This window comes from Helianthus annuus, chromosome 14 (genome assembly GCF_002127325.2).
Source record: "Helianthus annuus cultivar XRQ/B chromosome 14, HanXRQr2.0-SUNRISE, whole genome shotgun sequence".
Taxonomy (NCBI): domain Eukaryota; kingdom Viridiplantae; phylum Streptophyta; class Magnoliopsida; order Asterales; family Asteraceae; genus Helianthus; species Helianthus annuus.
This window is the reverse complement of record NC_035446.2, coordinates 158,626,598-158,687,064: the sequence shown is the minus strand read 5'-3', so window position 1 is coordinate 158,687,064 and position 60,467 is coordinate 158,626,598. Positions and strand designations below refer to the sequence as shown.

At 36.3% G+C, this 60,467-nt stretch overlaps 1 protein-coding gene and 1 pseudogene across 1 annotated transcript; both read left to right on the top strand.

Moving 5' to 3' along the window:
- Nucleotides 1–22,801: 22,801 nt before the first annotated feature.
- LOC110904622 (DNA glycosylase/AP lyase ROS1) lies at nucleotides 22,802–34,395 on the top strand. The gene is made up of 20 exons (XM_022150467.2): nucleotides 22,802–22,954; nucleotides 23,494–24,312; nucleotides 25,250–26,851; nucleotides 27,208–27,552; nucleotides 27,637–27,727; nucleotides 27,829–28,741; nucleotides 29,367–29,446; nucleotides 29,537–29,621; nucleotides 29,710–29,801; nucleotides 29,870–29,938; nucleotides 30,073–30,109; nucleotides 30,189–30,271; nucleotides 31,501–31,923; nucleotides 32,059–32,095; nucleotides 32,176–32,233; nucleotides 32,427–32,566; nucleotides 32,656–32,721; nucleotides 32,855–32,969; nucleotides 33,058–33,096; nucleotides 33,953–34,395. The coding sequence occupies exons 2-20, from the start codon at nucleotides 23,643–23,645 to the stop codon at nucleotides 34,066–34,068; spliced, it is 5,061 nt and encodes a 1,686-aa protein (XP_022006159.1). The 5' UTR covers nucleotides 22,802–22,954; nucleotides 23,494–23,642; the 3' UTR covers nucleotides 34,069–34,395.
- A 13,520-nt stretch (nucleotides 34,396–47,915) lies between these two features.
- On the top strand, nucleotides 47,916–54,688 carry LOC110906933 (annotated as a pseudogene).
- Nucleotides 54,689–60,467: the final 5,779 nt, after the last annotated feature.

Below are 60,467 nucleotides of genomic sequence, written 5' to 3'. Positions count from 1 at the left end.
TGTTATTTGTTAGCTAGGAGTTCTTGCGCCGATGGAGCGATGGTCTTCTGGCATAATGGCACCAAGGGTTTATCCTCACTAAATTTATGTGGGTTCGAGTCCCAAAAAGTGGGTAATATGTAGGATTTTAGGAGTTGTATATTTGTCGTTAAAAAAAAGTTATTGGTGGGTTGGCAATGGTTTTTAAAGAAACATGCTATGATTTAATTCATACTCATCGGTCAACAGTCTATGAGTTGTCTATCTCTCTCTTGCTAGACCTTGGCAGCGAATCTGAACCATCTCTGGCGGCGAAACTTGGAACCAGAGAAGACCTAATCGCACCATAAAAGCCCTAACATAGCAAAGCTTTAAATTATAATAAATAAATACTAAGAAAAACTTGAAAAAGCCAGCTTGGTCCAGGTCGAGCCTAAATGGGCCCTATCAAGGCTTATTTTTCTTCTGAAAGCATTCAAACGTTGAATTTTTGGACCGATACCCTTTTTCTGACCTAACAGCTTTTAAAGTTGGGCTCAATTTAAACTTGGGTCCAGTGTGTACTAGGCTTTGCTCATAAATGAGATTTTATATCGAAATAAATTAAAATAGTATATAGTTTTACTTCTTTTTACCATCACGTGTCTTTCAGTTTGGCTCTCTCGTATGTGGTCCAACCTTCTGCAATTTCATGGATGTTGATCGCTAGATATTGAGCCAACTATTCACATTATTTTGTCTCAATAATCACTCAACATTATCGTACGAAATTTGCTTAAATCATTTTTCTTTTGAGTTAGTGGTTAAGCTAGACGGGTCAAAATTTACAACATCACAGATGAATCCATCTTGAAAAAAAAAATTAGAATTATTTTCTAATTCAATTACTCTTCATTAGAAGTTACAGAGACTATCGGATAAACAATATATCATACACTTTTTTTTTGTTTGACTGGATAAACAACTTCACTAGATTTCTTGTTTATAAATACCTCGATAAATTTATTATGATTTAAGGATAATCATCACATGTGATACTTCCGTCGACTCTCAAGAACGCTGATGTGAAAGTTAAATGCATGTGCTAGAGGAAAGAGGTGGTCGACGTGAAAGAGAGAGGGGGGAGGGCGGTACTTGGGTACTGATGGTGCGTGGAGGATGCATCAGTGTTTTGTGAGAGGGCGGGAGGCCCTTGGGATTTATTGCGATCCGTGGAGAGTTTGGGATAACCGCCATCTTGTAGAAGAGCGAGGGATTACGCGAAACTTGTTTCCAAATACTCTTATTAATCACATCTAAAAATTTAAATCCAGTAGTACATAAATACAAAACCATAGCTGCTATATATACACACACTGGTCCATGTATAACGACAAAAAAAGGACCTTATGAATTGAATTTTTGTGTGTGTCGTTTTTTTATCTTTTTGTACAAAAGTATTCAAGATAGTGACAAGTTAACAACTTTTCTTTAACATTTAATATTTTCTTTTTCAATTAGCAAAATCATTTTAGTATTATCATCAACTTTATAGAAAAATAAATAAGAAGTTCAATGCAATCATAAAAATTTAAACTATTATTTATATTTGTCAAAAATAAATAATCATATATGGAAGTTTTACTCGGAACTTTAGATACTTAACATTAGATATTAGGGATTGACTTATAATATAAAGGATTTAAGAGCATTCACATCCAATCCACTAAAAATATACATACATTCCACTAAAAAACAACTCCTATATCAATATATTTCCACTAAAAACAAATACTTTTTCTCTCTCTTTTTCAATATATATTACATTTTCTCTCTCCTCTACTCACAACCATTTTCAATATATATTAAAAAAGTATAGGGGGTGAACAGTGTCCCCCCAAATATACAGATGAACAGTAACATTTTCTTTCTCCTCCACTCACAACCACTTTTTATACTTCTTACATTTTAAACCCCCCCCCCCCCCACACAGTTTTTGGTGGTTTGGATGAGAATGCTCTAATAATAAAAAGTATAAGAAGCCATTAGAGAGTGACAAGGGTCCTATGAGAATCAAGTGGGAAGGGAAATTTTGTCTACAAAGGGAAAAAAATATGCACATGCAAATCACATGTTATCCTCCCAATTTTTAAACGCCCGTAACTTTTTATACATCATTTGTTTTTTAAAAAAAATCATACCATAAAATCAAGCGTCTTTTTATTTTTAATATGAGTATCATATTGTTATATTTTTCAAAAAAAAAATCAAAAACCCAGTTACGTATTACACAATGGACATTACGTAAAACACAATGGAAAGTAGTTCAAAAACACAATCAATGACAACAGATAAAAACACAATGGACAACAGACTAAAACATAATGGCCATAAAGTTAACACAACGGTCATAACGTATAACACAATAAGTATCAAACTAAATAAAAACACAATTGATTACAACAGATAAAAGACACAATGGAGAGCAGATAAAGACACAATAGACAACAGACTAAAACACAATGACCATAAAGTATAACACAATGGCCATAATGTATAACACAATAAGTTTCAAACTAAATAAAAACACAATTGATGACATCAGCTAAAAGACATAGTTGATGACAGCAGATAAAAGACACAATGAAGAGTAGATAAAGACACAATGGACAACAAACTAAAAATACAATACACAACAAACTAAAACACAATGAACAAGAGATTAAAACACAATGGACCAGAACCAATAACACAATGTATAAAAACCCCAGATATAACACTATCTTTATTGTGTCATATATTGTGTTATAGAATCTTATAAAAACGCAATGGGTAGAACCTAAATTAACATTGTGTTATAGGTTTTAATAATAATACAATGTATAGAAACCCTACTAAAACGTAATAACCAAAACCCAGTTAAAAGACACAATGACCAGAACCTTTAACACAATGCAAAAATAAAAACCCAGTAAAAATTAATTTTTGTAATTTTATTTTTATATGGCAATCTGATACTTATATTAAAAATACAAAAATGCTTGTTATTTTGGTGAATTTTTTTTAAATGTCGTATGAAAAAGCTATGGACGTTTTAAATTGATGTGAGAATTGGCATGTGCCTTGCATGTGGAGAGAGAAAATCTATAAATGTAAGATTCCCTTTATGCCTTCCATTATCTTATTTTCTCTAAAACTAGTCTCAACCCTCCAAATTTAAGATCAATGGATTAGAATCCTTCTTACCTTTCTTATAACAAGCAAAAAAAGCCTGAGAATGCCAGAAGGAGGGAAAGAAGACGAGGACTGGCACGATGTGCCCATACGCCGGAATAACAAAGACATATGTGAAAAATCAAAGGGCGATAGGAACGTGACAAAATTCTATGTTACTAATCTTCCAAATGGATGCACCACGTAGGAGGTGTTTGACTTTCTTGGGTATTTTGGGGAGGTGGTCAGGACATACATAGCGAAAAAAAAAAAACAAAGAAGGGAACAGATTTGGATTCGTCACTTTCAAGAACGTGAAGAACACGAAAGATTTGGAGGTTAGCATGAATGGAACCAAGATGGGTAAGAATAAACTAAGGGTGAATATAGCGAAATTTGCCATAGAGAATGCTGGACTGCTAAAGGATGAAGAACAGGTGAGAAAGAAACCTGAAAGGTAGCCCATGCATCAGCAACAAAAGCAGCCGATACAGCAGCAACAGAAAATGGTCTTTAACAGCTATATGCGGAAGGGTGGGCGTCGTATGCGGATCTTTTTGGAGGAAAAACAAGTGAAACAGGGGGAGTTCCAGCTCTAGTGGGTCCAGCAAGGAGAAAATAATCACTATGTTAGAAGAGGTCAAGGCGTTTCACTTTCTGCATGGAAGAGCTCTAATAGGGAGAACAAGAGATATTATAACTCTCACAAAGATGGACTTGATTCTTAGGGAATAAGGTCTCGTAGGTTTGGATATACACTATGTAGGGGGCATTTCTTTACTCCTCAGTTTCATTGAACATAAGGAAGCAGAAAAGTTTCTGTTGAACCAGGATACATGGAAGAAGTGCTTTACGGTGCTTGACATGTGGGAGGGACAAACTCTCCCATTCAAAAGAGTGGCCTGGTTGAAAATACATGGAGTTCCCCTGCACTTGTCTGAAAATAATGTCTTTGACTCGGTCGCAAAACAGTTTGGAGTTCTTGTCCAACCAGCGCAGCTGACCATAGATGATGGTGACTTGTCGATGGTTCGTATTGGAGTTCTAGTCGGAGACGGAGAAGAGATCAGATATTCTCTAATTATCAAGTGGAAGAACAGAAGTTTCAAGGTGTGGATTGTGGAAGAAAATGGGGATTGGATCCTAGAGAGTATGGGTATTGTCGGCCTTCGAAATAACAGTGAGGAAGCCCCGGCAAATATTGAGGAAGCTTCGGTGATGAGGGAGGAAAGTCTGGTGGACGACCCGCGGATCAGGGAAAGTGAAGAGTCGCCGGAGATAATGTTGGGAGATGGAACGGCAGATCAGCATGGGGACTCACAAACCCTAACGGGTAGTACAGCTCAGATGGTGGGGATCGATGCAAGTCATCAAGAGGAGAAAGAAACTAATAATTATGTTTTTGTGTCTGTTGAAAAGAGCAGGAAACCAAAGAAGCAGCCCACCATTCGAAGCCCAATAAGAGAAAAAAATAAGAAATAACAGAGCAAGCCCAATTTAGGAGAAGCGACCCAATAAGAGACCTAGGCCCACAGAAAGTGATCCTTTTAACTTAGACAGAATCCTGAACAACTAGAAAACTTGGACTTCAAAGAGGGTACCACAGGATCAGAAGGAAATTATGAAAAAGAGATAAGTAGTTTCGATCTGAACGTCAAGGCGATTTCTTCAACCTCAGATACAACGCCGTATCAGAAAGAGAACATGGATGAAGAGATCTCGAGTGTAGACACATCTGAGGGGGTGGACACAGGTAATTTAGATAAGGAAATTACGGCCACTGTGGAGATTGGAGCAAAATTGGGTGTGGATCTTGAGAATCATGGTGAACTAGTTTGGTTTAGAAGGCAGTAATGCGGTTCATCAATGAATTTTCTCTCACGGAACATCAGAGGATTGCGGGGAAAAGATAAGCTTCCTTGGGTCAAGGATATGAAAGTCAAACAGAAAATTGACTTTATATGCATTCAAGAAACAAAACACGAAGACGTCTCCATCTTCGATCTCTCAAAAGCTTGGGGAAATAGTAGTTTTGGGTCGGATTCGGTGGGGTCAGCTGGGCAATCTGGAGGGTTACTCTGTCTGTGGGACTTGTCGCTGTTTGACTACATGGAATCAGTGAAAGACAGAAATTATTTGATCGTAAAAGGCCATTTGAAAGGGAGTAATGAAGAGCTCAACATGGCAAACATCTATGCTCCTCAAGGCCTGAATGCGAAGAAGGAGTTGTGGAACAAAATTCAGTCGGAAATGGAGAGATCAAGTGGGTACTGGATTGTGATGGGAGACTTCAATGCTGTGAGATACAGGGAAGAGCGGAAAAACAATGTCTTTAAACAAGGACGTGCTAGAAATTTCAACAGCTTTATTCCTAACTCGGGGCTTTTGGAGTATAATATGCAGGGTAGGCAGTTTACGTGTACCAGGGACAACGGTAACAGCTTCTTCAATAAGTGGCCAGAGGCTTGCCTCCGAGTTCTTCACAATCTACATTCAGACCACGTCCGCTCATTCCCACAACAATGTGTGCGAATTTTGGTCACCGGTCATTCAAGGTGTATAATTCTTGGTTGGGAAAACCCGGTTTTGATGAAGTACTGCAAGAGGCGGCCATCTCGTTCCAGTTTCATGGTGACCCAGATCAGTTTTTTACTAAAAAGTTCGTCCACATTAGAAATATGATTAAAAAATGGAAGGACGATACGGTCAAAAAAGAAGAAGAGGAAGAAAGACTTACCAGATCAGAAGTAGATAAATTGGAAGAATTGATGGAGGACAGGGATCTATCGGAAGAAGAAGAGTGGACGTTTTCAGAATGTAACAAAGTGCTTAGAGACTTGAGTATGACGAAAGTGGAGGATCTTAGACAGAGATCTAGGATTAGGTGGGCCATCGACGCGGACGAAAACTCGAAATTATTTAACGGGCTTATTAACAATAGGAAGGCGACGAACTTAATCCCAGGAATCTGTGTCAATGGGAACTGGATTACGAAACTGTCGAAAATTAAAAGGAAGTGTTTAATATCTTCAAAAAGAGGTTTGAGGAAGATCACCCGATTCGGCCTGCCTTGGTCTGCAACAACATTAAACAACTGGTGGACGAAGATAAGAGGAAGCTAGAAGAACCCTTCTCATGCATGGAAATAAAGGAGGCGGTTTACGAGTGCGGGGATGATCGGGCTCCAGGTCCAAACGGGTTCAACATGAAATTTTTGAAGCATTTTTGGAACTTGTTTGAGACCGATCTTAAGAGAGTGATGGATCAGTTTCACAAGGATGGTAAGACTAATGTGGGATGTGCGTCATCTTTCGTAACGCTAATTCCAAAAATCAAAGACCCGGTGGATCTTAGGAATTATAGACCGATTAATCTAGTATGGGTGATAAGTAAGATTATCTCTAAGTTTCTTGCGAACCTTCTTAAAAAAGTGATAGAAAAAGTGGTTTCGGAGGCTCAATTAACGTTTTTGAAAGGTAAATTCATATTGGACGGATGGTTGCTCGTGAATGAGATTATCAATTGGTGTAAAAAAAATAAGAAAAAGGCTTTTTTTTCTCAAAACAGATTTCAAGAAGGCATACGACAACGTCAATTGGTTATTCGTGATTGACATTACGAAACAAATGAACTTTTCGTTAGTTTGGTGCAATTGGATTCTTGGTATTTTGGAGTCGGCTAGATTGTTCGTTTTGGTAAACGGCTCTCCCACCTTCGAATTCAAATGTGGAAAAGGGATGAGACAAGGCGACCCCATATCTCCGTTTCTTTTCTTATTAGTGATGGAAGCCCTTTCGTGCACATTGGAAAAGGCAAGTGAAGAAGGTGTTATTAAAGGTATTAAAACCCCACACGATGGGCCGACTCTCACTCACCCTCTCTATGCGGATGATGCCATAATTTTTGGCGAGTGGGCAAAGGAGAATGTTGTTAACGTTGTCAGAATCCTAAGGGTGTTTTATATATGTTCGGTCTTGAAGATTAACATTGCTAAATCTAACATGTTCGGCATCGGGACGACATTTATGGAAGTGGAGGAGGAAGCGCTAATGGTGGGGTGTAAAGCGGGAGACATTCCGTTCAAATACCTGGGTATAATGGTTGGAGCTAATATGAATCATATCAATAATTGGAAACCCGGTGTATGATGTGCGAAGCTCGTCACTCGAAATGGAAGGCGGATTCTCTCTCTATCGGGGGGAGGTTAGTTCTCATCAAGACCGTTCTTGAAAGCCTCCCAAACTATTATTTTTCTCTCTACAAAGCACCTTGTAAAGTGATTGAGGATCTTGAGAGGATGATTAAACAGTTCTTATGGGGAGGTTCTAGTGAAGTTTAAAAAATGCACTGGGTTGCATGGGAGCATGTGGCGGTTTCTAAAGAGGATGGGGGTCTCAGTATAAGCAAACTTAAAAATAAAAATATTGCCTTACTATCTAAATGAGGTTGGCGGTACAAGATGGAAGACAATAACTTGTGGAAGCAAATTGTTAAAGCTATTCACTGTAGCAATAGAAAGCGGGATTTACTCCTGGTCAGAAAAGCTATGGGGGGTGTGGAACAACATTTTGAAAGTTATTGCTAGAACTACGGTTGACCAAACGCCATTGAGAAGCTTTTTCAAAGGAGTTCCCGGAAACGGGGAAAACATTTCGTTTTGGTTGGATCCTTGGGTTACTAGTGAACCTTTAAAGGAGATTTCCCCTTTGTTATTTTATCTTGACGAGAATAGAAGATGCAAAATTAAAGACAGACTAACAGCAGGGGTGGGGCAAGATAGGTTTAACTGGGACTGGAGAAGATAGTTGCAACCTGGGTCGGAAACAGATGGTCTGAACCAATTGCAGCAGCTGGTGGGCCAGGTGAATTTAGTAACCAGAAGAGATAAGTGGGCTTGGATTGGGCCAGGTTCAGATGAAGGGGCTCAAGGGGATTTTAGTGTGAAAGTCGTGAAAAATATGCACGTTAAATGCAATACGGTTAATCCAGATTTCAGGTTCGACTGGTGCAAATGGCTACCCGCTAAATGCAACATTTTCGCCTAGAGGGCCAATTTAGGTCGAATCCCTACAATGGATTCCCTTAGGAGACACAACATCAACATTGAAGATTCGAGGTGCAATGGATGCAACGGTGGAGAGGAGTCAGTGGATCACTTATTTATGACATGTTATATAACTACGGTGTTGTGGCAATATATTAGTAAATGGTGCCAGACCCAACAAATTTATGCCTTTTCTTTGAGAGATATGATGGAAGTGCATAACCATATGGGTCTGAATAATACGGATAAGTCGATTTTCCGTGGGTTAATTATAATCGGCTGTTGGTGTATATGGAGGTCAAGGAACGAAGTAAGATACTCAAACAAAGTGGTTCTCCTGGAAAGAATTATTAGCGAAGTGAAGACAGTAGGGTTCCTTTGGGCTAAAAGTAGAACAAAATTCAAAGAGTTATCTTGGGAAAATTGTTGTAAATTTGTAATTATATAGTTTTTCGTGTTTGTGTTTGCCGTCCGATTTTCGGGTTTGGTGGTTTCTAATGAAGTTTACAGTTTCAAAAAAAGGTATAAAGTTAATATACCAAATACTGATAAACTCGATATATTAAGTTGTATTTATGGGGTGTGGGGGCAGGGATTGGAACATTATTTCCACATAGGACCATTAATTAAATGGTACACCACCCCCTCCTGGATTGATGGTGGTTCCCATGGATTAGACCATGATTACCACGACCCTCCCATTTGATAATTTTAAGACAAAAATAAAGGGGATAGTGGTTTGGGTGATGACCACATGACGTGCTGTCGTAGTCACGCGCAAATTTAATCTAATTACTACTAAATAGATAGCGGTAAGTGGGTATCGAACACATGGAGTTTGTGGAAAATGTGTTGATTCTATAGCCTTGTAAATTAACTACAATTAATCTAATATGCAGAAATTAAAATTCAAGAGTTTGGATTGTTTGATTTAAGAAATAAATTATTAACTAATTGCAAATCAAAATTATTAAGTAATTGCAAATTAAAATTCAAGAAAACTCACTAGGAAGTTGACCTTTGTTCTTCTTCAACTCCGCCACGTCGGTTGCTAATTGACCCATTTGGGTTGTTAGTGTTTGAATGCTTTTGTCACGAACTTCATCTTTTTGCCTCCGGACTTTATCAAGTTGATTCTGTTTTTGCATGTCTTGTTGCATTGCCCGAAGTATATCCATAACCTCCTTGGTGTAATGGGTGAAGTGGGTGAACCAATGACCTTGTTTTCTCTCAACAAAACTCTGTTTTGACGGAAAGTTCTTTCAATTTTCGGATCGAACGATAGCGGTGATGACTTGTGAGAGCCCCTAGTATGCATACACCTGTAGTACCAGCACACTAAACACAACCAGCGTAAACCCGAAAATAACAAAACAAAACTACTAAATTAACACACGTTGCGTACTACTCCCTGGCAGCGGCGCCAAAATTTGACGTGTTGTCGTAGTCACGCGCAAATTTAATCCAATTACTACTAAATAAATAGCGGTAAGTGGGTATCGAACACAGGGAGTTTGTGGAAAATGTGTTGATTCTATAGCCTTGTAAATTAACTACAATTAATCTAATATGCAGAAATTAAAATTCAAGAGTTTGGATTGTTTGATTTAAGAACTAAATTATTAACTAATTGCAAATCAAAATTGGATTGTTAATCAGATTATGAGAGAATGACCATCTTAGGTTTCGGATTCCTTCAATAATTGTGCATAATTCCAACTAGAAAGAGTTACATAGACATAACTCACGTATAAACATTTGTTGTGATAAAAGGGAACAAAGTACTCGGATTATATAAACGCGAGGTTGTTACCCGATGATCAATTAATCAATATCCAACCCTAAACCTTCCCGTGATATCTCGATTGTCAACGACACCAAGAACGTACGATTTAGACTAGAATCAAAACATCAACTAACAAGCTACAATCAAACATTCATACACCATGATAAGCATAACAAACACACAAAGTTATCATTCTAGAAATAAAAAAAAACACACAAGAGTCATAATAGAAACCTTCACCTAAGATGATCACCGCAAGTTTAGCCGGACATGGCTTGGTGAATCATCTTTTCAACAAAATCAATGTTCATAAGCATCAAAATACAAACCGAATTGTTTAGAAATGTTTCCAGTCACTTGCCAAAGCTAATTTTCGCCCAAGAACACCAGAGAAACGTCTCCAATCATGAATGACATCAAAAGACACTTGAAAACGGTTTAATGTAGGGCAGTTACGTTTTTCTCGCTGGCTCTACCGTAATTTACGGTACCAACCGTAAATTACGGCAGCCTTCAGGGTGTTACGCCAAAGATAGACTGCCTTACGGTGGAGAATGGAGGGTTTCAGGGGCTACCGTAAATTACGGTAGCCAGCGTAATTCACGGTGGACCCATGGAATCCTTCTTTTGTTCCTTCTTTCCATACTTGTGTGACCCGTTCCACTCCATTCCATCTAAAGCAGTGTTTTCCCCATATTTTTTAAGCTCCAAACACACCTGAAACATAAGCAAATGTAGTCATCTAATTCAAGACAATTACATGATTAAATGAGTGATTAACTAGTCTTTCAACACCATTAAGGGTTGTCCTATGGACCACCCGTCACCACACGGGTAGTTGGTTTGAATGGTCGATTAAAGATGGATGACACAGCGCCTATGTGGAGGGTCATGGTAGTCATAAGGGTCATGGCCACACCCTATAGCCTAATAGTCGATGTAGCATTTAAGAAAAATACATAATTACTATTTTATCGAAAGAAATCAAGAATAACAAAAAAGGGTAAAAGTTAATTATATTATATTATATTACTATTTTATCGAAAGAATAAAAGGGTAAAAGTCGATTATATTATTGTATTATTTATATAATATATACTAGAATAACTTCTTCTCGTGTGCTGCGGGTGTAAAACCGTGCCAAATAGCACTAATACCATACTATTGCCAGTGATCACCAACACTGAAGTTGCGATGTGTTAATGCGAAGAAATTAGACTGAAACGTAAAATATATAAAAGAATAACTAACTCGATCTATGGTTCGTGAGTTGCGACGAACTTATCAAACAAGAAAAAATAGACAACGAAAAAGTAAAAAAGTACAAGGGACCATAGTTAAAGTAAAAAAGTTGTGAGGTTAAATTTGCAAAACACGAAAAGTTTTGGGTCAAAAGTAAGAAATCAAATTATGTGATGTTAAATTGTAAAAGATCAGCACACGCACGTTGCACTGTGTTATCTCGCAAAATTTAGAACGAAAAGTAAAAACTGACTCCAAATCTGGTTTTAGTCGACTCCCAGTCTGGTGGCATAAACCGATTGAAAGGAATCCGCACTCCCAATTGTGGTGATTTGCCGAAAAAATTAGAGAGAAAGGGAGCGCACACAGTCATGGGGGAGATCCCGAGAGAGAGTTAGAGAAAGAGAGGGTGGTGCAATCAACGGAATAAGATAAATAAGACAACAACTCAAATTTGGTGGTGATCAAGGGTGGCAACGTGTTTGGCAGTGGTATTGAGCAAAATAGCAGCAAGACTGGTGATCAATGAGGGACGTATTATATGCAAGTGGATGACCAAGGTATTTGATTTCAATTTCATATATTCTTACGTTTTTACGACATATATTGGTGACTTAAGAGTTTTAACAAATATTTTAAACATCTTTGTAAAATTGCACTCAAATACAAATAAATAATTCAAGGTTCTTAGACATTCTATTATTTCTATTGCATTCGTATTATTTACATATTATATATTTTAAAGTTGTCTGATATTTTGTTTTTATAAACACACACTTACATTACATAAAAATACTTTTTATTTTGAGTAGTTTTAAAAAGTCCATTATAAATATATATAATTTTGTTTTGTATGCCCACTTGGAGTCTATAACTCGTTTTCCACTAGGAAGATCTTCTATGGTCCAAGTTCCATTTTCTTCAAGAGCCTTTATCTCACTTTGCATGGCATCCCTCCAATGTTGGTCCTATGTGGCATGTTTGAAGCCTTTTGGAGCATCATTTGCGGTGATGGCCGTGAGGAAGGATTTATGAGGTTTTGAAAATTTTTCATAAGAAACAAAGTTAGCTATGGGACATACCATTGAGGATTCTTGATCGGAGGCGGGGGCGCGTGGTATATGGATGGGGGAAGCTTCACATCGTAATCTTTGAGGTGTACGGGTCTAGATCTAGTCCGTTTCTCCCTGCCTTGTGCAATACTTTCATTATTTTGATTTTGGGCTTCACAAACAGGAGGCTCGCTTGGCATTTGTGGTTGAGGAAAAATATCCGGCCCATCATGAATCGGCCTAGCATCATCGTTACTTGGGCTGTATTGGTTCATCTCTTCGAGTTCCACTTCTTCATTTAGGTTTCATGACTGTTTGAGCCCAAAACCTCGACACTTGTTATGCTGGGTTCACTGGGCCTGTTGTCTTCATCCATGAAGATTGTGAACACGTCCTCCCTTTTATGAAAAATCTTCTAAGCAAACCTTACATCTCTTGACATGATGATCTTGCCATTATTTGGATCGTAGATTTTGTACCCTTTCGTTCCATTAGGGTACCCCCATGAATACACCTAGTCTACCTCTTATCTCAAATTTGTCTCCATTTGTTTCAATGTTTCGAAAATACGCCAAGCAACCTAAGACACTCATATGATCATAGCTTGGTTTCTCACGGTGTAGTAGCTCGTATGGATTTTTGTCTTCAATGACTTTTGAAGGTAACCTATTTATGGTGTATGTTGCGGTTAAGACACATTCTCCCCAAAATCTTTTCGGGAGACTCGCCTCAAACATGAGAGCTCCCACCGTATCTGTCACACCCCAGCCGATGGCGGAAACATTGGAGTGAGACGAAAACGAGATTGCTCGAGACTTCGTAACGCTAAATTGTGACAAGTATTTAATAATAAATTTCATTTCATTCCTAACATCAATTACATTGTTTGAAATAGAAATACAAGGTTGAAACAAATAAAGTAGAACAAGTATTTGAATTTAGTGCGCGTTTCTAGGCATCCTACTAGATTTCGAGCATCATCAACATTCATAATCCTGCAACATGTTTTAAAGTATAGTTCAATACAAAAGTATTAGCGAGTATACAAGTTTTGGAGTACTAGCATATAAGTATAAAAGTTTGAACAATCCACATAGCAAAATTAGTTATCAAGATTAACATATAAACTCGCATGTGAACAAACAAGTCAACCCAAGGTTTAACGCAAGTATGAATGAATGACTTAACATGACATCACGAACACCGGCGGTGCGTTACTCCTATAGCGCTATGCATGTTAAGGGTAGGCTCGTACGAAGTTAATGACAAGTTTATCACAAAAAGAATAACCCCTTAATAACGAATCAAGTATAATATATTAGCATGTATGTATTGGATTGTTGTGTAATTGCATAAAGAATGTGTGTTTGTGTAAGTTTGTATAATGTAAACATGTGCACCCAAAAGTGTAAACGAAAAAGGGTATCGAGTATACTCACGGTTTGCGAAGAAATTTCCACTTAGTGAGTTTGACGAGTCTTGAGTTGTTGTAACACCGAAGTTACTAATTTTGGTTCTTGAACTTTTTGCCTAAAGTTGAAAATCTTGGAGATTTGAGAGAGTTTGGAAGTAATTTGGAGATGTTGCAAGTGTTTAAAAGATGTTAGAGTTGGTATTTATAAGAGGGTTAAGTGATTGGGGTTTAAATGAAGGTAGTTGGGAGTTAAATGAATGTGGTTGGGAGTTGGGGGTATTAAATGAGTTGGTTGGAGATTAAAAGGTGGGTTTGGGGTATTAAATGAGTTGGTTGGAGTTAGGACGTTAAAAAAAGTGATCGGGGAGATGAAAATTTTCATTTTTAGTCATTGCACTTGTATTGTTGGTTATTTTATGCTATAAAGGTGTATGCAAGTACATTATAAGTATGATACATGTATGAATGTGATTCCGAGAAAATATAATCTCGATGTATGTCTCGGTTTTAAATTAAAACGCGTATTTCGCGACTGATTACATATTATGCATGTATGATTAAACAAGGTTGATATAAAAATACGATTTCCATTATGATCAAAGTGTCGAGATTACAAGGATTGAAATGAAGTAATAATACAAGTTTCTAAAAAAATGTGAATACAACTTTCTAAATATGGAAAGTACAGAAAATACAGAGCGTTACAGTATCAAGCAAGTGCTTATGTTTCCTTTCCACGATTTCGTTTTGTTGTGGAGTATGCGGACATGTTGTTTCCAACATGATTCCTTTTTCCTCAAAAAAATTTACCATTTGGTTAGAAATGAATTCCCCACCGTTATCGCACCTTATTCTTTTTATATCCTTTTCAAATTGTGTTTTAACCATCTTGTAAAAATGCATTAGGCATGTGCTTACTTCAAATTTATGCTTGAGAAGGTAGACCCAGACGGTCCTACTATAGTCGTCGATTATTGTCAAAAAATAGTTGACTTTTGTAAAAGAGGACATACGGTACTTACCCTATATATCACATTGAATGAGGTCGAAACAAGCATTTGTTTTAGTCATGCTAGTAGGAAAAGGCAATCTAGTAAATTTAGACTTCCGGCAAGAATTATTATTGTTCTTAAATGAAAAATTGCTAAGGAAATTTATTTGAGATAACTTCTTGTCACCCTCATGTCCGAGTCGTTTATGCCACAAATCACTAGTCACCATCATAGCTTTCCTTCTAGTCCCAAGCATCTCCATTTGATATAGACCATCCTTGCACCTACCCGCTCCAATCAATTTCCTCGAACGCAAGCCCTGCATAACAAATAAACCGGGAAAAAATATTACGACACAATTTAGATCCTTTGTGAGTTTACTCACAGATAGGAGATTGAAAGTGAATTTTGGGACGTGCAACACATCTTGCACGGTCGCGCTATTTGGCAAGGTGTGATCCCCTCTTACGTTTTCTCCATTGGGAATAATTACGGGCGGCTCGTTTATGGATTTGGTTCTATTCTCAAGGGCATCAAATCTGTAAGTAATTAGTTTCGTACATCCGGAATACACTATCCATTCATCATTATGTCTAACCTTACCGGCCATGTTTGCAGTGCGAGGAGGTTCACTCTGTGCGGACTTGTTTTCTACAGCAAAATGCTTTTGAAACTGTTCATATTGTTCTTTTGTCAAGCTTGCAATCAGGTCTGGTTCGGTCTCAGCACATGTTGCCTTCGGTTTTGCTTTCTCTCACTTATTTTTCACGTTCTACCATTCCGGGTAACCCACTATCTTAAACATCCATCTTGTGTATGTCTATCCTTCCACAATGATCACAGTGTGTGGCACCCTTGTTTTCTTTCTGGCCGATCCGACTTGATGGCCCACCCCATTTCACAGAGGCTTGAAAAGCCATCATTTCTTTTACCGGTTTCCTTCCCTCGGCTATGGTTCTTTGTTGCTCATCCTTGGCAACAACATGGTAAGCATTTCCTAGGGATGGGATGGGATGGGATTGGTTTGTGATGTGTGCAAAATGCAACATATAAATTACATCAAATGAGGCATAAAACTAACCATTTTTAGTACTAATGTTGGAAAAAGCGTGTTTTTTTCTTCCTTTTGAATTTACAGGAACAAATGTTAAACAGACAAAAGGAGCAAATAAGCAGCCAAAACCAACATAATTACAAAAAGAAGGAATAAACATGACATGCCCAACCCCTCGGCAGTATCCCCAGAGCAAAAACAAGGAATCAGAAGACTGACCACGGGGCCATGCTCAACTGGGCATGGGGCGTGGTCAGGGACCTGCACAAAAGATAAACCTGTAGAAGCTTCCACGCCCACCACGGGGGCGTACCCAGCTCAGCACGGGGCGTGGTCAACACAAAGATACGCCGAATCTTGCCAAATCTTGATAGTACAGATACGAAGAAACTACGGGGCCGTGCCCAGGAGACACGGGGCCATGTGGGGCCCTCTGCTGACACTTGCAATTAATGAAGGAAGAGAAAAGGCTAGCCACGAAGTGTGCCCAGCGGGCACGGGGCAGTGGCCAGAGTTCTGTGCAGGCTATAAATAGAGGTGCTTGGTTCACTTGAAAGGCATCCATTGGCAAACCACTACTCTCCCACTTTGCCACCACTCCACCACCACTACAACACCAACACCCACCACCATCATCCATCATCCATCTTTAGAGTGTGTAGTAGTCTCGGGATCCAAGATTGATTGTAAGGGTTCTTGCCAATCAAAGGCCATGTTTGGTTAAGCCTCTTACATCACTTGGTGAAGACAAGTCATTATTGTATTACTTTTGATTTTTAATCTTTCGGCACTTTTTATTTGGGTTTGTATTAATGACTTTAATAACTAGTTTCTTATGTTGAAGTTGAATTTTTGTTATCATTTTTCCGTGGTGTCTTGAAGTTACTTTACTGTCTATTTAAAGTAAAAGATTGCATCATTCATGTCTTTACGATCTATATAAAGGCATGTTGACTACCTGGTCAGAGGTTAGGGGAATGGTTTGGTAAGGTTTTTGCCTTGTTCAGTGTATAGATCCTGCAAGGACCTGGTTCAAGCTTACTAGGACCTCCTTCAATACCTACTGGTATTGGATGACGGGAGTGCGAATAGCTAGAACCCCTCATATGTAAACTACTATTAATACATTAAACCGGCTTCTTGGGATTGTATCATTGCTGACTCAAACCACTTAGCCGAGGGTAACGTCACCTTCAAAAGAGGGGCCTACCACTTTTCGCATTAATAACTTACTGAAGAAACACTAGTTAATCGACCGGAATCAGATTAGCTAGGGGGTTTGGATCTGCATAAAAGGGTGTAGTTCTCTCTCGTTTGATTTGATCAGACAGGTTTCTTTCTCCTCCGGTGAACACTGCAAAACAGAACACCTTATTCTCGTCAAGGGGAGGACGGAGGTTCTCTCCTTGACCCGACTCCGGCGTGAGAATAAGTAGGTGTTTATGGAGAAGAAGAAGTATTTGACGAAGTGTGTGTAACTTGAATTTCGTACCTGAATTTATTCTCTTATTTATAACCGAGAGCTTGGGCGGGAAAACCCGTTGATGAAATGTTAACGGAAGATGCTAACCCCGTAAGCGGTTACATTTCCTTCCGTTAATCTTCTTAATCCGATGTGAATGCACACGGATCGCTATTTAGATCTATGGCTGGGGAAATGCCACGTGGAAAGTAGATGAGCGGAGGTTCTTCTCCAATTTCATGCTATCATCGTGATTTCAGGGAGGCCTGAGATGAAAACACGTGTCCAGACGGTTATAACCGCTTAGTGGTGCACGATTGAGTTCTTCTAGAAGATTATTGCCATAATCCAGTGTGACTCCTTATTGTGTGGAATCAGTTAAACAAATAATACCCAAGTCTGGGTATTATTTGAGCGGAAGTACTTAAACTAGGATTTTTATCCTTTGTTATGAAGGAAAGCGCAAGGGTTTAGCTTCCTTTTGGCGCGCAAGTGTTGCTTGTTATCTTTTTTCTAAGCCTTTCCTGTAGGACCAGTGCGCGGTCGCGCAAGGTCTAAAGAAGGTTCAAAAGATGAGACTGAGATGGTTCCAAGTACTTGTTATGGAGTTTTTTGGGACCTTACCCCTTCACTTGCTTAATTATCTTTCAATATTCCGACCCTTTGGGATTGTATCCCTGCTGAATCAAACCACTGGGTTGAGGGTAACGTCACCTTCAAAAGAGGGGCCGACTACTATAACTAAGATAATCTCTTAAAAAGTCCGAAAGTACTAAAATCATCAAAGGATACATTAAAGGCGAGTCGGATCCAAGAGATTCTATCTTGTCTATCTCTTTTTTATTTTATTTATTTTTGCATTTTTAGTTTTTATTTTTATGTTTCAAAACTTTTCTCAAAAATTTAGATTGATTAGACGTTGAGGATAAACCGGTATTAAAAGCTCTTCTGTCCTTGAACGACCTCGGTATCTTACCAACGCTATACTACGCTCACGATGGGTGCACTTGCCCAAGTGTGTGTTTAGTGTTAGTAGAATATTGTGTTTTATAAATTTAAAACTTGACTAATGCGTAAAATGGGCTCAAAATATTAATAAAATCATATCACACCTAACGCACACCACTTTGGTTGCAAGAATTTGAGTTCTAATGATGGAGAATTCTCCATCTAGACCCATAAAGAACTCATAGAGTTGTTCTTTCTCTCTAAGTTCCTTGAGCGATTTTCCAATACCACAAGTACAACCGCTGCACTTACAAATCGGAGTAGGTAAAAAAGACTGCATCTCATCCCACAATCCACGCAGTTTTGTGTAGTAGGCTGATACCGTCATCCCTTCTTGGTTGGTGTTCGAGATGGTATGCTTCAATTCATATGCACGCGTTGCACTTTCTTTTCCAAACCGCTCTTTAAGATCCTTCTAGATTTCCGACGCTTAATTGGTGTACTTCACGCTTCCTCAGTCTCTTTCTCCATGGCAGTAGTGAGCCATCCCTTGATCATCGCGTCGCATCGCATCCTTGCCATATAGTCTGCATCACCCGTTTCTGGCCTTTTGATAGTTCTGTCGATGAAACCTATTTTGTTTTTGGCAAACAAGAAATTTTCCATCTCTTGGACCCAATCAAGATAGTTGTTGTCGGTTAATGCATCGTTGACATGCATTTGCCTCAGATAATTGGTTTTGGCGAGTTCTATGTTTGCAACTTCTGTCATATCGACAAGATGGTGAAAAGAACGTTCAGGTTTTGGGTTTGGATCGAGCATGATGATCACCGCTCTGATACCATAAAGGACTTTGTATATTTTTGATACCAATTTCCTAATAGTGATTGTTTATAATACATGTATCCCTAAAACATTGAGGAAAAAAGCAACAATGTTCACGTGAATATGAATTTGTGCTGTGTACAAATAGAGTTGTACAAATACCTGGTTAAATCCTAAGTTAAGGTTTTTTCTTAACACCACCCCTTTCTTTCGGTAAAACATAAAATACCTTCAAGCCCTATGTTGCTACAAAAGTTGAATTATCATGTAAGCATCGGTTACTAAATTATTAAAGCCATAAAAATATGTATACGTTCTTAACTTAATACATGACAATGCAATCTACATGATCAACTTAATGTTCTCATTACTTGGCTTAAAGGGTATTAATAGTAACATATTGCTAAAATCACGCAAATAGTGAAGTCTACAAGTGTAATAATCACCACCTCCACACCAACAAAGGGCAACATAGTAATTGTAAATCGATGACATCTTCATTAACTTGTTGGTGGTAAAAAACATGAAGTAGTAATCAATATTATTTTTATATAACTTCGGTGTAGCCATTATATTAATTAAAAAATTTTACTATTTTACATGTAACTTATTTGATTTGCGTTTATTGTCAACTTTATTTATTAAATATCACAATCAAACAAAAACCATACACGAAGTGAAGACAACAAAGGTTTCACGTATGTCATGATTTTATGTTATTAATTTATTATAAAATAATAATAAAGATATAACATAGCAGGATAAATCGTGTTTATTTGGTTTTCTCAAATTAAAACAAAAAATATTGATAGCCGAACAAGGATGTGGACTAAACGTCATTTAGATCGTACATCAATTTTAGACTATGGGGTGTGGGGCGTGGATTAGGCGGCGGTGGGCCTTTAACGCTGGCCAGACCACACCGGGATAACGTTGGCTATGGCGTGGGGTGGGGGCAGTGCGACATGGCTGGCTTTGATTGGATGGTTCGATCTAGCGTTTGGGGGTAGCTATTGGGGGTGGCGGTTATGGTATGGTAAATCAAATTTTAAAAAAAATTACATTTTTTACGTATAAATACTCACCTAAAATTACATATTTCTCATTCTTCTTCAACCAAACCCACACCAAAACGTCGAAAATGGTGCATTAGACCGAAGAGGAAGAAATAGCACTAGTGACATCGATTGTTGACGCACAACATACCCTACAACGCGGTCAAACCGCATATTGGGGCGAGCGTTTCAACACACGTCTGGAACACGCGTCACAACTTAAACGCATGTCAACACAAATGGCGTGAGCTTAAACCGAAGTTGGATCGGTTTTAAGTTTGCGTCGACCATGTCCCTACGGGAGACTTGACCCACGACGATCGAGTGGAGATCGCAAAAATCGAGTACAAGCACGACGGAAATATGGATTTTAAGTGGGTTCCCCACTTTCATATTTACCGTCCTTTGTAATTTTTTTTTAATTTTTTTAGGATTTAATAAGTAGGTTTTTTTATTTTTTAGGATTTAATAAGTATGTTTTTTTATTTTTTAGGATTTATTAAGTAGGTTTTTTTATTTTTTAGGATTTATTAATATGTTTTTTTTTTATTTTTTAAGATTTATTAAGTAGGTTTTTTTATTTTTTTAGGATTTATTAAGTAGGTTTTTTTATATTTTAGGATTGTCTTTTATGTAACTTTTTTTTTAAATTAATATAAGTTGTGTTTTTTTTATATAATTGTCAACTTTAAAGAAAAGAAAAAAAAAACACATGACACCCCACACCGGCCTGGTCACGCCACACCCCACTTTTTTGGGTGTGAACTAGTAGAGCCCACATCTGCCTGATAAAACCCACATATGTTACGTATCGAGCAATGCCCCAACCCAAATCCCTTCACACCCCATATTCTTATATTTTATACATGCAAAACGGACTGTTTCTTTGCTTTTGTGTTCTATTTATAGTATTTTGATTACTATCACGATGCAATACATTATTATAACCATAAGTTTTGGCACCATTCTAAAATTTCAACACTAATTGACGTAATATAATCATCACAATGCAAAATAATGAATTTTGTTTTTCTCATAATCAAATTAACGGAAATAATAGTCATTTGGTGCCAGAAAAGTAATGTAACATAATATGATGGCAAAATTAAAAATATCTTAACCTTATTACATTCTTGTGCTATGTGGTTTAAACTTTAATTAAAATTAAATTTTTTGGTACTATAATACAGAAACACACGTGAAATTAATTTACTCCAATAATTAATAGCTCTTTATATTGAGTAATGTACATAAAAGGATAAAATACGAAACTTACCGAAAAACAAATTAATATTGATAACATATACCAAATTTAATTAACCAAATTACAATTTTGACTGTATTCAACCTATGAACTAATAAATTTAATTATTAGTATGATAATCAATATGATAACATATACCAAATTTAATTAACCAAGTTACCATTTTGACTGTATTCAACCTATGAACTAATGAACTGATTATGAAAACTGCTGATTTATTATCGTTTTTTTTTTCAATAAAATAATCAATAAACAAATTAGATAAATAATTTAAAAGAAAAGATAAAAGGAGGAAGTATAAGAGGAGCTCGAAATCATTAAAGTAAATAAAGCTTAAACTTGGCTGAAACTGATCTTTTAGTTATTTATTAATCACTTTATTTATATAAATAACAAACTTGTTTACGCTTACGAACCTAGTTTAACTGAAATATATGAAGCCAAAACCCAAACTTGTTTATTAAACAAGCTTCGACTTCCAAACCGATGTTCATCAACTTAAACTTAGCACAACTCATTTTTTTTAACAAACCAAACTCAATCACTTACAAGTGGTGGTTGGCTCGCTTGAATCCCCCTAACGCAAACATTGGACGAAAGCGCTTTTATTGGGTGTTTGATATAACTCATCTGAATTTTCAAACACCACGGATAAATGGTGGTGGGCCATCTTTAGTCACACGAAGAATAGTAATATATATTTATATACATATCATTTTAATTGCTTTATTTATATAATTTACAAACTTGTTTAGGCACGCGAACCTCATTTAAATTAGTATATGAAGCATGGACTTAAGCTTGTTTATTAAACAAGCTTCAGCTTACAAGCCGATATCAAACAACTTAAACTCGTCTCAACTTGACTCGAGTTAATCCCACCCAAAGACAGTGGCACGCCCAAAAAAAATTCATGGGAGGAAATCAAATGGCTTAACTAAACATTTAAGATGGACGATCGGGATTTTTACGTAAAAATTAACACTATTTTATTTCATGAGGGGCGATTGCCCCCCTTGTAATCGGGTATGCCCTTGCCCAAGGCACCTCCAGCATGTGCAATCCAAAATTCCAAATGGGTTATGTGGCATTTAAAAAAATAAACGCAAACGTTGGATAGCGTTTTTCGAGTGTTCGAAATAGCTCATCCAAATGTTCAAACATTCAAACATCACAGAGGGAAGGATGGTGGTGGCGGGCCATCTTCACTCATAAAAAATAGTATATGTATACACACACATTATTTTAATAGTTTTAAAAAGTTGTTTGAGAATGATTACCACTGACAAAGATGTTGACGTTTGTAAAGATTTGAAATTAATCTGATGTGACAGCTCACGTGACGTGCATCGCATGCAAATGCATGCAATCACGTTTCTTTTAAATTTAGTAAGTAAAAAAGTAAAAAGATTAAATAAAATATTAAATGCGAATTGTTAAGTTTTGAAAGAGATTGAACAAAAGGACGATGTGCCCTCTCATGACTTGCACACCCATGTGTCGTTTTAGTTTGTGCTATCTTGTTTACCCCTCCTCTCTCTAGTTTTCTCTCTCTCTCTCACACACACACATACTGACTTGGCTCTCATACATTGACTTGTTCTCCGGCGAATTGCTCCGGCTATGACGCCTGAGCCAGAGATCGGTGAGCTCAGCTACACCTGATTTACGATTTGACATATTCTTTTTCTACCTCATATCTTGCATTTTTTTTCTTCATCAAATTTGCGTGATTCCAATTTTCATACACGCGATTCTGTTTTTATAATAATAGGGTTTCAATTTGATTTCTTTTTTCGTTTCAATTCATCCAAAACCTCATTTTCGTAATTGTGGAATTAAATTCTCTGAATTCACCGATTCTGCTGTTTTGATTCTCTGAATTTCTTTTTTACTCTCTTTAATATTGTGTATTTTTATATGGAAAAATCTGTTTTTCTGACAATTCTTCTGGGGATTGTTAACGATTAAATAAATCAGCTTTTTTAGGTAATAATTGTGTGAAATTGGTTTTTCTGTATAATTAGAAATTTAGAACACAAAAAAGGTGTCGGTTATTACCTCATAACAATTGTCTGGCTGTTAACATGTTTTATCTATCTGTATGTATACGTTGCTATTGAATTATCTTGTTAGGTGGATGGTCAATTTAGTGAGAGAAAATGCATTTTGGGGTTTTGGCAGGTTAAGCTCAGAGAATGGGAATTAAGATCCATCAGAGAATTCATATTATTCGATTCCGGTTCTAAGATTTCGGTTTTTGGTTAAACAGACCGATTTTAAGGGGTACTTGTTGCTAGAAAGAAACCGAATACTCGGCTGTGGAGTTTAGTATGAGCTTTGAGAAGGAATTCCAAATCCCTAATGGAAATAGGGATTACTGGAGTTCTGTGACTCACGGAATGCCGATTCCACGTGAGAACGGAATTGGACATGGTGAAGGTTCCCGGACGACAGTGAGAAGTGGAATCGAGCTTGTGGGTGTTGGGGATCCTACATTGGCTCCAGGAAGGCCGATGACGATGGATAACGGAATCGGGTGTGATATGGGTTCTTGGAATGCAACTACTGAGGGTAGCATTTTGCAAAGGAATGGAATTGGCCAAAGTGGGAACTCCTGGTTTCCGGTGACTTCAGAAACGCAGATAGACGAGAGAGCAAATCCGGTTCCTGTAGAGATGCACGAAAATCGATCAGAAACCGAGAATTGGGGTGATTTACTTGGGATGTACACAGATTTGCTGCAAGAAAAGACACTTGATACGAATGGAATTCTTGGGGATAATAACCGACAACCACCACCAGTGGTTTGTAATAATGGGAATCAGAGTTGGGTTGCAAGTAACAGGAACTTGACCCAAACATTGAACCGTGTCACGTATCAGAATCAAACCCCTAACCAAGCCACAACTTATAATACCTCGTTGACTTCTATGCTAGGAGGTCAACAAACACAGAGGTTCACTTCAAACATTCTGATCAGTAATGGACACAACCCAAAAGGTGAGTAATTTTTGTATATCAAGTCTAAAGTGTACATTTCAAATGCTACATTGGCATATTATTGTTACAAATAGGGCTGCAAACGAACTGAACTTTCAGCGAACAATTCATGAAACGTTCGGCGGAAAATTCGTTTGTGTCCGTTCGTTTAATAAATGAACGAACACGAACAAACAAAATTTGTTTGTTTAGTTAAATGAACGAACATGAACAAAGGCCGCGTTCGTTCATTTATGTTCGTGAACGTTCGGTAACGTGTTCGTTTATGTCCGTCTGTTTGTGTTCGACAGTTAGTTAGGGTTTTTAATTTTTATATTTATTTTTATTTTTTATATTCTTTTGTTTATTTGAGGTAATTATGACAAATAAACCCTGTTCCAGTATTCCCACACTCATTAGTATATTTTGGGTGGATCTTCTTAATGCTTCCGATGAAAAATGCATGTTTTATTCAAAATTTAATATATGTTCATGTGTTCGTTTCTATTCAAGAACGCTTGTTTGTGTCCGTTTGTTTTCATGAACTTCCGTTTGTATCTGTGTGTTCATGAACGTTTATTTGCATTCGGTACCTAAAATTAGCAAACGATCTAGAGCGCGTTCATTTCCTTAATGAACAAACACAAACAAAAAATCTTGTTCGGTAAGTGTTCATGAACACATGTATTTCCTTAACAAACGAACACGCCCGTTCGGTTAGTTTACAGCCCTTTTTGTTCAAATACATATAAACTAAAGAATGCTAAAATAAGTTATCTTAAGCAATTTCAGGTTACTTTTATGACAACAAAACTACAAATGTGATGTTAAAACTGTTTACTTGGTTTTCTATATAAAAAAAAAAAAAAAAAAAAAAAAAAAAAAAAAAACACTACTCATTTACTTGTAGCAAACTAATGTACTCAATAGTGAACGGAGAACTATTGTTGTTTCACAGATGGATTCCCAGTGAATTACGAACCACGCTACAGCCCAGGTTCACCACCAAGATGGAAACCAGATGCAGCCGCATCACGCATAGTCGATTCTTTCCCATTTGCCCCAATCACACCCGATAATCAGCGAAAGCATATGGATGGTCAACGGGTACAAGAGAAAGTCAACTTTTCAGATGAAGAAACTTCAGCTCGAGCCGAAAACAGGCATGGAAATCAAACGATGTTGGAAAAAGATGCCGAAAATTTGTACAATGAACTGTTGCAGACGATTGAGAAATCTCCGCCTTCTGCGGTTTCAACAACACAGAAAGATAACATTATTTCTGAAGATAAAGATGAAGGCACTGACGTGCATAAAACGCCTAACCAAAAAACACCAACAAGAAGAAGAAAACACCGTCCAAAGGTTATTAGAGAAGGGAAACCAAAAAGAACACCAAAAGTTCCAATAAACGGTGAGATCCGAGTAAAAAGAAAGTACGTAAGGAGAAAAGGTGTGAATAATTTAAACGAAAATACCCCGGTGGAGATCGTTCAAAAAAGAAAATACGTAAGGAAAAAAGGGGTAGATAGTTCAAACGATAAAAATCCAACAGAGCCCGTTCAAAAAAGAAAATACATGCGGAAGAAGGGTGTTGACCACTTGGAAAGTCAACAACAAAAGACGGTGGATGATACTCCACCCGTATCATGCAAAAAACGGCTGAATTTTGACTTAGAGAGCGTAACACAAGATGAAGGCCATGACAGTAAAAGCATCCAACAGGATATAAACGTTCCAAGTACACCTGTCAAAGCAAGGTACCATGATTTAAACGTGCTTGCAAGACATATGACCACAAGTCCAAAACAAGATACAGGGGAGAACGGTTATATTAATACAGTAAATGAACTTGTTCATGGAAATGAAATCAAAAACTATGTTTTTCAAGCAGGCATGAGGCCTGCAAACGTGCAGCGCACTCCTCAATCATTCACAATTGAAGGTATGGTTAGTTTAGATGAAAAAAGAGGTATCAAAAGACAGAGTTGTGAGCAAAGGAGTTATAATGTAAACGCTATGAATTCTGTTCTTTGGTACCAAAAAATGTTGTTGGGGGTTGCAAATCGTGCAAATAACTGCAACCCTTTGAGCAATATTTTATTAGAAAATCACAAAAAAATGAAGATGCAAAGTGAGCTTCAAGACAACTCAAGACAAACGAAGGGCATATATATAAACGGGCCAACGAATCAGTTACTGAATTCTTGCACTGGAAGAAGTGACCCTGCTTATAAGGTAATAAATTACGGTGGAAATGGTGACAACCACCACTTCCGGCGACCAATGGCGGCTACACATTACTTACTGAAGCGACAGCTCTCAAATGGAATGCTGCGGCCCCACATGATGAGATCAATGCTAGAGAGATCACAAAGATATACTCAGGGTGCAATGATCAGCTGGAATCAAAATAGGGCCTCTAGATTTGCGGTTACAGCTTACCCAAAAGTAGAACCAAATTCTTATAACCAAAGGTTAATTGGATTGAATGAGAAGCTTCAGCAACATCGTAACAATTCCTTAAAACTTTACCAGCAATCCACAAGAAGAGCAAGAGGTGCCTGTTTGAAATAAGTATTAAACACTTTTTGTTTTACTATAGTGTAACTGCTAAAACCAGATTCAGGTCAGAACGAGTAACTCTTTAGTACGGGCCGGGCCAACACAAAAACAGCCTTTTTATGAACTTTATAAATGGATAATGTGTTAAATATAACAAAAAACTACATTATTAAAATAACAAGCTAACATTTCTAGCAGTACTATTTAAAAAATGTTACACGTTTTGTGAACATCGAATCTCTTTCAACCCGTTCAACCTGCCTCCAAACTAGCTAATTATTTTCTGTACCCATTTGATCCATTTCGAGAACGATATAATGTTTGAATAAATAATTCTAGCTATTTGTGCAGGGAGACCAAGGAAACAGAAAGTTGAATTTTCAGTAGTGGATGAAATTACATATAAGCTAGAAAGACTATGCATATATGACGGTAATAAGAAACAGCAAAATGAACTTGTTCTGCACAGAGGTAGTGAGGCCATTATTCCATTTGAGCCAATCAGGAAACGAAACCAACGTCCTAAAGTAGACCTAGATCCGGAATCAGAAAGATTGTGGAACCTGTTGATGGGTGATGAAGGAAGTAAGGGCGCTGAAAACATGGATAATGAAAAAGAAAAATGGTGGGAAAATGAAAGGCGAGTGTTTCGTGGGCGAACAGACTCATTCATTGCCCGTATGCATCTTGTTCAAGGTATAAATTAATTGAACTCCATTTTCTTTTTTTATAAAGGAAAGATACAGATTATAATATGTCAGTAAATGTTACCTTCTTCAGGGGATAGAAGATTCTCACGATGGAAAGGATCCGTAGTTGACTCGGTGATTGGTGTCTTTCTCACACAGAATGTTTCTGATCATCTTTCAAGGTGAAATTGATAACTTGAGTTATCTAATTACTAAGTACCTTTAAAATAGCACCTGTAAAAAGAGTTTTTAACGGGTTTTGTTACTTTTGCAATGTACGCAGTTCTGCCTTCATGGCACTGGCAGCAAAATTCCCCGTTAAGTCAACAACCGCCGACAAAACATGCTGCCAAGATGACAATATAAAATGTCATGAAAAGATAACAACACCATCAAACTCTTCTGAAAACATGACACAACTAGAGGAAGAAGTGATTCTATCACAAGATTCCTTTGACACTTCCACAATTCAAACTGTTAATGAATGCGGGTCAAGCTCAGGGTCAAACTCAGAAGCAGATGATGTAACAACTGGGTTTGAAACCAGTAAACAGTCAGGTACACCACAGAAAGACCATTCCAACAACGATGACCTTGCAACAAACATGCATCATCCACCAAAAGAACCTGCATGTAACATACAAATTTCTAGCACGAACGGTATCGAACTGAATACTTCATCCGGTCAGTTTCAAACGAGCATGACACCAGGTTTGCCTTCATCTAACTCTGGAGTGACAGAAGCATGCCATACAAGTAATGTAACCTATCCACAAAACGAAATACCGAAGTTCCAAACACCATCACAAAGCCCAAAAGAAGTCCCTACTATGTTTGGGGGAATACCTATTATCAATGTTGAGGACAGAACATCGGTAGTTAATAAGCAGAACTGTGTTGAGAATACAGTCACTGAAGCAAACTCAAGAGAGCCAAAGGTTTCTCACGTACCATTAAGTGGGTCAGGCCAAAATATGCCAAAAGCTACAAAGGAAACACCTGAGGATGAAAGAAAAAAAGCAATTGATTGGGATAGCCTGAGAAAAGAGGCCCTATCCAATGGTGAAAAGAAAGAGAGAAGCGAAAATGCAAAGGATACGATTGATTATGAAGCACTAAGACGGGCCAACGTTAATGAGATTTCTGACGCTATTAAGGAACGTGGAATGAATAACTTGTTAGCTGACAGAATGCAGGTACTAAAATTAACTTGTTAGTAGTAGTTAGTACTAAGGGTGTAAACAAGCCAAACCCGAGCTCAACTAGGCTCTAGCTCGATTAACTTATGAGAGCTCGAGCTCGGCTCGATTAACTTATGAGAGCTCGAGCTCGGCTCGTTGGTAACAACTCAAGCTCGAGCTCAGCTCGTTTATTATCTATTAATTAATATATTAAACAAAAATAATATAAATAATAGGCTCGTTTAGGCTCGCGAGCTCAATAAGTGAAGCTCGGGCTCGTTTACTAAACAAACTTGGGCTCGGCTCGTAAACAAGTTTAAATAAGCTCGGCTCAGCTCGTTTACTAGACAACTTTAAAATAAGAGGTAAATGCTATCAAAAATTAATAAAAACTAATATTACACTAAGGCTTGATAAGGCTCGATGAGCCTAACGAGCTTCACATGTCAGGATCGAGCTCGGGCTCAACAAATAAACAAGCTTTATTTTAGGCTTAAGCTTGGCTTGGGCTCGATAAGGCTCGGTTCGTTTCGAGCTTTTTCTCCGGCAGCTTGCGAGCCGCTTAGCTTGTTCGCACCCCTAGTTAGTACCATATGGTTGTAACTTATTAAACGGTTACTGCAATACTGCCTATATGCAGGATTTCCTTAACCGCCTGGTGAGAGATCATGGGTCAATTGACCTAGAATGGTTAAGAGATGCACCCCCTGATAAAGCAAAGTAAGCTCTAAATAAGCAGTTGATTTAACTTGAAGTGATGCCGTTATAAAATTTATAGCTTATGAGTTCTCTATTAACTTTGTATTGAAGGGATTACTTACTGAGTTTTCGAGGATTGGGGCTGAAAAGTGTCGAGTGTGTGCGCTTGTTAACACTTCATCATCTTGCTTTTCCAGTAAGTTAATGTTGGAAGTATGAATTTGTATAAGATTAGACGTGTTGAACAAGTTGTCAAGTTAACTTACTTGATGCCTTTTTTCTAGGTCGACACAAATGTTGGGAGAATAGCAGTGAGACTTGGGTGGGTCCCTCTCCAACCACTACCAGAATCGCTCCAACTGCATCTACTAGAAATGTAAGTATATAAAATTAGGCATATATTGCTCAAGTTATGAAAAGTATGCTGATTAAGTTTTCACACAGGTATCCTGTGTTGGAGTCCATTCAGAAATACCTTTGGCCCAGGCTGTGCAAGTTGGATCAGTTGACATTGTAACTAACACTTATCCCAAGAACTATACATGAAAAAACTATAAAATATAAAAAAATGGAAAAAAGAACTATTCTTGTATTATTGTATATACGTGTATTGACTATATACTGACTAACATGTGATTCTTTGACAGATATGAGCTACACTACCAAATGATTACATTTGGAAAGGTATATCCTCAATTACAAGATTAGTTGGTTTTAAGAAAAGTGTGAGGATTTAATGATGATTACATAAATTTAAATGAAGGTTTTTTGCACAAAGAGTAAACCAAACTGTAATGCATGCCCAATGAGAGCAGAGTGCAGACACTTTGCCAGTGCTTTTGCAAGGTATGGCTCGATTTCTTTTTTGGTTTATAAAACTTTTTAGCTTCTTTTAGTAAATTGAATGATAAACATGAACCATTGCACCGCAAACATAAAGATTAACACATATACTCTCCTCAACTAACAAGTACGTTTTAGAATCAAGAAGCAATAGTGTATTTCAGAAATTGCCATTATTAGCCACGTGAAACAATGTCTTGAGAAACTAACCATATCATGTAAAAGTAGTGAGTCTGCATCATACGTAGGTATGGGATTGGTATTATACCCGTACTCGTACCGGTACCGAAAATACCAGTACCAAATTTGAAAAAATCTAGGTACCAAATACCGTACCGAATATATTGGTACCGTATGGGTATTTCGGTATGGTACCCGCTTTGGTACCATTTTGTTTTTATTTTATTTTTTATCATTCATACAAGTACTAAATAGGTAAAATCGGCACGAGTACCATACAATACGAGTACCAAATAGGAAAACCGGTACGAGTACCAAATAGGTAAAATCGATATGAGTACCATAAATACTATAATACCAAATAAAACATAATATAGAAAAACTTTTAAAGTTCTATATAACATTCGGTCCCAGTACCCTTTTTACCCGTACCCGTACCGAAAGTACCAGATACCAAAATCAATAAACCTAAGTACCGATACATGTACCAAATACCTAAAATCGGTACAGGTACGGTTCGGGTTTTTGGAAAAAAAAAAAAAAAGAGCTCATCCATCAGATGGGGGTTACTTATCAACTCTAAATTACGAATAGAAAGAAAAACAAGGTGATAAGCATATAAGTACAAAGGGTACTAGAATGTATGATTGTAAGATATGTATACGCACACAGAGAGAGAGAAAGTGATAAACATGGCCACATGAGCATAAATCACACGTTGAAATACAGAATATCATACGGGAGGTCGAAAAAACTTTGTAGGACAGACTAATCTTCATATAACAATTCAATTGATGTTTTCATTCGTAAACAATGTTTCTGCTAGAAAATGGTTCAAGCATATCAATAAAACAATCTTAGAAGGTGATAAGATAAATTACCTAAAGAAAAACCATTGAACTCCTGGATAAATATCTTCTGGAAGGCTGAACAAATACCTTTAAAAACAATAAACTAGTTAGCAATCTATTGACCACAGGACACATACAAAAATATGTAGTATGTAAGTGCGTAACTAATATGATATAATAACATAAATCTATGTGATGCAGTGCAAGGCTTGCCCTCCCAGGACCAGAGGAAAAAAGAATAGTGGTTTCAGATGCTCCCGTTACAAAAGACCCAATATCACCTACGGGTATTAGGCTCATGTCACTACCTCCAGCTGAAAATGAATCACACAAAAGTGCAGAAAATTCCGGGAATAATTGTGAACCTATCATTGAAGAACCAACAACGCCTGAGCCAGAAGTGAATGAATTATCAATAAGTGACATTGAGGATCAATACTATGAAGATTCTGATGATATTCCAAGTATTAAACTCAACATGGAAGAATTCACAACCAATTTGCAGAACATGATGCAAGATGGCAACGACATGTCCAAAGCATTAGTTGCATTAAATCCTAAAGTTGCTTCTATCCCAACACCCAAACTAAAGGATGTTAGCCGGTTGCGAACCGAGCATCTAGTGTAAGTCTGAACTAACAAATGACAACTTTTTAAAATGTGTCTTGCTAATGGTAAAAAATAGCAAGACGGTTTAGAACATGAAGGTCTAGTTTATATAATAATTATCTGACTTAGATTACTCTCACCTTGTTGTAGGTATGAACTTCCAGATTCTCATCAACTTTTAGAAGGGGTTAGTAAATTTGTTGCTGACCACTTTCTGACACATGCTATAATTACAAACTAACCTCCACATTCTACTGATGATTTCAGTTGGACAAAAGAGAACCCGATGACCCAAGCCCCTACCTCTTAGCAATATGGACACCAGGTTGGCCAAATATTTTTTTTCTACATAGAAAAGAATAATGTAACCACGCATTATGTCATTAACCATAAGTTTTATGCACGTAGTACTCTAAAATCAGACCTTAACCAATACATTTCTTTGCTAGTTTATATGGCATAGTACTCATAAGTCATAATCTACATGATATTATACTAATTTGAAATTATCATATTAGGTGAAACTGCAAATTCAGTACAGGCTCCCACAACAAACTGTTTAGCACAGCAATCAGGTCAGTTGTGTGATCGAACAACATGCTTTTCATGCAACAGTATAAAGGAAGCAAATTCACAAGTGGTCAGAGGAACTATTTTGGTGAGAATATTGCTATAATACAGGATATATATCGTGGCTAACAAGCAAAACAAAATAGACCAAATAGTATTTAACTACTTTTATAACAGATACCATGCCGAACAGCAATGCGAGGGAGCTTTCCACTTAATGGCACATATTTCCAAGTGAATGAGGTACATAAATTTGAAAGCATATATAAGATTTAACTCACCTAAAGGATAAAGCTCATACTCTACGGTTTCTAGACATATAATCCAAATCAATAAATTCTTATTAACATGTCATCCATACATGTGTACCATGCAGATGTTTGCGGATCACGCATCAAGTCTGAATCCAATTGATGTTCCAAGGACATGGATTTGGAACTTGCCAAGAAGAAAAGTTTACTTCGGGACTTCTGTATCAACAATCTTCAAAGGTACAAATTCAGAACTATATAATGCATTTCATCTAAATTTAACATGTGTTTTTAGCCAAAGTTAACAGCAAAGATTGGTTTTTGCTAGGGCTAACTACCGAGGGAATTCAATACTGCTTTTGGAAAGGTATGTATCAACTCATTCTAGAACAAATCCAAAAATCGATGCCTTTTAATCTTACTCCAAGTAATTGTTTGCACAATACGCTTCACAATTACGAAAAAGCTTTTACTTTAGTACGATAATGAACTTATGGAACGCTAAAAGAACCATTAATAGAACCAACAAGGAACGATCAATGAAATGACTTACGTTCGTGTTGTAAATTGATATTCTTAAGATCGCCGAGCCCTAGTGATTTTCTTCTTTACTTCTCGATCAAATTAAGCATAAAACGCCTCCTATTCCTAGCCCCCTCTTAACATAATCATAATAATCTAATAAATGGAAACCACCTACCGTAATCCTAGTATAATTAACTCAAGAAAACTTCCTAATGTATATGCATAACGTGGTATTATCGTAACAGCTGTCTAGTTTCCTTATTTATGTTTATGCTTACTTGCTTAGTGTAAAACAATACATCAGACTTAACAACAACCCATATCAAGATTCATCCATAAAAATTATAATGAAGAAAAGACATGACCTAGTTTAAAAACTTGTAAAACACTCACAGTAGAAACGTGAGCAATTAGACCGGATGCAAAGGTGGAAACATGCACATAGATGTGTAGAGCCTTTGTAATTCCTTGAACACCTAAATAAAGAAGGCTAGTTGCAGCATGTGGACATAGGTCACACCGACCAAACCACGAAAATTCTTGTGTTCCGCTTTCTTTTGTGTATCGGTCGTGTGCATGCGTGTGTTGCATCAGTTCTAGTCCTAACAAAGCCTTCTGATACAAAAGATATATACCTGTAAAACGTTCTACTATAAACTAAAATTATAATATAATGGTATTTGTTGAAATATTTGCAGGATTTGTTTGTGTGAGAGGATTTGATCGAATAAATAGGGCTCCTAGACCTCTGATGGCTAGGCTACACTTCCCAGCAAGTAAGTTAATCACACAAAAAACGAAGGCGAATAAATGAGCTATGAAACATAAATAAAGCTCTAGGATCAAGACTTGTTGGAAGGAAAAGAGCTCAGAAACTAACCACTTGGTTTACATTAAACTGTCCATGCTTTAAAAGCAACAGCCATGACCTATGTAGGTTAGCGAAGAGAAATGCAGGATTGGTATTTATTCATTTCCCTATGCTCAAAAATGAGCCATTTTTTATCAGTTAGCTTGTTTAACACTTTAACATGAGAAAGAGGTTAGCAGAGCATTAGGTTCGTATTTACTTTCTGATACATGTATGAATTTTCTAACAGCTTTTAATAATGTCATTCGTCTGGCGCAATTGTTTGTGCAAGTGATACCCCAACGAACTAGGATTCCACAGTTCTACATATGACCAATCTTGATGTTGTATCAACTCAACCTTGGTTTTAAAAGGTGTGAGTCGCTTAAGAGTCCAAAAAGCCATGAAGTTGCTAGCCAGTAGTCTCAAGTTCATGAGGCATTCAAAAAATGTACACATAATTTAATAATAAAAAAACCATTAGGTTTCTATCTATATGTGCAAGGAACAAACGATATGTACAATCAAATAACTAAAATTTTTAGTTTAGTTATCAAATGTATAAATAACTGAGAAGGAAATTAGAACTGATTATTGTTCTCCCCTGCTCTATATCTCTCTTATCTTTGTCTTGGTAACCTCTCTCTCACCGCAAGTGAAAACAGATATGGATTATGTTCTCCCATCACTCCAACTCTCTTCCTCCCATAGTCCCATGTACCTCTCAGCCATGCCATCGAGGTTGTCCCCGGCCAAATTATACAGAAGCACAGAAAGCGTCACCTCAAGCAAAAGTGTACACGCCTCCTTGGTTTAAAAAGCGCGAGGCGCTCCGAAGCGTTTTGGTTCCAAAAGCTTTAAGCGAAGCTTCAAGCGCGAAGCGAGAGCTTCACGTATACGAAGCGCTCAAAATAAAAAAAAATTAAAAGAAATATTGTACACATCAATATAACCTATTCTACTTGTTAATCAATAATAAACACAAAAACATGATTAAAAAACACACTTAACACATAAAAAGCATAGTTAAAACATAAATTAAAGTCGAAACACACTTAAAACATAAACATAAACATAAAAATAGTCTTTAATCAATAATCATCATAGTCAAGTACGTATTCATCTCGGGTCACCAGATGAGGACTTTTCCGAGGCAGCAGTAGTGCTGTTTGATCCAGAGGCCATTAAGATTTCTAAACAGAAATCAAGTTGCAGAGAGAATAGAAGGAGAAAGAGGAAAACAGCGGCTGAAATGTTAAAAGACAGCGGCTGAAATGTTAAAAGACAGCGGCTGATCATTAGGGTAAAGTAGGGCCTCATTTAAACCCTATTTAAAGACTATTGGGCCTAAAAAATGGCTCAAATGTGACCTGATTGGGCTGAAGCGTCGCTTCAAACCATCATCGCTTCGCGCTTAAAGCTCGCTTCAAAACGCTTCACGTGTTGTAACGCTTCAGACAAAAAAAAAGCGCTTTTCCAAACGCTTCAGCGCTTCACGCTTAAAGCTCGCTTTTTTAAACACAACACGTCTCAAGTCTGATTTGATGATCGTGTCACTTCGGTGAGGCTTTTCCTGCTTGTTCAAGTCGCGCTTTTAAAACCAATGATTTTAACATATCTTACAATTATTACAAACACGGCATTACATATTCGTGTGTTACTACTTTCGCTAAATCCGTTAAATACCAACACTAAGAAGGATATCAATAAAAATTTATGTACCAACATTGCTAAGTGGTAACTAAACTGCAAATATGAAAGTTAATGTTATGATCTACTTTAAAGAAGAGAATATACCATCATATTCCTTCTACTAGCATATCAATAATAGATATCGATCTTGTTTTGAAATATATAAAATTCTAAATGTATTGTAAGGAAATCTTACCCTCTACGTCCCAACAAATTCATTGTTATATGTTTAGAGATCAAACTCGTTATTTTTCAGTGTAGATTTGAATATGAACATTTGTTTTGATTTCAATAAAAACTTAAAATCTACATTACATAACTATAGATTAATTCTATATATGACAGGTACCACATTCAACTTTCAAAACCAAAACTTCTAATAATAGTATCTTACATAAACATGAGTATCTAAAAGTAGACAATGAAGACTACAAACAAAAGAAATCAACATCAAAATGTTGTGAATGTTATACAGATAAACAATTATGTAACAATTAAACAACCATTCTATCAGCTTCTAAGCAATAAACACGTCATAACTCATACAACAAATTCAGCATCTCCAATTCTCCGTATATATTGCAGATCAAGTAAATTAAAAAGTTAAAATCAAACCTAAACCAGATGAGACCTCAACTGGTAATCAACCATGAACAGTACAAAAATCACCTCGTGTTCATAAATCATAATAGATGACACGTTAAATAAATAACTACAAGCTAGTTCGTACCGGATCGATTAGTAAACGAGAAAATCGGAAGGTAAACCCTAGAATCACACAGTACTGGCACGATTTTCAAAAATATGCAGGCATTGAACAGTGAGAACTTGAATGAAAGTAATGGCTGGATTCATAATGGTACCTGAGAGTGAATGGAGATCTGAAACCGTAATCTTCCAGAGTCTTCCTGCTTGGCGCTTTGAGTGTTTGGATATTTTGGCGCTCGGCTCTTTCGAGTTCTGACTAGCGACCCCACAGACATTCTTCACTTCACGGCATTTCAGTATATCTGTTTTGTAAAGTCGGGCTGTGGGCCCGAATGCTTGGGCCTTAACATCTAGAAACAAAATTACAAGCAAGAGTAATTTTTTTTTTCCATTTTTTTTTTCATTTTTGCGACTTTCATTTAAATGTTTGTTTATTTGTATTTGGGTTCTTGTCGTTTTCAAAATGTTGCCATTCAAATTATGTGTATATTGAAGATCTTGATAACGCCTTATTCATATGGGATTAGTAGGGGTGAAGTTGGTTAATTCTAGGGGTGCAAACGAGCCGAGCGGCTCGCGAGCTACTCGAGATCGACTCGAGAAAAAGCTCGAAACGAGCCGAGCCTTATCGAGCCCGAGCCGAGCTTGAGCCTCAAAACAAAGCTCGTATGTTTATCGAGCCCGAGCTCGAGCCTTACATGTGAAGCTCGTTAGGCTCGTCGAGCCTTATCGAGCCTTAGTGTAAACGAGCCGAGTTGACCCGAGCTTATTTAAACTTGTTTACAAGCCGACCTCAAACCTAAAAATAAGCTTATTTAGTAAACGAGCCCGAGCCCGAGCTTTACTTATCGAGCTCGCAAGCCTAAAAAGTCTATTATTTATATTATTTTTATTTAATATACTAATTAATAGATAATAAACGAGCCGAGCTCGAGCTTGATAAAATACAAACGAGCCGAGCTCGAGCTTTGAAAACAAAGCTCGAATCGAGCCGAGCTCGAGGCCGAGCTCTCATAAGTTAATCGAGCTCGAGCCCGAGCTCTCATAAGTTAATCGAGCTCGAGCTCGAGCCTGGCCGAGCTCGGCTCATTTGCATCCCTAGTTAATTCTCATCAACATTCAAATTATATGTATATTGAAGATCCCAATAACATATTATCCATATGAGATTAGTAGGCGTAGAAGTTGGTTAATACCCGTACATGTTAACTCAGATTTTGTTATTTGGTTGGCGCAATTTAATATATCTGTTTCGTTGTGTATGATCTGGAAATTTTTAAGGAAAATACAAACAATAACGACATAGCTCCAGACATATAATTGCATATTTATATTACAGATATGTGAAACAAAGACAACAACAAAAACGTAATACAAATGTAATATGGAACTTTGCATTACTAAGCACTTGGTTTCCGAAATTAATAAAATTCAAATCCAATAAACATGTTCACGTAAATAAACTTTACAACTTGACTAGACACTAACACACATAACAAAAAACAGTACACAATGTCAATTTAGAAAGAGTAAACTGCAATTTTACCCCCTGAGGTTAGGGGTCATTGGCACTCTTACCCTCCACCCTAAGGAAATAATTGCAATTTTACCCCCCACTGTTAACTGTTATGTCGCAATTCTACCCCCGGCTTCAATTTTGTTGACTGGTCTGTTGACTTGGGGGTGAAATGACTATTTTACCCTTTTATTTTACCCCCCAACGTTTGCTTTTATGTCGCATGTTTACCCCCTGGAATCAAATATGTTGGCTGATGTGTTGACTTGGGTAAATTACTAAAAAACCCTTTCTTATAACCCCCTATAATTTATGTTTAGAAGCACAATTACCCCCTGCAACTTCCAAAACCTTTCCCGCCACCATCCATATTCGATTCCACCACCATATAAACAGGCTTGTAACAGAATTCAAGCCACTCAGCCATCGTTGACCACCCTTCGCTACTGTCCCATCTCCATGAACCTTTGCACATACACCTATTGACTTTCAACTATGGGTTAAGCATAACAAGCATAACAAGTGATGGTGATTGCACCAAGTGCAAATGCAAATGCATCATCACCTCTGCATCAGTCAATGTGTTCTTATGTGTTCTATGACCAACATTAACAGCAATGCTTCTAAGTTAACAGTAGAGCAACTTAAGATTAACAGCATAGCAACTTAACATTAACAGCAGCAACTTTCAGCCACAGCTTAAAACCATTGCAAAAAGCATTGATAAAGGCCTCAATTGCATCAGCCATAGCTGGCATGTAAAACCTTCTGTAATGCATTTGCATTTGCATTACACACAGCAATTTAACAGCAGCAACATTCTGTTATGTTCTATGATCAGCAGCAACTTAACAGCAACAACATTCTGTTCTATGATCAGCAGCAACATTAACCCACAACAGCAACTTAACAATGGTCAAATATAACCAACATTCTGTTCTATGATCAAACCAAACACCAAACACCAGAACCTCTGTTCTGTTCTATGATCAAACCAAACACCATTATTACTACACATGTGTTCTATGATCAAACATAAGATCCTACACATAAACTCAAATTAACAACAGAGTAATATAACCAATTTGATCAAACCAAACACCACTGTTCTATGATCAAACCAAAACACCACTAATTTGATCAAACCAAACACCACTAATTTGATCAAACTTAACAGTCAAATATACCATCAACTTAACAGCAGAGTAATATAACCAATCAGTCAATGTGTTCTATGATCAAACATAAGATCCTACACATTAACCCAAAAGATCCTAGAAGATTAGAGTTTAAGTATCCTACACTACATATTAACCCAAAAGAACCTAGAAGATTAGAGTTTAAGTATCCTACACAACCATTTCCTGCTGAGGCGGAAACTGGAAATGCAGGAATGGGCGGCCTCGCATCTTGAGCACCAATGAGACCACAATCGAACGTAGTGAAACATGAATCCTCATGTCCACTGCAAATACACAAACATCCATTACTAGTGGTTTGATTTTACCCCACAATCAAAACAGCTGTTTCATTATACCTGAAAATTGCGAGAAAAGGGAGGATCTCTGGACCACAGCTGGATCGATGGTGGCCGGTGGTGTGGTCGCCGGCCCTGGCTCAACCGGTGGAGCTGGATGCATAATGGCATTCTGTTCAGTCATCCTGTGCTCGTGTGGTGAAGAAGAAAGAGTGGTGAAGAAGATGGAGTGGTGAAGAAGATGAAGTGGAGGTCGCCGGAGGGAATGGAGGTCGCTGGTGAAGAGAGGTCGCCGGTGAAGAAGCTGGAGGGAAGGAGAATTCGCCGGAAGAGATGAAGAGGAAACTTAGGGGGTAAGGTTGTGATGTATGGTTGAGTTTAGGGGTTATTTTAATATATATAGTACAATTTTTGGTGAAATTACTTTTATACCCTTTGACCCTCCCATGTTTATGTTGACCGGTCAACAAAATTGAAGCCGGGGGGTAGAATTGCGACATAACAGTTAACAGTGGGGGGTAAAATTGCAATTTTTTCCTTAGGGGGTAAGAGTGCCAATGACCCCTAACCTCAGGGGGTAAAATTGCAGTTTACTCATTTAGAAAACATGAGTGTGAACTACTTAAGTCGTTTTAACTTCTACAAATGCCTCCTCAACCTCGACTCATGCATCAATTCATCTTATGGAACTGGTTCCTAGCATCTAGGTGATGGCCTTTGTGTAACCATATACTTAGCATTTGCCTCAGACCTACAATTGCTAGAAACAACCTCTTGTTTAGTAGCAACAACCACCTTAATTATTAAACAACTAATAGAATGAGAAACAATACATACGGACGATGTTGATGCTATAGATGTGACAAATTAAAGAGGTTGTCCCCATAAAGGCTCATTTGTCATAACCCATTCGTAGATCTATCTCGTGCAAAGAACAAAAGAAATGGGTCCAGCATATTTCATTTATAACCTAGGCACCCATCACGTTCATAGCCACATATGCTGATACATCATTGGTTTAGTTTCAAAACAGAATCCCCTTCCTTTACATCTTGGATGTTGGATGTTCGTTATGTAACATCTCTGACAAATTAAAGAAAATAAAAAAGATTAAGAGATGGTGTTAGAAAGATTTAGGAACATACATAAATTAGACAACATAGTGATAAAAAAAAGATTCAAAAAGTATCCAAAACCTCTAAATCAACACCAGTGTATTTTGCAGTGCATTAAAAAAATACATAAACAAATTTACTATTAAAATACTGACTAACTTACTTTGGGATAGAACCCAATAGCACTTTTCAACTATGGTGCTTCAACTGGTACGATGTAATTAAATTTGTAAAAAAAGAACGTCCCTTGCCTTAAAAACCAAACAAAAAAAAATGTTGTAAAATATCATATTTGACTTATGGGTTGTGATCTATCATCGTGAATTGTTGTTGCAGGAACCCATTACTACAGATCCAATGTTAAAGTAAAGTAGCTCCCTTTTTTGTCTCAACACATACTGATTTAACCATTCTTGTCTCAAGAGATTGCTGCAAAAAAACACAAATAAACAAATAGTTAGGTTGTAACCATAGATAATCATTCTTCATTAGTATTTAATGTGTAAATTATATGGGTTTAAATAACAAATAATTAGCGCTTTATTACTTCATATCACTTTTCAAGCATATCTTATATCATTTTGAGCATCAATAAGGTCCATAAGATGACTCTTTTGTCATTGTCTTGAACATAAGCCATATCACACCAACCTTGAAAAGGGTATGCAAAAGTCGTTTTTTTCAATATGGTTCGGGTTAGTTTGACCCACGAACACTTTTCGCTATTTGTTCTTTATTTTTTTAATAAATGATTAATATGATACTTATAAATCAAAAGCAATATTGTTATGAAATATAATATGCACATCAGAGGTATTGCTTCAGTATGGGTGAGGTCGGGTGAGTTTGACCCGCAAACACTTATTGGTTTTTTTATTATATGTGACTAATATGATAATTATGATAGAAGAATAATATTGTTCCAAATTAATATGCAAAATAAAGGTGTTTTTCAATATAGACCGTCTCGATTTGACACACAAACACTTTTCTTTTTTTTCCTTTTTACATATGTTATATTAATATGCAATTATTATATAAAAAGACTGAAAAAATATATTTGCATGTGCTTTTAAAGTAGATTTTGGAGATCCTTTAGCGTGTTTGATCAGTTAAACTAATTTATTAATTTGACCCGTTTGATATCTGTCACACCCCGACCACGTAAAACAACAAAACGTGGCGGAAACGTCGGGAAGTGTTGTAACAGAATCATTGTTTCACAGCCATGGAATAAATAATTTTGTTTTATTGAATAAATGAACTCATTGTTTTAATACAATCAAATAAGTACAACTATTATCTTTCAAGTTTTAAAGTCGCTAAGGCACGAGTCCATCCTAAGTATAGCATATATCATCAATCATCACAGAGCAGTACCTGAAACATGTGTAAAAATAGGTAGGTCAGCATAAAAATGCCTGTGAGATACATAAGTTTTATTGATTTAGGATTCATGAGTTATAAGTTTAAAAAAAGGTTTTAATAAAAGTAGTCATGATCCTTGAAAAAAGGTTTTCTTTTATAAATCATTCTAAAATTTATAAGAAATCAGATGATACAAAATAATAATACATAGGTAATTAAATAATTAAGTAAAATGAGTTTGTATAAAATATATTGTTTGAAAAACAATATTTTGATAAAAAGATTTATAATATATATAAAAATATACTTCGGTTTTAAGAAAGTTGAATAAGTAATATATTAAAATATATTTCAGTTCCAAAATCGATAACCCAAGTGTACTAAATAACACCACGGTATGTAATGTGATGAAAACACTTATATATAAGAAGTACCAGCGACGTATTTACCATGTTTTCATCATATTACACATGTCCCGTTATCTAAACACTAACCAAAACCCAATTGTAAAACAAATAGTATATTAAATATACTTTAGTTGTTAAAAATAATAATTTTCAGTAGTATATTAAAAGTATACTTTGGATTTTTAAATAACATATTAGACTATGTTTTGGTTTGAAAATAACATATTAAAACTATGCTTTGGATTATGAAAATAACATATCAAACTATGTTTTAATGATTAACAAAATATATGTTGGTTTTTGTACAATATCACATATGAGAGCATATCAAACTGTACTTTTGGGAGTATAACTTAATATACAAAAATAATGTGATTTAAGAATTCATTCAGACCTAGTGCATCAAAATACACCTTTGAGACTATAGAAATACCACAAAGGCAATCCCTATTTGGATGGAGTAACAAATTGGTTTCAGACATTCCATGACAACAGGAATGGGGTGTCAAATCCTATAGCGCTATATCATACTACCAACCGGTCTGGTGAACAAAATAAGTACTATTCCAAACATTATTTTTATAATCTTTAAGAAAAACTAGAGTTTAAATCATAAATAATCATTCGGTTTGTAAAAAGATAAGTACAAATATGTATAATCAATTATACTTTTGAAAACATGAAAATAACATATAGGTACACATGCTTCACCCCAAAACAGTTTGAAAACAGTAAAAGAGGGGACTATGTACTCACTTGAGAGTGCTTAGGAGTCTTGAACAACTACCAAGTAAGCTAGAGGGAGCACGGAATTAAACGGCACCTAATATTGATAACTACATAAATAAACCGGACCTAAATCGGAAGATCGGATAGGATGAGATCTCGTAAACCAAATGAGTGTGGGAACTCATATGATATGGTTTAACAAGGCCTACATACTAAAAGGAAACCTAACCTAAATGCTTTCGACCCATTTCGACCCGTTTAGGTAGCTTACTGTCACACCCCAACCAATGGCGGAAACATCGGGATGAGACGAAGTGTGAAGATTGCTCGAGACATCATAACGCTAATAATTGTGACAAGTATTTAAATAATCATTTCATTTCATTTCTAAAGAATCAAGTACAAGGTTTTGAAACAAAGTACAACAACATGAATAATAAAATGATACAATACAATTACAATTCTTTCTAAGTGTGTATCTAAGCATCCTACTAGATTCCATGCATCGTCAACATCCACATGTAACATGTTAAAATAAAGTTCAATGCAAAAGCAAAGGCGAGTATACAAGTTTGATACGTACATAGCAAAAGATAAGTTTTGAACAATTCCTCATAGCAAGCATGTGATTCAAGATAAGCCTTTAAATATGGTATGTGTCTAACATATCAAACCAAGGAAACGCAATATGCTCATGACATAACCGAGATAAAGGGGCGGGTCGTTAATCCTATAGCGCTACATATGTCACGGTTTGGCTCGTACGAAGTTAATGATAAATTCAACACATAAGATAAGTCCAAGTTTAAAGCATCAAGCCATCACGTATACAAGCATGTTGTAGGAATGTTCATGTGTTTAAGCAAAATGTTCATGTGTAAGTTTGTTGATAGATAAACATGTTACACCCCAAAAGTGGTAAAAGTAAAAAGGGGGAAATACGAGTATACTCACAAAGTTTGCATATGTTTTCCGACAATCCAATGTGACAAAGTTGACGAGGTTGGAAGGTTGAATGCGTAAAGGTTTAAGTTCAAGCATGTTTAGAGTCGAGATTCGGAATGAAAGTGACATGAAAATATTATTTCAAAATATTCATCTTCACACATAACACTTGTATGACACTTGGTAACCACAAGGGTTATAATGATTTCATGAGTTGAACACCCATAAGAATCATAACAAGGTTTAGGTCCTTAGATGATAACCTACTACTTTGACAAATGAATATGATTTCAACATCAAAGATTCGAGTGTACATAGATAGTATTTAGGTTGTATAATATACACATATTATTAAGTCCAAATGTTCAAGTATTCAAGTAAGAGGTAGAAGATTACATCTTCATTTAGGTACCTCAAGTTGAGTCATGGGTGTCATGGATGGGGTAGGAAGACAAGGCTTCCATTTAGGTACCCCTTTGATGTTCACCACTACACTTGATGTAAAAACAACCAAGGAGGGTCATGAACTAAGGTCATTACATGTAGGTAAAGTAAACTAACTAATAGAAATCATAAAATCATGTGAGGATTGTATGTTTGGACAACCCAAGTTGTTCCATAATCACTCATGTATCAAAGACCATGTTTGACATGATTTGTGGGTTGAAACCCTAGACAAAACACCAAGTTTATGAGGTTTAATCCTCTGATTTCAAATGTCTCAACCTTGTTTTTAAGCTTAACCAACCATGGGATAAGTTGTAAGCATTAGGACATAGGCATGAGATGTGTTAGACACAAGTTGCATAGGTTTAAACAAGTTTTGAAGAACATAAAAATCAAACAGAAAGTTTATGGACTATTTCAGGGCATTTCCAGGTCTGATTTCTCCAAGGAGAAGTCTAGGAATCGAACCCCATGATTATCCAAGCAAGTAGGAAAAAGAATCAAGTGAATCGGATAAGAATTGAGTGAGTTATGCTCATTTTCGTGAAGGGGTGTCAATCTGCTCGAACCTTTGTTTTCAGCTACGGTTTGGAGGATGTTTTGAGAGTTTTTAGTGTTGCAAAAGTGGTAGGGAGGCTGGTTATAAGTGGTATTTATAGGGGGAAGGATTAGGGTTTCAATGGGTTGGGCTTTGGAAGTGTTTAGAAGGGGTTACACCTTGAAACTAGCCCACAAAACCCAACTATATGGGGCTGAATTTTGCTGAATTGGGGCTGCCATATTTCTTTATTTTTTTTTATTTTTAAAACATTATAATGAGCAATTTTGTTAATTAAGTTGTGTAATAATATGAAACAATATTTCCCCTAACTTGTAACAAGGTGAAATATGAAATAAAACATGATTTAACTAGGTAAAAAGTGTAATGTACAAGTATATGTAACATGTTTGTAAGTGACAAGTATATGTCACATATTAGATGATTAACCGTTGTATAAATAAGCATATTATTAGGGGTTTTTAGGTATCAATAATATAAGGACAAGCATGGACATGCATCGTGAATAAGTATAAGTATGAATTACAAATAAGGATTCGATGTACAATGAATTCGGACGTATGAACATGTATGAATATGTAGATGGTGAATTTAAAGAAATACGAATTTTATTTATGATCCAAGTCTCGGATTTTACAACGAAAAGACGACTACAATAATACAAGATTTCCAAAAATAGCATTACAAGGCGAGCTTTCTAATTATGGAAAGTATGAAAAAAGCAGGGCGTTACACTTACGCTACTTTAACGCGTCGTTCGCGTAAAACACGTTCGGACCGCTTAATTAGTCCTATGACAAGTAAAATATGCCTTAATATGTCTAATATAGTTACCTAATCAGTTTAGATGTCAAAATTTAGGTTACATATGCTTAAAATGAAATTATGTGTAAAAAGGGTATTTTGGTAATTTTCCTAAGGCATATAAACTACCTATCATGCAACTACTTAAACGATGTGACCATAAGGTATAACCTCGGAAGGTTATTCCCTATACAACTATGGTCACCTAATGTGTTTGGTCGAAATCTAAAGATCGACCAAATGGGTCGGGTTCGAAAGTATAAGCGATTGTTTAGATCGCTTACCTTTACGACCCTAGACAAGCACAAAACTAAAAGCGACGAGCTAAACATGCTAGAACATGTTTAGTAAAGTTAGAAAACATGTTTGGTATTAAAACAAACGGTTTTAATACCCTAGAGTAGTTTGGTTACAAAATACGCGAGGAAACGCATTTTGGCCGAAACTACGACTCGTCACTGAGCCTAGATAACATGGAAATCAGTAGGTATAGTCACTAGGGACTATAACCATCGTGATTACGCTCACGTTATGAAGTTCAAACGAACTTCGCATTGACCATAAACTGGTTAATGCAGAAAGTCAAACACAATTTGACTTTAACGCTAAAACGAATGAAAAACGCGAAAGAATACTTACAGAAGGTCCCCGCAAGATTGAATTCCAAGTATTTCTCAGGTATGAAGTGATAATCACTCCAACTTAGAGAAAATCTCAGAATTCAAGTGAGGAATGAATGAAATGGGTGGGGGTATTTATAGGCATGGCACAACCATTAGGATCGTTCATTGCGAAACGTGCTTCGATCTCAGCCGTACACATGGGCCCATTGTTTTACAAAACCACTAGAGCCCATAGATTCAGTCCATGGTTTGAGAAAAACCATTTGCAATGGGTTTTTGGGTGATTAACAGCTGTAAACAGCTGTTTGCAACCATTCTGCTGATCTGGGGGGCTCTCGCGCCCCGCGTAAGGTGTACACCAAACCTTACGCGCCCCGCCTGGGGGTCTGATCAGCAAACTTCTTTGATAAATGACAGTTTCAGTCCCTGCATGCTTTTAAGGCCATTTTCGACATGTTTAAGGCCCGTCAAGCCAACTTTAAGGCCCTAAAATGATGCCTAAACATTGTGGATATGAAACATGCTCAAAAATATGCCGGATGTCGGTTCGTTTGGTCGTACGATCGCGATGTTTGCTTAATTACGACGGAATGCGCATAAGCGCGAAAAACGATCCAAATTGAGCGACGAATGGATTTTTCTTATGCCAAACACTAAAATAAAATATTTTAATGCTTACATAAATTTTTGGATGTCCGGATGTATTCAGAACGTAAGATATGCGCGAAAATGCAAACTTATGCACTTTTTGACGCTTTTAGTCCCTGAATGACCAAAAGTTTATTTTTGCGCACCAAACACCTCAAAGCCTATTTCTAAGCTATGTAAAGGATATTTAGGGCATTTTTAACTTATGATCAAGTTCCGGAAGGTTCGTTACTACACAAATCGGTATAGTTTCGCAGTTTGACACAATTAGTCCCTACGATCGAACAAACTTGATTTCAACACACCAAACCATCCAAAACTTATTTCTAAGTTATGTGGAGGTTATTTAAGGTATGTTAAGCCTATGTCACTGTTCCAGATTGTTTGTTGTGTTAAACTAGTTATATTTACGCATTAGTGCGCGTATAACCTTCTAGAAAGCGATTTAAAGCTTGAAATCGAATAAGAGTTTATATGTGCAAACGATACACATATTTTTACAAATCCCAAGTATGAAATACAATATTTCATTGATTTGGTATTTGTTTGATGATGGAAGTGACACAGGTGTCACATTCTCCTTAAAAAACCTCTCAAAATGCAATTCAATAGCACCTTGAAGAAAGGAAACCTGCTAAGGAGATATTTGTGAGCGGAGGCTAAAAAGAAAAAAAAATGTCAAATAATAAGGTTACAAAAAATATCCTTTAGACCCATTTAGTATCTTACTTAGTGCACTTTTAATGGTTCGACTTAACCTCAAAATTAACCATATGTCACCTAATTTGATTCATTTTCAGCTAGAGGTAATGCCCTGAGCCTGATACCCATAGGTGATATTGGGTCTGTTGTAATAGAAGCATCTGAAATCACTACTCTTTTTTCCTCTGGTCCTACCTAGGAGGGCAATCCTTGCATTGCACCACATAGATTTCAGATTTATGCACCTCATTCATTTGGAAATATGTGTCATTAAGCTCGCGAGCCGCTTAGCTTGTTTGCACCCCTAGTTAGTACCATATGGTTGTAACTTATTAAACGGTTACTGCAATACTTCCTATATGCAGGATTTCCTTAACCGCCTGGTGAGAGATCATGGGTCAATTGACCTAGAATGGTTAAGAGATGCACCCCCTAATAAAGCAAAGTAAGCTCTAAACAAGCAGTTGATTTAACTTGAAGTAATGTCGTTATCAAATTTATAGCTTATGAGTTCTCTATTAACTTTGTATTGAAGGGATTACTTACTGAGTTTTCGAGGATTGGGGCTGAAAAGTGTGGAATGTGTGCGCTTGTTAACACTTCACCATCTTGCTTTTCCAGTAAGTTGATGTTGGAAGTATGAATTTTGTATAAGATTAGACATGTTGAACAAGTTGTCAACTTACTTGATGCCTTTATTCTAGGTCGACACGAATGTTGGGAGGATAGCAGTGAGACTTGGGTGGGTCCCTCTCCAGCCACTACCAGAATCGCTCCAACTGCATCTACTAGAAATGTAAGTATGTAAAAATTAGGCATATATTGCTCAAGTTATGAAAAGTATGCTGATTAAGTTTTCACACAGGTATCCTGTGTTGGAGTCCATTCAGAAATACCTTTGGCCCAGGCTGTGCAAGTTGGATCAGTTGACATTGTAACTAACACTTATCCCAAGAACTATACATGAAAAAACTATAAAATAAAAAAATGGAAAAAAGAACTATTCTTGTATTATTGTATATACGTGTACTGACTATGTACCGACTAACATGTGATTCTTTGACAGATTTGAGCTACACTACCAAATGATTACATTTGGAAAGGTATATCCTCAATTACAAGATTAGTTAGGTTTAAGAAAAGTATGATGATTTAATGATGATTACATAAATTTAAATGAAGGTTTTTTTGCACAAAGAGTAAACCAAACTGTAATGCATGCCCAATGAGAGCAGAGTGCAGACACTTTGCCAGTGCTTTTGCAAGGTATGGCTCAATTTCTTTTTGGTTTATAAAACTTTTTAGCTTCTTTTAGAAAATTGAATGATAAACATGAACCATTGCACCACAAATATAAAGATTAACACATATACTCTCCTCAACTAACAAGTACGCTTTAGAATCAATAAGCAATAGTGTATTTCAGAAATTGCTATTATTAGGCACGTGAAACAATGTCTTGAGAAACTAACCATATCATGTAAAAGTAGTGAGTCTGCATCATACGTAGGGATGTGATTGGTATTGTACCCATACTCGTACCGGTGCCGAAAATACCAGTACCAAATTTGAACAAAACTAGGTACCAGATACCGTACCGAATATATTGGTACGGTATAGGTATTGCGGTATGGTACACGCTTTGGTACCATTTCGTTTTTATTTTATTTTTTATCACTCGTACAAGTACTAAATTGGTAAAAGCGGAACGAGTACCATACAATACAAGTACCAAATAGGTAAAACCGGTACGAGTACTAATACGATATGAGTACCAAATAGGTAATATCGATATGAGTACCATAAATACTATAATATGAAATAAAACATAATATAGAAAAACTTTTAAAGTTCTATATAAAATTCAGTACCGGTACCCATTTTTACCCATACCGATACCGAAAGTACCAAATACCAAAATCAATAAAACTGGGTACCGATACATATACCGAATACCTAAATTCGGTACAGGTACGGATACGATTCGGGTATTTGGGGAAAAAAAGCTCATCCATCAGACGGGGGTTACTTATCAACTCTAAATTACGAATAGAAAGAAAAAACAAGGTGATAAGCATATTAGTACTAAGGGTATTAGAATGTATACTTGTAAGGTATGTATATGCATAGAGAGAAAGTGATAAACATGGCCACATGAGCATAAATCACACGTTGAAATACAGAATATGATATGGGAAGTCGAAAAAACTTTGTAAGACAGACTAATCTTCATATAACAATTCAATTGATGTTTTCATTCGTAAACAATGTTTCTGCTGGAAAACGGTTCAAGCATATCAATAAAACAATCTTAGAAGGTGATAAGATAAATTACCTAAAGAAAAACCATTGAACTCCTAGATAAATATCTTTTGGAAGGCTGAAGAAATACGTTTAAAAACAATAAACTAGTTAGCAATCTATTGACCACAAGACACATACAAAAATATGTAATATGTAAGTACGTAACTAATATGATATAATAACATAAATCTATGTGGTGCAGTGCAAGGCTTGCCCTCCCAGGACCAGAGGAAAAAAGAATAGTGGTTTCAGATGCTCTCGTTACAAAAGACCCAATATCACCTACGGGTATTAGGCTCATGTCACTACCTCCAGCTGAAAATGAATCACACAAAAGTGCAGAAAATTCCGGGAATAATTGTGAACCTATCATTGAAGAACCAATAACGCCTGAGCCAAAAGTAAATGAATTATCAATAAGTGACATTGAGGATCAATACTATGAAGATTCTAATGATATTCCAAGTATTAAACTCAACATGGAAGAATTCACAACCAATTTGCAGAACATGATGCAAGATGGCAATGACATGTCCAAAGCATTAGTTGCATTAAATCCTAAAGTTGCTTCTATCCCAACACCCAAACTAAAGGATGTTAGCCGGTTGTGAACCGAGCATTTAGTGTAAGTCTAAATTAAAAAATGACAACTTTTTAAAATGTGTCATGCTAATGGTAAAAAATAGCAAGAAGGTTTAGAACATGAAGGGTAAGTTTATATAATAATTATCTGACTTAGATTACTCTCACCTTGTTGTAGGTATGAACTTCCAGATTCTCATCAACTTTTAGAAGGGGTTAGTAAATTTGTTGCTAACCACTTTCTGACACATGCTATAATTACAAACTAACCTCCACATTCTACTAATTTCAGTTGGACAAAAGAGAACCCGATGACCCAAGCCCCTACCTCTTAGCAATATGGACACCAGGTTGGCCAAATATTTTTTTTTCCACATAGACAAGAATAATGTAACCACGCATTATGTCATTAACCATAAGTTTTATGCGCGTAGTACTCTAAAATCAGACCTTAACCAATACATTTCTTTGCTAGTTTATATGGCATAGTACTCATAGATCATAATCTACATGAGATTATACTAATTTGTAACCATAGATAATCATTCTTCATTAGTATTTAATGTGTAAATTATATGGGTTTAAATAACATATAATTAGCGCTTTATTACTTCACATCACTTTTCAAGCATATCTTTTATCATTTGAGCATCAATAAGATCCATAATGACTCTTTTGTCATTGTCTTGAACAAAAGCCATATCACACCAACGTTGAGAAGGGTATGCAAAAGGCGTTTTTTCAATATGGTTCGGGTTAGTTTGACCCACAAATACTTTTCGCTATTTGTTCTTTATTTTTTTAATCAATGATTAATATGATACTTATAAATCAAAAGCAATATTGTTATGAAATATAATATGCACATCAGAGGTGTTGCTTCAGTATGGGTGGGGTCGGTTGAGTTTGACCCGCAAACACTTATTCGCTTTTTTTTTCTTATATGTGACTAATATGATAATTATGACACAACAATAATATTGTTCCAGATTAATATGCAAATTAAAGGTGTTTTTCAATATAGACCGTGTCGGTTTGACACAAAAACACTTTTCTTTTTTTCTCTTTTGACATATGTTATATTAATATGCAATTATTATATAAAAAGACTGTAAAAAATATATTTGCATGTGCTTTGAAAGTAGATTTTGGAGATTCTTTAGCGTGTTTGACCAGTTAAACTAATTTTTTAATTTGACCCATTTGAGATCAAACATAAACCAAATCACGTTCGTACTCAAGTAAGTCGAATTGTCACAAATTGTGTTTGTAACATAATTACCTGCCACTCTTGCAGCCCTTGCATGCTCTCATACTTCAATTTCTTGACTGAAATTAGATATATTTAGAAGTGGGTTTGTATGTCTCTAGATTTTATTTTTATATTATAAAATACTTAACTTCTATAACTTTTAAACTTTTATTTTGCCCTATATCACATTTTATTTATCCATTGTGGATATATTCATCAATTAGATTATACACTATCATGATTTGTTTTATTATTTTAGTCACACTTTTGTGATTTTATATATTTTAATCTAATACTTTATTGTAACCCGTTTTCAATTTCCTAGTCACAAAACCAATAACTTATCATCCAAAATTTACTTTTACTTAGTATTCTAACGACCGGACCGGTCGGTCCAACCAAGGGTGACACTAGCGGTTCAATTACACCTATTTAGACCGTATTTGAATTGGTCGAGCGGTTTTGTGCAGTTGATGGTTGGACCGGTGACAGAGGTCGGACCTGATTGTAGAATAGAGATTAATGGAAACTTACCGTGCAATAGTAACCCACGAGAAACTCTACAGGAACAATGAAAAACGTAAAGAACTTTTGAAAAAAATTTGTTTTAGTTATGAATGGGTGACATAAAAACTCATAAACTATACATAATCTCCTAAAAAACCTCTCAAAATGCAATTCAATAGCACCTTGAAGAAAGGGAACCTGGTAAGGAGATATTTGTGAGCGGAGGCTAAAAAGGAAAAAAAATGTCAAATAATAGAGTTACAAAAAATATTTCCTTTAGACCCATTTGGTATCTTACTTAGTGCACTTTTAATGCTTCGACTTAACCTCAAAATTAACCATATGTAACCTAATTTGATTCATTTTCAGCTAGAGGTAGTGGCCTGAGCCTGATACCCATAGATGATATTGGGTTTGTTGTAATAGAAGCATGTGAAATCACTACTCTTTTTTCCTCTAGTCCTAGGAGGGCAAGCATTGCACTGCACCATATAGATTTCAGATTTATGTACCTCATGTGTGGTTGGTTTCTCAATGATAGGTTCACAATTATACTCATAATTTTCTACACTTTTACACTAGAATATACAACAGAAATCTATGTGGTTCAGTGGAAGGCTTGCCCTCCCAGGACCAAAGGAAAAAATAACAGTGATTTAGATGATCATGTTACAACAGACCTAATATCACATATGGGTATCAGTCTCATGCCACAATCTCCGGTTGAAAATGAATCAAATAAAAGTGCAGAAAATTCTAGGAATAACTTTGAACCTATCATTGAGGAACCAACAACGCTTGAGCCCGGAATCGAATAAATTATCAATAAGTGACACCGAGGATCAATACTATGAAGATTCTGATGATATTCCAAGTATTAAACTCAACACGGAAGAATTCACAACCAATTTGCAGAACATGATGCAAGATGGCAATGACATGTCCAAAGCATTAGTTGCATTAAGTACTAACGTTACTTCTATCCCAACACCCAAACTAAAGGATGTTAGCCGGTTGCTAACCGAGCATCTAGTGTAAATCTGAATTAAAATGTCGCATGCTAATGGTAAAAAAATACCAAGAGGGTTTAAACATGAAGGGTAAGTTTATATAATCATTCTGTGACTTAGATTACTCTCACCCTGTTGCAGATGTGAAATTCCATATTCTCATAAGCTTTTAGAAGGGGTTAGTAAATTCGTTGTTGACCACTCTCTGACACATGTTATAATTACCAACTAACCTCCACATCCTATTAATTTCAGTTGGACAAAGGAGAACTTTATGACCCAAGGCCGTACCTCTTAGCAATATGGACACCAGGTTGGTCAAATATTCTTTTCCACATAGACAAAAATAATGTCACCATGCATTACGTCATTAACCATAAGTTTTATATGCATAATTTATATAATTGTATGGCATGCTAATTCTCAAACAAACAGACTGAAAAATCTTGTATGTGTCCCAACATCCTTTGTTTATACACATGCTTTTATGAAAAAGAAAGCTTCTCATAATCTACATGATATTATACTAATTTGAAATAATCATATCAGGTGAAGCTGCAAATTCAGTATAGGCTCCTACAGACTGTTTGGCACAACAATCAGGTTAGTTGTGTAATCGAACAACATGCTTCTCATGCAATAATGTAAAGGAAGCAAATTCACAAGTGGTCATAGGAACTATTTTGGTGATAACCTTTATCGTATAATATAGGATATATATTGTAGCTGTCAAGCAAAACAAAATAGACCAATTGGGTTTTTAACTACTTTTATAACATATACCATGCCGAACAACAATGCGGGGGAGCTTTCCACTTAATGGCACATATTTCCAAGTGAATGAGGTACGTATATTTGAAAGCATATATAAGATTTAAGTATTTAACTTGCCTATAACACATACTATATGGTTTGCAGACATATAATGCAGATCAACAAAATTGTTGATAACATGTCATCGATACATGTGCATTATGCAGATGTTTGCAGATCATGCATCAAGCCTGAATCCAACTGATGTTCCAAGGACATGGATTTGGAACCTGCGAGAAGAAAAGTTTACTTCGGGACTTCTGTATCAACAATCTTCAAAGGTACAAACTCATGACTATATATTGCATCTCATCTAAATTCTAGATGTGCTTTTAGCTTTAAGTTAACAACAAACATTGGTTTTTGCTAGGGTTAACTATCTAGGGAATTCAATATTGTTTTTGGAAAGGTATGTATAACTCATTCTCAAAATAAATCTAAAAACTGATGCCTTTTAATCAAAGTAAATGCTTGCATAATATTCATCGCGATTACGAAAAAAATGCTTTTACTTTATTACAATCATGAACTTGTGGAACGCTAAAAGAACCATTAATGGAACCGACAATGAATGGTCGATGAAATGACTTGTGTTCGTGTTGTAAATTGCTATTCTTAAGATCGTCAAGCCCTAGTGATTTTCTTTAATTCTCAATCAAATTAAGCATAAAGAGCCTCCTATTTCTAGCCCTTTATTTATAGAATCATAATAGTCTAATATTGGGAACTACCTACCGTATTTCTAGTATAATTAACTCAAGAAAACTTCCTAATGTATGTGTATAATGTGGTTTTATCGTAACAGATGTCTAGTTATAGTTTCCTTAAATCTGTTTATGCTTACTTGCTTAGTGCAAAGCAATATATCAGACTTGACAGCAAGTCAGCAACCCATGTTAACATTCATGCATAAAAATTATAATGGAGAAAAACATGACCTCATTTAAAAACTTATAAAACATTAACGGCAGAAACGTTGCAACTATTTTGCCATGAGCATAACAACAATTGTTGAAAATATAACCAAAATTGTTGGGATTGTATGTGTCCCCACATCCTCTGTTTATACCCATGATTCTATTTCTATGAAAAAAAAGCTTCTCATAATCTACATGATTTTATACTAATTTGAAATAATCATATCAAGTGAAATTGCAAATCCAGTACCAGCTCCCACAACAGACTATTTGGCACGCCAGTCCAATCAATTGTGTTACCAAACAACATGCTTTTCATGCAACAGTGTAAAGGAAGCAATTCACAAGTGGTCAGAGGAACTATTTTGGTGAGAACCCTTATTGCTATAATATAGTTTGGTGAGAACCCTTATTGCTATAATATAGGATATATATCGTACCTATCAAGCAAAACAAAATAAACCAACTAGTTTTTAACCACTTTTATAATAGATACCATGTTGAACAACAATGCGAGGGAGCTTTCCACTTAATGGCACAATTTATATATGTAAAATAAAATCGGGTCCGACCAGTGAACCAGTGAGACGAACTGTTCATTGTCCGGTCCGTTTCCCGGCCCGCTTATAAAAATATTGATTTTACTCTACTATAGCCTCCATAAGTAAGCTAGTGTAGCCTCCCACTTTTTCATTCCCCATTGTTTCCCCATGGTTCTAATGCAAAGTCATATCAACTTTTTATTTCTTTCCCCATCAATCGGCTAACTCAACTACTACACCCCAAACAAAATATTAATTAAATCAATAAAGAGAGTTCTTACATTTATTTGCTTGTGTGTTATTTTACTTGCAGTAATGGACAAATGGCGATGGAGATGTTATGAGAATTCTCACCATGGAAGATAATAAAAGACTTGTTAATGTTAAATCCCGCAAAGGTGCATTCATTTTGAGCACCGAGAAAATGCGGGTCTCCGCAGTTGACTATCCGATTACCCCTCTACCTTCAAACAACAACATACCTGTGGTTGGAATACTAATTTTCCGAAGATGGAATGAATAATACCACTATGCAGATCAAAGGTTACAAACACTCATCACCCACTATATAAATTTGTCCCATTTGATTATGCTAAAAATGATGATGAGAGCCTCCGAGTTTATACTAGATATCAAGTTGTTGAAGCGGATCTTAATGTAGCATAAAGGAGGTTGAAGGATGGATTATCCAATTTTTCTTGAGATTGATAATCTCATATTCATCGCCCATGAAAGCTATATATGTTTTAATAAGCGTTCTAATAAGTTGTGAGCGTATACATAGTATAATCATCGGGTTATGTCACACCCCGACCATGTTAAAACAACGAAACCGCGGCGGAAACGTTGGGGAGTGGAGTAACAGAATCATTGTTTCACAACACATGGATTGAAGTTTTGTTTTATTTAATTAAGTTATTTACATTATCTTGAAATTAAAAGCAAAACACAAACATATTGTCTATCATTGTTATTAAGTCACTAAGGCCTCGTTCGATCCTATGTGAGCATGCATCATAATCATCATCAACATCATCAAACAACACCACCTGAAACATATGTGAAAATAAAGTCAACAAAGAAATGCCGGCGAGCACATAGGTTTTGTGAGCGTGTCAAATTCATGGCTTGTATACTTGTTGCAATACCTCGTACGACTACAAGAGTCGATAATTGAAAACCTTGTTTTGAAAAGTGTTTTGTATTGCAATATGATTAACCAACTTAAAACAAGTTGGTTATAGTTTATAAAACCTCGTTGCCATGAATCTTGACCCAAAACATTTGTTTTTGTAAACCAAATTGTAAATCGTTCTTTGTAATAAAACTCGTATGGCTTATATCATTTAGTAAACATCGTTGCGTATCATCGTTTGAAATCAATCGTTCGAGTGAACTAAATAACGCCACGGAATGTAATATGAAAAAAGCACTTATATATAAGAAGTACCAGCGGCGTATCTACCATGCTTTTTTCACATTACACCCGTCCCGTTATCTAATCACATACCAAAAACCAACCAACCATTCAACTCTTTCGTGTTATCAATCGTTCGTGTTATCAAAACTAATCATTCAAACCGTTCAATTCGTTCGTGTTATAAACCATCATTCAATCGTTCAAAGCGTTCAACTCGTTCGTGTTATAAACCATCGTTCAATCGTTCAAATCGTTCAACTCGTTCGTGTTTTAATTGTGAAAACTAACTTTTGGTCGTCTCGTTGAATACATTCAAACCTGTGTTCTGACTCGTTCCAATCATTCAACTCGTATTAACAAACCACCAAAGGGTAAGTTAACAATCATCAGGTTCTGTCGTTACCCATATTACCCCCATACATAACCATGGCAATAGTCCGATAACGGGATTTGTCAGATCCTATGGTACCATAACATACTACTGGTCAGCTCGGCCAAAGCTAATGTGTGACAACCCTCACAATTACAGGTACTGTACAATTAATTAATTCTAATTATGTGCTTAATGATTGTGCTTGATAACAACTGACACTTTAAACTGCTTACTGATTTATATTACAAACATACATGTGCATCACTTTACATACAGTCACTCCATTTATTTCATACAGACTCTTAGTGACAAACCCGATGCACAAAGCAAAGTTAGCACAGTGAGCGGATAACCCAGACACATGCTGACAATGCCAGCACATAGACAGACACTATATTGAGGCCAATATGGGCCAGAGATAAAGCACTACACCAGTATGGAGTGTAGGGAAGTGAGGACCATAAGACTGTGTCACTAGGTGATAGTTTGAGTGCCGGAAAGTGCCTAAAATTCATTCTAAGTACAAAACTCTGCATTCTCAGTAACAATTCAGCTTTTTAACACACTCGTATTATACAGAGTATTGACTAAATGGTCCTGAACACTTTCCTAAGTGTTGGAATTAATTTCGTTACAAAAAGATGCACAAAAGACACTATACGGTACAATTAAGCGCTTTAACGGAACGCTACGTAACCGAACAACCAGGCATTACCCGGGACACCAAAATATTGTCAGAAATATTATTTTATCATTCTTAACTAATTACGGTCACAAAAATCCCCATACACTATAGAAACATGGCATACACCCACTATTCTTGATAATACCCTTAACCTTCTAATTAAATACCTATTAGTTACCAAAATTTTTCATTTTACCCCCCCCCCAACCGAAAATTCTGCCAAATGATTACTAAATATTTGTTTAGATATGATTTATATTCCTTGATCCTAGATTGGCCAAAAATTATCTAATGATGACTATAGGATTAGGGTGCACATGGTTCCAAGGATTTTCATCATAACTTCAAAGATCACACTCCACCCTCACTCTCTCTCTCTCATTTTCGAACACACTATAGCAGCCACCATCACCACCATTTTGACACCACCATCTTCCATTTACAAGCTTCCTTCAAGTGTAGAAGATGGATGCTAGAGACTTACAACTTGTGGAACTTCAAAAGGGACTTTGTTCTTGCTTTTTCATCATTTCTCATCATCTTCTCCACTAGAATCATCCCTAGCTTTAACCTAGTAGTAAGTTCCTTTCTTAAACTCGTGTTCATCTCGTTTCATGGTTAAGATAGGTAGTATGATGAAATTTACAAGAACACTAAAAGTTTAAACAAGAAATATGAACAAGAAACATGCTGATTTACATTTTCAGCCAACTTCAACAGGCTGTAACTGGACCATTTTAAATCGAAAAACTGATTTTCTGAATCCTAAAACATGCATTTTGGAATAACCGAACAAATGGCACTGGATCGTAATTTTTTGAGGCCGTTTACTATTTTTAAAGGGCTGTTTTTGGACAGCAGCTTAAGCTATTTTTTTACTGCAGAAAAAGTGTGTTGTATTCAGAGTCATAACTTGAAACCTGAGTTGAATCAACTCATGAAATTTTTAAAGTAGATGGTCACCGTTGTCGCGATGATCCTCCAACTGGAATTTCGCCAATCGGATTTACGGTTAACTTTTAATGAATTATTCCGTAAACTGCAATCAGAAAGTAACAAATCTGATTGCAGTCGGGTAAATAAATTTCTATAAAATATTGGTAATGAACTGGACCCTGATATTTTTACACAATAAAATTTGTATCATATGTGTCATTCTGTAAAAATTTGGGAATTTTTGGAAGAGGTTAACTATTTTATAAAAATCCTCGAAAACAGTCCACTTTGGGTGATGAAGCTGAAATAAAGTAAGTAATGCTTTGTATGTCTATATGTCGGTTTGATTAATGAAAATGAACTACGGGATATACATAAAAGAAAATGATATGCTATGAAGCATGGACACCCTATTTACAAAGGAGACTATGGCGGAATATTCCGAAAATCCTAACACTTAGTAAATATTTTCTAGACAAGAGTTTACTAGTATATTTTCGACTAAGTTTTTCAAAGATAAAACTCGTCATAATATTTATCACAAAATACGAAGTATCGGAGGTTGGTTTCATACACGAACATGGTTAAATATATATAATCTCTAAAAGGGACTTAAAAATATATTTCCGACATCCCATCCTTGGGAAGGAAACACATATATAAGATACTTTAGAAGTATTGATCCTAGTGTGACAACCCGCATAATTACAGGTACCGTACAAATTAATTTACCCTAATTATGTGCTTAATGACTGTGCTTGATTACATCTGATGCTTTAAACTGCTTACTAATTTATGTTATATACATACATGTGCATTCTTTACATACAGTCACTCTATTTATTTCATACAAACTCTTAGTGACAAACCTGATGCACAAAGGACAGTGAGCAGATAACTCAGACACATGCTGACAAATGCCAGCACATAGACAGACACTATTTTTAGGCCAGTATGGGCCAGAGATAAAGCACTACACCAATATGGAGTGTAGGGAAGTGAGGACCATAAGGCTATGTCACTAGGTGATAGTTTGAGTGCCGGAAAGTGCCTAAAACTCATTTTAAATACAGAATAACAATTCAGCTTTTAACACACTCATATTATACAGAGTATTGACTAAATGGCCCTGAACGCTTTCCTAAGTGTTAGAATTAAATTCGTTACAAAAAGATGCACAAAAGACACTATACGGTACAATTAAACGCTTTAACGGAACGATACGTAACCGAACAACCAGACATTACCCGAGACACGAAAATATTGTCAGAAATATTATTTT

What these genes read in the sequence shown, in the direction of transcription:
- LOC110904622 (XM_022150467.2), top strand. Translation starts at nt 23,643, where the DNA reads ATGAGCTTTGAGAAGGAATTCCAAATCCCTAATGGAAATAGGGATTAC. An exon ending in ATCCACAAGAAGAGCAAGAG is followed by an intron (nt 26,852 to 27,207) that starts GTGCCTGTTTGA and finishes CTATTTGTGCAG; the next exon opens with GGAGACCAAGGAAACAGAAA. An exon ending in AAGTTGGATCAGTTGACATT is followed by an intron (nt 29,939 to 30,072) that starts GTAACTAACACT and finishes ATTCTTTGACAG; the next exon opens with ATATGAGCTACACTACCAAA.